Source organism: Elgaria multicarinata, chromosome 13 (genome assembly GCF_023053635.1).
Source record: "Elgaria multicarinata webbii isolate HBS135686 ecotype San Diego chromosome 13, rElgMul1.1.pri, whole genome shotgun sequence".
Lineage (NCBI taxonomy): Eukaryota > Metazoa > Chordata > Lepidosauria > Squamata > Anguidae > Elgaria > Elgaria multicarinata.
The window spans coordinates 22,037,054-22,109,142 of NC_086183.1; the positions used below are offsets into that span (position 1 = coordinate 22,037,054).

Here is a 72,089-nt window from a genome sequence, read left to right on the forward strand (position 1 = left end):
TCCCGGTTCCTTGCCTTGCCAAGTGCGAAGAGGGCTGCGTCTGCAACGAGGGCTTTGTCACGAGTGGCGACGCTTGCGTCCCCATGGGAGAGTGTGGCTGCTTCTACCAGGGGCACTACTATCCATCCGGGGATTATTTCTATCCGACTTGCAAGGAACGTTGCCAGTGCCTGGCTGGTGGGGATGTGGGGTGTGTCGCGGTCTCCTGCGGCCCCAATGAGGAATGCATATTGAAGGATGGATACCGGAAGTGCTACCCGATCGGAAATGCCACCTGTTCTGCTGCTGGATCCCTTTATCTTTCCTACGATGGACTGCCCTTTGACTTCCAGGGCACCTGCGTTTACATCCTGTCCAAGCTGCATAAAACGAACAAGAACTTGCAACCCATCATGGTCTCCTTAAAGAATGAGGCCTCGGGAAATGGGAAGATCAATACCAAGTCGGTCCATGTGGAGGTCTTCGACTTTGCCCTCACTCTGCTGCGGAGCAAATGGGGACTAATCAAGGTGAGCCTCTTAATGCTGCTCATGGCACAGCCGCAGGGGCTGACCTTCTCCCAGGATAGTAGTTGAATTCACATGCATCCCATGTGTGAATTAGAGATATCTGCGGAAGGTAAATCCGGCTCTTTCGGGGCCCAATGGATTCCCACGGTGTCCCTGACTTGGTTTGCATTTGTGAACCGAGCTGGGGGTTTGTTCCTGAAATCTGGGAACTTGGGAGGGGGTGGGCATAAAAAGCAATTTTTGGAAACTGTGGGTGTAATTTCCACAAATTATCAGCTTTGCCTGGTTTGCCAGCTTGGCCACGGTGGTATAGGCATTAGTAACCTCAAGACTGGATTACTTCAATGTGCTCTATGTAGGGCTGCCCTTAAAGCTACCCCAGATGCTGGAGCTCATGCAGAATGCAGGAGCTCAGTTGTTGTTGGGATCTGCCCCTTTGCAACTCCTTTGCTGAGGGGACTGCACTGCCGGCTGCTTATTTGCTTCCAGGGTAGGTTTAAGGTTCTAGTACTAATGTACAAATCCCTAAGCAACTTGGACTAGGATACCTAAGACTGTGCCTTCTCCTTTACAAACCTGCCCAGTCACAGTGGTCATCTGAGGGCATGTTCCTAGTGTTTCCAAATGGACCTATGGCCCGATTGGAGTCCACCAGGAGAGGAGCCTTCAGTGTGGTGGCCCCCTTCCTGTGGAATTCCCTACCTCAGGAGGTCAGGCAAGTGCCAACGTTGCGTTGCTTCCAACACTTCCTGAAAATATTGTTTCAGGAAGCTTTCCTTGAAATGACTGGCCATGTTTTTAACTGAACTCCGGTTTTATCAGCACTTTGTTCTTTTTAAAATACCGTATTTCTTCGATTGTAAGATACCATCGATTCTAAGGCGCACACTAATTTCAGTGCCACCAACAGGGAAAAAAGCATAAAACTCTCGTCATGAACAAGATCGCACGCGCTTGGACGACATCGCACGCCCCCCCGCCACACACACTTTCCGAAGAGGCCTCAAACTTGTGCCATGCTCTCTATGCTCCCCCGTGCGCCCTTCTGTCCCTTGTCCTCCCTATGCCTCATATCCCCCCCCCCCGTTCTAGCCTTTGCTGCGGCTCTGTAGTTTGAGGCGGCGCTTCCTTCTCGCGCTCCGCCTCTCCCTTGTGAGCTGAGTCAGGCCAACTCCCAAGCAGGTGAGTCAAAGTTGCCTATGACTGCCTTCCCCAAACCCTCATCATTGCCAGCCTTTGGCCACGTTGACTGGAAATGGGAGTTATAGTTGAACATGAACTCCAGGACATATTAGGAAGGTGGGGATTCTCTTTTTCTTGCAGGCACTTATCTCATGTGAGCTAGTCCATGATGGTCTTCACAGGGGAAGAGTGACCTCATAGTTAAGAAAGAGGAAGAGAAGTTTGTGTATGCTGGGATCGGAATTCCCCCACCCCAGTTTCAAAGATGGGAGAGGGCATTAGTGGCTTCACTAAGGGCAAGGAACAGCTCAGGCACTGTCACACCCCTGAACATGGCAACTTCTAACCATGGTAGGGAGCTCCAGAATATGGGAGCTATGATAGTAAACACCCTATTCAGAGCCAGGATAGAAGCTCTGAAAATCTTGGGTACCATCAAGAGGATATCTATTGATGAGTGCAACAACTGAACGGGCTTCCAGTGGATTAGGTGATGTCTTAAGTATCCTGGTCCGAAGCATGTGATAATCGCATCATTATTTTTTAATTTGCAAGACCCACTTTACTCAGCAGGTTAAATTCTTTATCCCTCCAGGTGAATGGAATATTCCATCGCCTCCCTGTCAATCTTCTGGGTGGGCAACTCAGAATCTATCAGCATGGATTTCATGTCAGGATAGACACTGCGTTTGGATTCTCCCTGAGCTACAACCTGCTTTCCCATGTGAGGGTCACCATTCCCAGCATCTACCAGGACCAGATGGGAGGCTTGTGTGGGAACTACAACCGACAGAAAGATGATGATCTCATGCTCCCTGATGGCACAGTGGTCTCTGACGTGGCTGAATTCGGTGTTGCTTGGAAAATTCCAGTCTCTGGCATATCCTGCTCAGATGGATGCCCTGGGGCCAGCTGCCCAGTTTGCCACCAGGAGAAGAAAGAGTTTTTCAAACAGCGCAGCTACTGTGGGATCCTCACAGCATCTGATGGTCCTTTCAGTGCATGCCATGCTATAGTGGAACCCAATGTGTATCTGAACAATTGCATTCTTGACCTGTGCATCAGTAGCGGGGACAAGGAAGCCTTGTGCCGGAGCGTCCAGAGCTATGCGGCCACCTGCCAAGAGGCCAGAGTCAATATCCAGCCTTGGAGGAGTCCATCTTTCTGTCGTGAGTAGCAATCAAATACAGATCCTGCTATTTTTGTTTCTTGATCTCTGAGATGGTAAACCTCCCTCCCTTCAAAGTACCAAAAGTCTGATTGTCTTGCATTCCAGGATTGCATTTGGAATCTCAGTTGGATGGTCATCAAATTATTATTACATTACTTCATTGACTCTAGTTGAGCTTGTTCCGAATGTCCACTCCACACTGTGATGGACCCATTTCCCATGATTTCCCCAAAGGCATTCATTGGCACAAAACAAAGTTGCAGTCTTCTTCTTCTTCTTCTTCTTCTTCTTCTTCTTCTTCTTCTTCTTCTTCTTCTTCTTCTTCTTCTTCTTCTTCTTCTTCTTCTTCTTCTTCTTCTTCTTCTTCTCCTCCTCCTCCTCCTCCTCCTCCTCCTCCTCCTCCTCCTCCTCCTCCTCCTCCTCCTCCTCCTCCTCCTTCTCCTTATAGAGAAAGTCTTCTAAGTGTGCAATCCTATCAGACTGAGGCTTGATAGAAAGAGCCAGGCAGGGCAGGAGAGCCGATGGAGGCATTTTTGAGATTAATCCCCTTTCACCTCTCCCCTTAGCCCTGCCTTGCCCAGCCAACAGCCACTATGCCATCTGTTCTAACATCTGTGAAAACAACTGCGCTGGGCTCACAGATCACCTTCAGTGCCCAGAGACTTGTGCTGAAGGCTGCCAGTGTGATGATGGTTTCTTCTTTGATGGTCTCCAATGCATTTCCTTGGACGAATGCGGTTGCTTTGAGCGTGGCAGATATTTCCCGGTAGGTGGAGAGGGAGGCATTGGTAGGAATGGACCTTTTCTCTTTATTTCTTTTTAATTTTTTTTTTAAAATGCTTTGACATTGGCCTTTTAGTCTTGAATTCTAGTTTCTGCAGAAGTCACCATTTCATCTGGAATTGTCCTTCATTCCTCCACTTTTGATGGAGAATCTGGATAATATAATTCCAGCCTGTGGCATGCTAGAGTTGTCATCCTACATTTTTTTCATATCTGATTTTTTGGACTTCTTTCCTCACTTAAAAAAGTCTCAGTTGCAGCACCAGCCTCTCTATGTGGATTAGCAAACCATAGTTGAGTTTTTTCCAGGATGACTGTGCCTGCAATGAGAAATTTCCACCTCATGGGGTCTGCTTCTAATTGCTTCCTTTGGAGCATAGCCAACATTAATGAAGAATCATCCCTTAATTAGTTGTTTGCTGGGTAAAATGCGACATTAGTCCCACTTAGAGTAGACCCATTGAAATGTTCCAAAAGTCCCACTTAAAGGAGATCCAATGAAATGAATCTTATGACTACCTTAACTCCCATTCATTTCAATAGCTCTACTCTAAGAAGGATTTATGTTGCATTTTACCCTCTGTTTCCTATGGGGTGTTTATTCATGTGATGAAATTATGGCTCATTCAATGTGGTGGTTATCTGTATAAATCGTGCCAGGAACTGATAAATTGTAACATAGCTTGGAGAATACACCAGATCATCACACCAAAACCAAAACCATGTCATGTGGTTCAAAGAAATGATCACACACACACACCCCACAAATGTATTTGTGAATCAATATAGTAGAAGGGGAAAAAACATATCCATGAACAGAACTGCAAGGAATTACCCCAGGGATCCAACATGTACTGTTAATCATAGGTTAATATCCATTTGGTAAAGACATAATCCCAACATATGATGGGTCTTCTTGCAAAGCAGGATCTAAAATGACTTGGAGGAAAGACAGACATCATTTTCCCTTTTTTACTCTAGAGTAGGTTCAGAACACCCCCCTCCACATTGATTGGGACTCTAGCATGGGGGTGGAAGTCTTCAGGTTGGGGGGCACATGTGCAATTTCTGTTCATGAAGCAAATGGATCACTGCTTTATAATGGAAATTACAGGCATGGGGGACTTGATTGTGACTGATCCGGATTGACCCTCCATGCCTGCAATTTCTATTATAAAGCAGTGATCCATTTGCTTCATGAACAGAAATTGCACGTGTGCCCCCCAATCTGGATTTGGCTGATTACGTGTGGGGAGGGGGGGGCTAAATGTCCTCTACCTCCTACTTTAGGATCCAAATCCAGATTGGGAGTTCTGCACCTATGCTGGAGTAAAAATGAAGAAGAATAAGAAGGCATCACTGCTAGCTATCTCTTTAAAACATCTATTGGATCTGTTCTTAAAGAGGCTGTATTAGGGCTGTGCACAGACACCCCCCCCCCGATCCACTTCGTGGCCCGATCCGAAACTTCCGGATTAGGCCCGAACAGCTTTGGGTCAATCTGACCCTCCCCTGAACTGCTCCACAGAGTGAGATCTGGAGGGGCAGATTGAGATTTTGCCCCCCTTCCCCACTTACTTGCCTCCGCGGGGGCCAAATCCCCCTCCCCCCTTACCGGGCTCTGCCATCTGCTGCCACACGGATCATGGCAGCGGCGGGCAGCAGTCCATTGCCGGCTTCAACCGAGGCCCCAGCTTCAAGCTGGAAGAAGAGGTCGCGGCCTCTTCTGGCTTCAAGCCGGGGCCTCAGTTGAAGCTGGTGACAGACCGCGATGGAGGCAGGTAAGGCCCCCTCCCACCTGCCCCCTTACCTGGCTTCGCTGCAATCACCGCACAGACTGTGGTGGCACTGGTGCCAGGTAACCCCCCCCACTTACCTGCGTCTGGAGCTCTGGATCAAGGCGAACCGCTTCACCTTGATCCACAGCTCCCTGACCCGATTCGCCTTCGCCTTTAAGCAAAGGCGGATCGGGTTGCTCCGCTCTGGATTGGCCTATCTGATCGGAGCGGAGCACACCCCTAGAATGTATCCCAGCTGTCATGTCTTATTCTTGATTGGGAGTTAGGAACAAGAATGCCCAGATGAACTCCTCTGCAGCATTCAATGGGGACCCTACTGCCTACCAGCTCTCTAGTCCTTTGGTGGGGGAAAAAGCTGGTTCAGTCCCCATTGCAGAGGCACAAAGAAGTCAGCCTTGCATGTAGTTTGCTTTGCTATGGAACATTTTCTTCCCCAAGTGGTTTTGGGATATGTTTTCAGATCCTTTAGTCATACCTGTGGTTGTGTCTCCTGATGCTCAGCCTGAAGAGCCCATAGTGCTGAACAACTGCACAGAGGAATGTGTCTGCAGTCCAGCCGGAGGGTTAATCTGTGACACCCATGCCTGCTCTGCCGATGAAGCTTGTGAGGTGAAAGATGGCATCATGGAATGCTACAAGAAAGGTGACATGCAAATGCTCCTTGCCTGCAGACCCACTTTCAAATGGAGAACCTGCTGCTGGATTCTATATCCAATGGGTTGGGATCGAGGGATAACCTAGCAGAGCTGAGAGTTACAAATCCACCCTTGCTAAAGACAGATCTAGTAAATAAAGGGCAAAACTGGACGTGATGTTAATTGTGTGGACGCCATTAATGAGCATGGTTTTTCGTCTTCTTACGTAAATAGCAGCTGCTGGGAAGATTGAGAAGCCTCAGGGCTGTGGGGGAATTGAACTCATTCCCTCCTGGTCATGGTCACGACAATAATGCCTCTCCGAAAATGTGATTTGCATTTTCAAGAGAAGCCTCCATCGGTGCTAATGAGAAATTGCCCCGAAATGCAAAAGAAAAGCATCTTTGGAGAGGCACTTTTGGTCAGGATCTTGGCAGGTAAAGAAAGCCCTCCTTCCCCACCCCATCCTGCATGATCCCAATGCTGTTCAGGCCACCCCATGTCTGCTGTTTGCATCACCCGGAAAAGCGTATATTTGTTTGATCCTCTTAACCTCTGATGCATTTCCTCATTTATGGCCATGTGGAAGAGGACATACTACATTAGATACGGTGGTCCCAGCTGTAGGAGTGGAAACTCCCTGCAGAGCTATCCCACACTGATCTACTGATAGACTCTGGAAGGACCATCTCAAACTCTGCCTCTCTTCAGCTTTTGGTCTTTCTGTTTCAGATCCATGCAAAGCAAAGACCTGCCAGATCAAGGAAACCTGCCACATCAAGGAGGGGCAGGCTGTGTGCGTCCCTGACTATATGGGAATCTGTTGGGGCTGGGGTGACCCACATTTCCACACTTACGATGGCTACAGCTATGACTTCCAAGGCACTTGTACCTATGTGCTGTCTCAGTCGACAGGTGGGGACATGGGCCTCGTGCCTTTTATAGTGGAGACGAAGAATGAAAACCGAGGCAACAACAAGGCCGTCTCCTATGTGCGCCAGGTCACCATCCGTGTGTATGGGCTGGAGATAACCATCCTTAAGGGTGAAAATGGTAGAGTCCAAGTAAGAATGATTTCATCATGTTTAACTCCCTATGTGCTCTTTTTTTTTGGTCCTCCCAAGGTATGTCCATGCATCCTGAACTTCACTGGGCAAAGAAGTGGGACCTGCAACAAAATGTTGCAGTGTAAAGTCTCCTATTCATAGCTGGAACCACAGTTCCTTTACCAAATTCCTTTGGGATGTAGAGTATTATCAATACCCCACCCCTTATAATATATACCTTCACAAGAGTGGTGTACAATGCCAATTCCAAATTATTAGTATGTCTACAGTGACATAATATAAATCAAATCATCGTGAAATAGCAGGTCATAATAACCAACCAACCCAGAGGTGAACACTGTGATTATTCAAAAGCTGACCAGAATTTTGAAAAGGCCATCGGGTTTCTTGTAGAAAGCAACAGAGCCCCTCCCCCCAATATCTCTGTGTCTAGGAAGAAAATTCCAAAGTGAAGACCCTCTCTCAGGTACATAGCTCTTGCTGAAGGTTCAGAGAGCAAAGCCTCAAAAGTCAGTTGCAAGGTTTAGGCACGTTGATATCAGTGTAGATACGCTGATTTCGAACTACTCAGGACTTTTATGGCTAAAACCATGTAACTTGTGCGGGATAGGCATCATTTGATCAGAATGCTTAGCTCCTACGACTTCCTTGCTGCTGCATTCTAGGGCTTCGCATTGACCCCCCTGATCCGCTCTGGATCCCGATCCGCAACTTCCGGATCGGGTCCGCTCCACCCTGCGTTGATCCGCCAATGCTCCGCTCCGCTGCGGGGCTCCGGATACGGATCGGAGCTCCATGTTCCCCCCCATAGACTTGCATTGAAAATCAAATGCCTATAACGCCCCCTCACCATTTACCTGCCTCTGTCGTGGTCCGGCAGTGGCTTCAACTGAGGCCTCTGCCTCAGTTGAAGCCGCCGCTGGACTGTGATGGAGGCAGGCAAGTCCCCCTCCCCCCTGCCCTCTTACCTGGCTCCACTGCTGTCACCGCATGGACTGTGGCAGCGGCACCGGCACCAGGTAAGCCCCCCTCCCCCCTCACCATTTACCTGTCTCCATTGCGGTCCGGCGGTGGCTTCAACTGAGGCCCAGACCGCAAACCAGAAGACCAGGCCGCTGCAGCTGGACCACGATGGAGGCAGGTAAGCCCCCCTCCCCTCCTGCCCCCTTACCTGGCTCTGCCGCCGTCACTGCATGGACTGCAGCGGCACCAGGTAAGACTCCCTCCCGCCACACTTACCTTTTTTTTGGAGCCCTACTGCATTCTGCATCTGTTGGGATTTCAGGACCATCTTTAAGAGAAGCCTCACTCAGGCCTCAGCTAGACAAGGGGGTGAAAGGGTGACAATCTCGTGATTTTATGATCACGAGATTGTCGCCCTCGTTTACACTCGGTGTGTGACATCGTGGCCACCATTTTGTTTTAATTTTTTAAAGGAGAAGGAGCGCATGAGTGCTTGTCTGTGAAACAGTAAGTTTTTTTAATTTTAAAAATATATAATTTCCCCGTTCCCCCCACCCCAACTCTGATGGGCACAGAGCTCCTGAGGAGCTTTGTGCCCCATGCCAGGCTCCCAGCTCTCCGTGGTTACTCATGAGGAGCCAGGACAAACCGTGATGCCCGGCCACACGTTCCATGGTCTCGGGATCAGCCCGGGACTGTAGAAAAACCAGGTTAGATGGGTAGGGCAAAATCCTGGGGAAATAAAGGGATCATCCCTCCCTGGCCCCGGGGTCCCCTGTGCATCACATGGATGCACAGGGATGATCCTGGGGCGATCCCCAGGATAAGTCCTCGTCTAGCCATGGCTTTAGTGTACATTATGCCTTTACCCTGTCCCCTCTGCCTTTACCCTCACCTTTATATGTCGACAGGAAATCATAGGAGATGCTTGGGTCTAGTTCAAACTGACAAATGAGGGCCAGCCGTACCATTAGGCAGAGCAAAGTGTCTCATGTGACAAAATAACTTGGTTGGCTTTGCACAATGACTTATTTATTTGATTGGTGCTCCAAGAAAAATGGCTATTATTTATTTATTTATTTATTTATTTATTACATTTCTATACCGCCCAATAGCCGGAGCTCTACTAATAATAAGTACTACTAATATTACTACTACTACTACTACTACTACTAATAATAATAATAATAATAATTATTATTAGTAGTAATATTAGTGGTAATATTAGTATTTGTATCCTGCCCTTTTCTCAATACTGGGACTCAAGGCAGCTTTTCAAAATTAAAACATATAAATAGAAATATACAAAAGTTAAAAATATATAATTAAACCCACTGTAATATTAAAACATTTAATATGCAAATGACAATAATAAAAAATAATCCAACACATAAACAGAGGTCCAGACTATTCCCCAAAGGCCTGCTGGAACAAAAACATTTTTGCCTGCCTCCGGAAACATAGCATAGAGGGAGCCAGACTAGCCTCCCTGGGAAGGGAGTTCCAGAGCCTTGGAGCAGTTTGAAAACTTATTAAAACAAAAACAATAAATGCCTTAAAACACAGTCGAAAGAGAGCAACAACAGAATAAAAATAGCATACAACCCAACAGAACAACTTACACACCAGAGGCCTGCTTGGGTGGACGGGGGCACCATTTGCTACTCAGCCTCAGGCAGAAAAATGTCTTGGCCAGCCCCATTAGAGATATTTGTATTTCTTGTTATGAATCTGATGAATTTAATAAACCTTGGATGGCACTTGTCTAACCCACTTTTCCAAAGGTTAATGGCCTGCTCACCAACCTGCCAGTATCCCTTCTGGGAGGGCAGGTCCGCGCCTCCTCAAGTGGCACCAAAGCTGTGGTTCAGACCAACTTTGGCCTAGAAGTGACATTTGACTGGAATTGGCACGTCGTGGTCCATCTGCCAAGCAGCTATTATAATAACACCGGCGGCCTCTGCGGCAACATCAACCAGCTGCCAGGGGATGACCGGAGAGCACCAGATGGCAGCCTCCTGCCCACCGTGGCTAAGTGGGCTGCTGCCTGGACAGTGGACGGGGATCCAGAATGTACCCATGAGTGCAGTGGACAGTGCCCGACATGTGATGGACCAAAGCTGGAGAAATATAAAGTCGAGGCGCAGTGTGGGGTTATCTCCGCACCGGCGGGCCCTTTCAGGCAGTGCCATTCAGTGCTGGACCCTCAGATCTTCCTTGACAACTGTGCTTATGACGTTTGCATGAATGGAGGAGACCATGATATCCTGTGCCAGGCAGTCAGCTCCTATGCTCAGGCCTGCCACCAGAAGGGCCAACCAGCGGGAGACTGGAGAACCTCCATCAACTGTCGTAAGTGCTGGACCTTCACTTGCCAAGAGCAGAGATGAGAATTTTCCCCTTCTTTAATTTCCCTTATTGTAAGGCTGAAGGACCCCTGCACTAAGGGAAATGTTGGAGTTCAACTCCTATCAGCCCAAGCCTCCATCGCCAGGAATGTTGGGAGTTGTAGTCCAACATCTGGCGGGGTCACAGCTTTCACGCTCTTGTTTCACTGTTTCATTGGTTGGCTTAGCCCTGAATTCCAATAACTAGAGTCATATTACTAAAATTTAATTCCTCAATATCCTTATCAGTTTCATTCTCCCCACACACTACTTTGTTTAGCCCAGCAGTGCCATATTCCATGCATGTCGAAGAACTGTCAATTTCATCTTCCACTTCCCTGGATGGGTGGCGGAATTGACAAAGTGGGTGGCGGAATTGACAAAGTCTTTGACAAGTCTAGAACGTGGCTGTGCTGTGCTGAATAAGGATGTGCTTGGAGAGGACAAGGATATGGGCAAGATGGGAATACGCCTGTGTGGGACTACATAGTGGACAGGTGGACTAGTGATCATGTATGAATTAAATGAATCACTAACATTTTTTTAAAACACACACACACACACATTCATTATAATCCCATTTGCACAAATTTCAAGATTCCCTCCCCTCTGCAAAAAATCCAATTTGGACAAATTACCAGTTGCTCAAATGGTAGGGCCTGGAAAAAAAAAGTGAAAACAATTCAGGAGATGGAAAAAAATCTGTTAACAGTCCACTGATGCTTACTGGAATGGAAACACTGTGGAATCCCATCAGGCTTAAATGGAATGGAATTCCCAGCATCACACATCCCTAGTCATGGTGATTTACCAGTTTATTCTTTCTCTCTCAGATCTCTCTTGCCCTGAGAATAGCCACTATGAGGCCTGTGGATCTGGTTGCCCAGCCAGCTGTTTGGACCGCAATGCTCCATCTGCCTGCCAAAAGCCATGCATGGAGACCTGCCAGTGTGACGATGGCTACATCCTCAGTGTTGACAAATGTGTGCCTGTAGGGAGCTGTGGCTGCACTTACAATGGCTTCTACTACAAACCTGGGGAGGAATTGTGGGATGATGAGGACTGTGGCTCTCACTGCACATGTGATTCCAGCCTAGCGGTAGTGGTGTGCAAGCCAGCTGGCTGCAAAGCCGATGAAGAATGCAGAGTGGTCAATGGAGTCCGGGGATGTCACCCAAGCTCCTCTACTTGCTCAGGGGACTGCCCCCCCTGTGCCTCAACTGAGCTTGAGAGCTACCACAAAGTCCAATACTGTGGACTGCTGAATCAGGCAGATGGGCCTTTTGCCTCCTGCCAGGAAGCAGTCCCCGTTTCGCCCTTCTTCAACGACTGCATCAAGAAGACCTGTGATGTTCAGGGTGGCAATACTATTTGGTGTGAAGTTATCACTGACTACGTCTCTGCCTGCCAGGCTAAGAGTTTCCCACTACAGGAGTGGAGGACGAAGACCTTCTGCCGTGAGTTTTGAGCTGCCCAGCAAATTGAGAGCAGAGTATGCTAAGATGGAACAGCTAGGCCATCCTTCCCCAAACTGGTGCCCTCCAGATGTGTTGGACTGCAACTCCCATCATTCCTAGCCAGAGTGGCTGGCTATGCTGCCTGGAATTGATGGGCATTGAAGTCCAACACAATTGGAGGGCTCCAGGTTGGGGCAGGCTGTGTTACTTACGTAGTCCAGCACCAGTTGTATTGAGCCCTTAGAATGAAATACTCACTGGTCCTAGAAATACAAAAGAAGTGATGTGAAATTATGGACCAATGGGTGCTGTATCATTGGAAGCATCTTTCCTATGAGGAAAGGTGCGTTACAACATTTGGAATTGTTTTGTTTAGTAACAAGGCATGTTTAGCTATGGGAGTGGAGGATGGAGACATTCTGCCATGGGTTTTGAGCTGCTGAAGGATTTGATGGGGGGAGCATGCTAAGGCAGTCAACTAAACCAGCCTTCTCCAAATTCTTGCCCTCTGTGTACCCCTCCCCAACTACAGATCAGGTTAGGGAAGGATAGACATACGGGCATGGTTAACGCACCAGAACTAGCACATCTTTTGTTTCTAGTGACCTAGTACAATGAAATTGTACTAGGTCACTAGAAACATGGATATTTCATTGGATGAGCATGGAAGAAGAGATGATGAGAAATTAAGAGCCAATTGATACTGGCAAATAGCATCATTGGAAGCAATTCCTATATGAAGAAAGGTTATAATGTTTGGGGCTGTTTAGCTTGGAAAGAGGACAAATAGAAGAACACATGACAGCAGTGTATAAAATTATACACTGTATGGAGTCAATGGATAGGCAGACACTTTGGTCCCTGTCTCATAATACTATAACCCAATGGGATCATCCCATGAAGCTGAATGCTGGGAGATTCTGGATAGACAAACAAAGTAATAATTCCCATGCTGCTTAGTCAAACTTGTGAATTTGCTTGCACAAGTTGTCATGATGGACAATATTAAAAGAAGATTAGGGAAATTTGTGGAGGATAAGGCTAACAATGAGTGCTAGATATTACCTTGTAAGGGGAAAAACCCTTAGGCCTTTAGTCTGATCCAACAGGGCTCTTCATATAACCCTTCAACTGTAGAAACCAGGGACTAAACACAAGATTTTCTCCATGAAAACATGTGATCTACCATTGAGCCAAAGGTTTGTCTCATTTTTCCCATGGAAATCTCTGTATATCCACCGATCTAGTAGCCAGCTATTCTAATTTGCTTTTAATGTTGTGTTTTTAATACTGTATTTAAGTGTGTTTTAAGATTAATTGTGAACTGCTGAGGGATTTTACTATATTCAATGCTATACACAAACAAACAAATAAATCTTGATGGCCACTGTGGGAACAGTACACTGGACTAGATAGACCTTTGGTCTGCTCCAACAGGGTCCTTCTTATGATCCATTAACTGGAGAGATGAGAGACAGAACCTGAGACCTTCTCCATGCAAAACAGGTGCTCTACTGTTGAGCCAAGGGCTCTTCTCAGTTTGCAATTTGAGCTCTGCATATACACCCATCTAGTAGCCAGCAGTTCTGCCCCAGACAAGGCTACATTTCTCCCTTTTCTTAACCATCACGTTCCTTTCCCCCTACCAGCGTACGCATGCCCGGCTCACTCCCATTACGAACTTTGTGGAACCCGTTGTGCTGCCACTTGTGACAACCCCCAGCGTCCGACTGTGTGTAAAGCTCCCTGTGCTGAAGGCTGCATCTGTGATGCTGGATTCATTCTGAGTGGTGACCACTGTGTCCCCATCACGGAATGTGTCTGTGAGCACCAAGGCAAGTACTACAAGATAGGGGATGAGTTCTTCTCCAACGCGTTTTGCCGAGAACAGTGCCGATGCATGGAGGATGGATTTGTTCAGTGCAGCGACTTCTGCACCGATGACGAATCCTGCAAGGTGGTGGATGGTGACCATGTCTGCCTCCCCAGAGAAAAGAGCACCTGCTACGCTTTGGATGCACAACATTTTATCACCTTTGATGGACTGGATTTCTCACTGCCGGCTTTGTGCTCCTATATCCTTGCTCAAAGTGACAGGCGGGACGAATTGTCCATCATTGTCTCAGCTGGAAGCAATGGCATTGAGGAAGTGCAGATCCAAGTGTCTGGCCATAATGTGGTTCTTCATAGAGGCTGGGTCTGGGAAGCTTTGGTGAGTCCCACGTTCATGCTAATTATATTACAATGTATCCCCAACACTCCTCCCTTGAGAAGTTGGCATTCACAGAGGTGTGGCTATGGTGGTCAGTTGTTGAAATTGTTCAAGTTTGCTCCGTTTCTCACTTATGGATTTATGCATTTGAGTTCATATTACTTGGTCTTTTTTCAGCCTGATGCCCCTGCACAATGATTAAGATTGTGTTTCAAACATAAACAAATAGATGATGATGATGATGATGATGATGACGACGACGACTATGAGCATTTTTAGAATGAGTCAGGCAGTTGGGCCAGACTCACTCTACTTTACCCATGTATTATCTCTTCAAGTGGCTAACAAGTGAATAGGGCTTGGCATCTTGGTTTTCCTTGATGTCAACTCCAATGCATCCATTTTTAATGAGACCAGTTCATAATTCAATTGAGCACCATCAAGTGTCAAAAAATGCAAGTGAGCAAATTGGTACATTCTTCTCCTCTTGCGCCTCTTTGCACAGGTCAACGGAGAGCACCGACTGTTGCCAGCTGTTTTGGGCGATGTCTTGGTGAGCCAGGAAGGCAGAATAGTGCTGCTTCATACCCACTCTGGCCTGAGTGTCTATTATGATCACAATGATTTTGTGGCAGTATCTGTGCCTAGCACATACCAGGGCCTCGTGAAGGGTCTCTGTGGCAACTTCAATAAGGATAAGAATGATGATTTCCTGATGGCCAATGGAAAGCAAGCCAAGAACTTTGCTGAGTTTGGAGCATCTTGGAAGGTCAAAGGTAGCAGCTGCTCCGATGGATGTGGAGCTACATGGCCCATTTGTGGCAAAGACATGGAAGCTACATTCCAAACCAAGAGCTACTGTGGGATGATCCAAGCCAATGAGGGTCCATTCAGTGGTTGTCACTCGATGGTTGACCCAGCTCAGTTCTTCAGCTATTGTGTGTTCAGCATGTGTGCTACTTCTGGAGCCCCGGAGTCCCTCTGCCATGGTCTTCAGGCCTACGCAACTGCTTGCCAGTCAGCTGGAGCCACAATTGGGACATGGAGATTGGATACCAATTGCTGTAAGTGAATGTAAAATGGGGGACACCATAAAAAGAACCTTGCATACTATGATAGATCTGAGATGATCAGATGAATAGTGATCAGAATTCAGGATGGCATGAGTTCTTGAGAATTTAATTTCTGAGCCAATGATTGCCCACAGTTGGATGGTAGAACATCCACATTGCATGTCCAAAGTTCATGTCCAATCCTCAGCATCTCCAGTTAAAAGGATGAGGTTGCAGCTGATAAGGATCGCCTCTCTCTGCCTGTGACTCTGGATAGCTGCTGCCCGTCAGAAAACACTGGACTACATGAACAAATATTCTGACCTTATAAAAGTCAGCTTCCTTATTCCGTATTTACAGATGGCTTGTGCTCTTAGAGTTTAGTCCTGGCCTGGGGATGAAACTGAGAGCAAAGGTATTAAGTACAATTTTGCTAAATTCAATACTTTCAACGCCCTCTACGCACACCCCTCCACAAACCTTCCCCAGCCTCTCAATCTTTTAGATTTTCTCAACTTTCCACTTTCTCTTATAAAGATGTGTTTCAAGATATTTTGGGGTTTAATAAATTCACTTCTATAATTAAAGGGATATGTTATATGAAAGAGGGTACTGATACTTTGAGGAATTCAAAGATGTTTAATGACAGTTCTTAAGAACTCAAGAGACACTGTTGCTGGTGCAAGACTCTAAATGAGTTTTTGATTTGTGCCGAATTCCATAAATTTCCATCCCATCAAAATTTAGTCACAATCAGCTCCAGCTAATGGGTACCATCTTCCTCAGATGCCAAAGGTCTTCCTGTTGTTCTACTGGATACTTGGACAATGTATCTGGTTCTTAAACCCCCCTTGTATAAACTTCTTCTGGAAAGATCTTAACGCGGGGCAGCCTCAAGGCATTACACAGTCACCTTGTCCCTTCTTCTGAACTTCATCATACAGGGGAAAAAACGCTTTCTATTCAGGTCCAAGCTATCCACCTTCTTTTCAGCTTTTCTCTGGCCCTTCTTTCTAGCCCAACCCTGCTCCCATCTTTCCATTGCCTTGTCCTCGTGGGTTTCTAAATTAGGAGAATTACTTTGAGCTCCTCTCCACACCAATTGAGTTTTAGATCTAATGTCATATATGCACCATGCAAAGGGAATGTTCCTGGGGACCCAATCCTGGGGTTGCTCATGTGATTTACTTCTGGCCCTCAGCTCTGAAGTGCCTGAATGGCGCCCACTACGAGTCATGCACTAGGAGCTGCAATACAACATGTGCCAGAGGTCTTCAGTGCAGAGATCCCTGCTTTGAGGGCTGTATATGTGATGCAGGAACATGGGCAAATGGGCCAGATTGCGTGGATGCAGGGCAGTGTGGCTGCTGGCATGATGGGAGATTCACCAAGGTAAGAAGTCCCCCCCCACTTACCTGTCTTGTCTAACCCTACTGCTCCTGTTTTGGGAGAAGGTGTTTCAGGTAATCAATCAGAATCAGATTCAGAACTAGAAGACGCAGCGCCAGCCATCCTGTACCAGTGCGGTGAGGAAGCTCTCATGGGCGATTCCCCAGCTGGGAGTCAGCCCCCTCCAGAGCTTATCTCCTCAAGGCCAAATCCTACACACTCAGTGGGAAGTGAGTGTGCTTCTGGGGCTGAGTGTTCCAAAACACTAACTGATGCTAGGGTCCGCTGGGATGCGTGGATGCAGGGCAGTGTGGCTGCTGGCATGATGGGAGACTCACCAAGGTAAGAAGTCCCCCCCCCACTTACCTGTCATGTCTAACCCTACTGCCCCTGTTTTGGGAGAAGATGTTCCAGGTAATCAATCAGAATCAGATCCAGAACTAGAAGACACAGCGCCAGACACCAGCCAGCCTGTACCAGTGGGGGAGGAAGCTCTCATGGGCGATTCCCCAGCTAGAAGTCAGCCCTCTCCAGAGCTTATCTCCTCAAGGCCAAATCCTACACACTCAGTGGGAAGTGAGGTTTCTTACAGAGGTGAGCATCCTGACAAGCCGGAAGCTCAAACGCATGGGGCGGAAGGCAGGCGTGAGAAAGTCGGTTCGACTAGGATTACACCAGAACCTGCCTCTGCATCAGGCTCTCTGAAGTTATGGGCATTTGGGAAGTGGCTTCCTATTCTTCTTGTGTGGACAATTGTCTTGCTTAGTTTGCATAGTTTTGCCTAGGGGGACGTTTCCAATAGGTTAGACTCTCTTCGGGTAGAAGAGACATTTGTTGTTTAATAAAAGCTTTGTGGATTACTTAGCAAGCCTCGTCATTTGCCTCCCATCGAAAGCAGGAGTTTTCTGAGAAACACGACATTACCCTTCTCTGTAAATGTCAGAAGTGCAGATAAGAAAGGGATGCCCCTGTCGGATTTGTTTTGGCTAGGGACCCTGGAGGATCTTGATTGATCACTCCCATTTACAAGTGGGATCTGCAACAAAGCATTGTAAGGTGTAGCATCATTAGGGAAGTCTATATGGCTGCCTTGAGTGCCATTTTTGGGGTAGAATGGCAGGAAACAAATAAAATAAGATAAATAAATAAATAGCACTCAGTTTGTGTTTCTGCATAAGTTTGTGATTTCTCTACATATTCATACTACTACTACTACTACTACTACTACTACTACTACTACTACTAATAATAATAATAATTTATTTCTTACCTGCCTCTCCGGTTGGATTGAGGCGGGGAACAACAGCACTCATAAAATACATGCACATAAAATACATGCACATTTCCCCTGATATACAGGATTTTGTATGCACTTTTCCTAATAAGCATGGAAGTGATTTACCTGCATTCTTTGTGTGCACATATCCTCTACATTTTTTGTACACTTTCCCCCCTGATTTGGAAAAGATTATGAAAACATCCAGGTATTGTCATGTAACTGTGTTGCAGTTCTGTGTGTAGGGTCAGGAGGTGCAAGTATAGTAATTCCACATAAAAATATAAACCAAATTAATTTCTTGCCCCATCCATAATGGTCTCCTCTTAATAAGGATTTTCTTGTTCAGGGTTTCAGCCAGCCAGCCAGCCAGCCAATCAATAATCGTCTTCTCCAGTGTACTCCATTCCGTGCTCATTATCCCGCTCTACCATTGTTGTTGTTGATAGCCAATTGACAATCAACATTCCATGGCTATTAAGTGTTTTCATTGGGCTCTTCTCTGGGCTGTTTATATGTAGGTGTGGTTTGTTTGCACTTCTGCAAACTTCAGGGTTCTTCTGATCTTACCCTCTTGTTCCTCACTCACCAAATTTTGGCTCCAACTCTCCTGCTCATAGAACACTCAGAGCATAACTTCATAACTTTTACAATAAAAACAAATCTCAAACAAGTTTCTATCCCCCATGCCAGTTTGTGAAACTCAAAACCTGAGGATGCAATTGGTGCCTTTTGCATGAAATATGATTAAATAGAGAAAGTCACATGGGTAGGGATTTCAGAGACCATACTTTGCACAACCATCTGCTTATCACATTGATAATCATCTCTTCCTGGATGGCCTTCTATCTCCGCTTTCTTTTCCTTTCCCAGTCTCTCACTAATCAAGCCAAGGACTCCATTCTGAACAACACACAAAATACTTCTCATCAGCAGGACCAAATCTTGCATCTATGTGAAGCCAAGTCACATGATTTGACCCTTTCTGATTGCCAAATATGAGATATTCTTCCACATAACCTTTTCCTCCTTTTTTTTCTAGCCTGGAGAAAGCTACCTCTCCTTGGACTGCAAGGTCCGGTGCACTTGCCAGCAGTCAGGGTCCATAGGGTGTGTGGACTACAACTGTGGAGATGATGAAACCTGCGGGCTGAGTGCAGGGCAACGTGGCTGCTTCCCCACTGAAGGCCGCTGTACACTGATGCCAGGCACTGAGTTCAACTCCTTCGATGGCCTCCATGATGATTTTCCTGATCCTGGGACCTACCAGTTGGCTTCTCTTTGTGATGTCAACTCTGAAAATTGGTTCCGCCTGATAGTTGGAATTACGCTATGCCCACCAGCTGAAACTGCGACTGTCACATTGCTCCATGTCTTCTTCAAGGGTTTATTTGTCACTATGAATGGCCAGAAGAAAGCCTGGGTAAGTGGAGGCCTCTGCAAGGAAGGGAGAGCTTTACAATAAACATTACAGCAGTAAAATATCTCTTGGGACCACCAACAAGGCCAGCTTCAGGGTGTGGGATTCCCTTGGCAGAATGCTCACACTGATCCCCGTCCTACCAATACCCAGGAGCTTCATCAGCTTCACGTGCCAGGACCATTGCCTCCCAGTACCAGTAGCTGGTGAACCTACTGGCAGGTCAAGTACTGGCAGGTGAAGCTTGCGAACCTACTGGCAAGTCAAGTACTGGCAAGCAAAGCTGGTGAGGCTACTGGCAGCTGAAGTACTGACAGGTGAAGGTTTCATGGTGCTAGGTTTCCTCTTTTTATCTTTAAAAATTATGGAGATGAATGCATTTTTGTAAACTGCGAGAGGAGTGGTTGAAGGGATTTTTTTTTAAAAAAAATCAGGGGGTGAACTGATTTGCTTCAAACTTGGCAGGCCTAAAGCCCCATGTTGGTGCTTTCATGTTGCCAAGTTACATGTCTTTACCTTTAAAAATGACAGCATATTTGATTTTTTTTTTTTTTTAAAAACCCTCAAACTTATTTTAAAAATCCTAAAACTTATGGGTAGAACCAGTGTGCTTCAAATTGGCCAGCCTAAAGCCCTACTTAAGTGCTATTATGGTGCCAAATAACATGGTTTCCTTTTAAAAATGACAGAGATGAATGCTTTTTTGTAAATTCCCATGTGTAGTCCTTGAAAAAAATGTCTCAATCTCCGAATCGATCCAAATTTATTTGGAACGACCCGATCTCCCTCACATTGATTCGGACCTCCCCCAATCTGCCTCAGATCTATTTTAGCTGATCAGATAATCTTGCCAGAACCAAGCCTGGCCCTGCTGTCCCTGCCCAATGCTCTAAACCCCTCCCTTACCCATAAAGAATTGGTATTTATCCTCCTTACAGCAGCTCATTTAGAAATCGCCGAACATTGGAAGGATCCGAAGGGCCCTGCACTCATTGTATGGAAAGGGAAACTGTGGTTTATAGCCTGCTCTGAAAAATTAACCTACCACCGCAGAGTCTCATCGGGCCAACTTAGCTATGACCCATTCAATGAAATATGGTCTGCTTTTCTCAATTACATCAATGGTACAGATGTGGCATCCAACTCTGGTTTAACAAATCTTCCTCTGACCACAGTTAATTGAAGGAAACAAGCTCGGTTCGGTATCTACAGAAATCGTGTTTGTGTATTTATTAGAAACGCTGTCTGACTTGTATGTTTTTATATATATATATATATATTAACTTTTTTAAACCGCTTTGTTAAATAGAGTTTAATAAATTAAAATTATTAAAAAAAAAAAAACTATTTTAGAGAGGCCCGCATCACCCCAAACTGGTTTGGATTCGGGATCCGGATCCGGAGCAGTGCACAGCCCTCCTGGCAGGTCCCTGCCCTAGCAATACCCAGTAGCTTCACCAGCTTCACATGCTACTACCTTCGCCTGGGAAAGCTGGGAAAACTGCTGGCAGGTCAAGTACTGGCAGGCGAAGCCGGTAAACCTACTGGCAAGTGAAGTACTGAAGGTGAAGCTGGTGAAGCTACTGGCAAGTCAGCTTCAGGGTGTTGGGTTCCCTTACTTTAGGGATGTACGGAGTTTGTAAAAATCCATCCTGTCAGCATTTCACAGATTGTCAAGGATCTTTCTTTCTGTGGTCTACTCATTGACTAAACTGGTCCCCCCCTCAATTTTCCAAATTAGCGCAAAATTGCACTTGCAAAAATGCAAAGATCCCTCCCCCATTTGTAAGTCCCTTCCCAAATGGATGTTTTCATGATTTAGCCTTTGGAGAAATGCACATTTTCAGGTAAGTTGTTGTTGTTGTTATTATTTTATATATTTTTCTATGAATAAATCTGTATAACATTCTGGAAAGAAAAAAATGATCTGCAAATCCATGGAATCTGAGCATCTTGGGAGAAGCCAGTCTGCAGCAGATTCCTGAGATCAGATTCATAGAAATCTGAACTGATTTGATTCTTCTGTGGATTTCTCTGACAACCTTATACAGCTCCCAGCAATCCCCAATTCATTGTAGGATTTTTTCCCCATCTAAACATTCATAGGATTTTATCCGTAGTTGTTTACCTTACTGATAAAACTATTTAAAGCTTGTATCCCTGGTTTTATGCCGCACGCTTGTTTCACTGTACATTTTTCTCATCTCTGTTCAACCTTATCCAGTTGCTGACCTATGTTTGTCTCTCTCAGGTGAATGGGCTGCCAGTTCAGATCCCAACCAAAATCACGGACTCTGTGACATTTGACCTAGCCAACGACACTGTCATCCTGCGCTCACCACAGATTCAAGTAACACTGAGCTCAGATGGAGAAATTGTGGTGACTGTTGGCAGGTCTTTGGCAGGTGCAGTGTGTGGGGTATGTGGGAACTTCAACCATGATGAGTCTGATGATATGAAGGGTCCAGATGGAATGGAGGTCAACAGCGTATCTGAACTGTTGACATCTTGGACAGCTAGAGATTTCACCCCCTGGTAAGTTATTTTTTTTTTATGACTCCTTTCCAGAAATCCCACCTCCCAAATTTTGATAGAAGAAGAATCGGAAGGTCTCATGCATAATGTTTTTTTAAAAATTAATTATTAGCATTGATACAAATGAAAAAACCTCTGTGAACAAGAACTTTGTCCCCCACTGTAATCCTAGTCCGGATCAGCCCTCTTGCATCTGCTATTTGCATCTGTAGGTGTGGGGTCCGTAATTTGGATTGAAACCATAGCTAGGGCCAAAAGAGTTAAAGACACCCTATCTCCACCTCCATGTGAGGGTCCCAGTCTGCATCAGGCTCTGGAATCTGTGTTAGATAATTGAGTGGTATATAAATATTGTAAATCATAATCATAATCATAATCATCCAACAAATTAGCTCTCCAAATAGGAGACTTATGCAGACTTTGGTAAGTTCTAACAGTTATATTTTTGTCTCTTTTTCTCTTCCTCTTTCTTTTTTTCTTCTCAGTCTGGATTGAAAGAAGAACCACTCAGTAATCTGAAAGTTCTGCACACACACTGCAGAACTGTAAGGGAAATGGGTCTAATAGTGGATGATGAAATGGTCAATTTAACCATAGAACTTGAAAAACCCTTGCCACTTTCCCCCCTGTTTTATGGGATTTTTTTGGTGGAACAAGTTACTTGACAGTGGGCTGATCATGTCTCCAAGATCTGGGTTCATCTTTGAAGTTTGCTTCCACACACTTCCAACACGTGGTTTTGGTTCTTGTTTGAAACTGCTTTGTTCAATGAAATGTTTTCTTCAAATTTTTGAATTAATGATGTTGGGTGGTAGTGAGAGTGGGGGTAAGAAGAACAGATTATGACTAATTAACTCTTGACTTCACTGTGTCTGATGAGTCTAAATCAATAAAACCACTACAGCTTTTTGCAATGGTGTGTGTGTGTGTGTGTGTGTGTTTTGTGTGTGCTCCAGTGAATTGTTTTCTTCACAGTTTTGCAAGAAGACTCAACATATCACATGAAGTACTGGTTTCTCTCTATTTGGCCCTGGTTAGGCCTCATCTAGAGTATTGCATCCAGTTCTGGGTTCCACAATTCAAGAAGGATGCAGACAAGCTGGAGCGTGTTCAGAGGAGGCCAACCAGGATGATCAGGGGTCTGGAAACAAAGCCCTATGAAGAGAGACTGAAACAACTGGGCATGTTTAGCCTGGAAAAGAGAAGATTGAGGGGAGACATGACAGCACTCTTCAAATACTTAAAAGGTTGTCACACAGAGAAGGTCCAGGATCTCTTCTCGATCATCCCAGAGTGCAGGACATGGAATAACGGGCTCAAGTTACAGGAAGCCAGATTAAGGCTGGACATCAGGAAAAACCTCCTGACTGTTAGAGCAGTATGACAATGGAACCAGTTCCCTAGGGAGGTTGTGGTCTCTCCCACACTAGAGGCATTCAAGAGGCAGCTGGACAACCATCTGTCAAGTATGCTGTAGGGTGGATTCTTGCATTGAGCAGGGGGTTGGACTCGATGGCCTTATAGTCTCCTTCCAATTCTACTACTCTATGATTCTATGATATTCTGCAGTATTTTGATATCCTAAGAAATGAAGAAATACCCATCCTTCGGTTCTGGAGTTTCTAGGTCTGATGATCTTTCTTTCCCTACCTGGTATGGCTGCATGGTCTATTAAATTCTGGTGAATCCTGCCCTCTTTTCCAACAACCACATAAACCTCACGCTATCCTTCTTCTGTAGCCATGTCTCCCAAAGCAGATTACAGAGACAACAACCAAAGAAATGCAACTACAGAAAACAAAGAAATCACAGCAGGCAGTTTGAAAGCTAGCATAAAGGCACAAAGACCTGGGCAAATGGAAAGGGCTTTCCCCTGGCCATAAATAGGAAGCAGAGATGGGGTGCCACAGCAGAAAAAGGCCCTTATGCCAGATGCTGGGGTGATGTGGAGTGGTGCTCTGAGGTTTATCTTAATTCCCAGAGAAGTTCATACCAGAGCAGGTAGTGCTATATGGCCTCCGTCCCTAAGATGTTCAGGGCATTTTTTGGTTAAACCAGCTCTTTGAATTGTACCTGAGAGATATAGCTCTGAATTCGAAAGGGACCTTGGCAAAATGCCATCGGGGAGGTATGGCTGGAGCTCTGGCTTCATTTGGCAGATAAAGTCCAGTATTTTCAATTTCCCACAATGCTCTGGAGCAACAGCTGTCACATTATTGTGGGGCACTGTGGTAAATTTAAAATGACAGCCTCTGCTCACTTGGATGGGAAGGCAAATTAATTATCAGCATGGCTGGGCTCTGCTAGGGTGTTGGGGTGACCGTGTGTCCTACTTTTCAGAAGGCAGTCCTCTGTTTGAAAGGGTGTCCACTCCAAGTCCAAAGAGTGCTTGTGAAGGAGAAAGGAGGGAGTCAAAATGTCTGTATCCTGTCTCAGTGTCTCAAAGCATTTCAAGCACAGATATACTCTCTGGGTGAGGAGCGAGCAAACCCAGCTGTCACTATGCACTTTTTTTCTCCCCGAGACACCATGGCCCCATTCAGACAACATGCTAAACCATGCTGCTTAACCACAAAATGGTTAAGGGAATGCATTAATTTTGTGGTTAAGCAGCATGGTTTAGTGTGTTGTCTGAACAGGGCCTATGTCTATTTCTCCACCCTTCCTTGCTGCCATCTTTTCTTTGTTCCTGCTCTGGCCAGGTGTTTTGGCTTCTGCTATGTCTGGGACAGACTGGATGGAAGTCACAAGACCTGTGGCCAGTGGGGAAATATTCCATTGCCCGAAGCTGTGAAGATGGACTCACACTCATGCAGCAATCTTATTTTACCAAAAGCTTTTATTGATTATTCTAGCAGTTTCAGGTGCAGGCTGAGACGTGGTTATGAATGAAACCCTCATTGCTCTGCTCCCAAACACAGCTGTCATAAACCTTGAACCAAGAAAGACAGTTTGCTCTGTACCAGGGAACAGCTATCCATGCTTGGCAGAGCGACTCCTCTAGGTACAGAATAGGACACTTTTGAGTCAAATGTATATAAGCTACCTACACTAACACAAAACATTAAAAAACAAAGGCAAATTCAAGGAACCAGGGAGTTAGGTAGTAATCTAAGCTATGTACAATCTTAATGGAGCCTGGTCCTCAGCACTTGTGAGCCCATAGAACAGCCTAACCCAACCTAGTGCCCTCCAGATGTTTTGAACTACAACTCCCAGCATGCTGGATGGCGATGATGGGAATTGAAGTCCAAAATAGCCAGAGGGCACCAAGTTGGGAAAGACTATTGTAGAGTTCTACTAAGGGGAAATCAGTTGCTGTCAGCTCTGCACAAAATGTTGCATTATGATGGGAGACCCGTTCCCTGGGATGCAACGAGGCAGAAGGTGTCTCTGCCAGTGGAGGCTGGTGGCTCCGATATCAGTGGGGCAGTGGAGCCACCAGCCTCCTATGGTCTATGCCCATGATACAGTCCAGAAAGTTGCCTTAGAGTAATGTGCATCAGAAGGCTGATCCCGATTCTAGTCTTCAGTAGGAGTGGATTTTAAACCGAGCTAGAAAAAAAGAAAAGGAAATAAAAGAGCATTCAGTATCTTGTATAAGAAAACAGTACTATTACAAAACACACACACACACACACTCCCTTCTTGGGGAAATAATAAACAAATATTTAGTCAGGGTGAGCAATTGCCAAACTGTATGCAGACACTGGATTGGATCCAGGCTGAGTCATCTTTTGAGTCGACCCACCAAAATCAATAGGATTTTAATCAGTCTACTTTAAGTTGGACTAAATCTGGATCCCATGGATTGTATTCACATTTGGGAACTGAATGCCTGAATAGGGCTTGAATTGATTATACATGACTGCCATGAACAGCCCTTCAGAGATTGCTCTCCATCCCCTGAAATCTGGCTTAACTCAAGCCCTATGCAGGTGTTCACCTGCACATGAGTAGGTCTAAACTGTGAGGGAGATATGGGCATGCATATAAGCTCTGCCCCCCAGTATGCCTGCATGCCCAGCTACTATTTAGATCTGCACACATTCAGCACTCAAAACTGAATAGGGCCATGTAACTGCATTCAGCTGGATGCATTTATAAAGCATTTACAAAGCTCCTGAAACTGAAAACCCTGATAAGTTCTGTAAGTGCATGCAGGTGAATCCAAACAAAGCCATCCCTGAATACAGCTAAGAGCATGAGGACATTTGGCAGTGAAGTACACAGATTCGCCAGTGTCCCCTATGCAGGTTAGCCTGACTCAGGCGAAGGCTTCATTTGCTCACATAGGTTCTGGGAGCACTTCAGTAGCACTGGCTCTTAAGTGTCCCTGGGACCTCAACACCCCTGCTTATTAAGGCGCTTGTCCTTCCACCCCACTGTTAGTTGGAAGTCACATTCTGTTAGCTCCTCTGGCCTCTGCATAGAAAATACCAGCTGGGGAGCATGTTACGTAGGGGGAGAAACATTTTCCTTCCTTTCCAGCTTCATCCTAGAGTTTCCTGCACAAACTTTCTTCTGGTTCCAGCAGAGGGTCTGGTCCAGCAGCTCACAGTTCAGAATGTTGCTTGTTCTGTTCTGTTTTGATGGGCTCCAGCCTTTGCCACAAAATCTGGACATCCAGATGAATCGATTGGCCTTAATATCCTCAGGTTAAATCTATGATTTTTCCTCAGTGGTTATGGTTTTGCCAATGAGGCTGGACTTCCAGAAACCAACGAAACATCCCCTCTTCTCAATTATCTGCCATGGTATGGATGTGACTCTGGGATATTAAATATAGCCGCATAGATGGGAGCAGTAGGGACCTATTTTCTTAAACAAATGAAGAGCCAGTTGCCAAATCTGATCATTCCAGTGACTAGTGGGTACTCGGATTTTTGCACCCTTACCTATTGGCAGGGATGTTGGAGGAATACATCGGGGTGGGGTGAAGTTTGCTGATCTTTCATTAGCTCACCCCCCCCCCCATCTGGACTTTGTCTCAGTGACCCATGAGGAGGCACACCAAGTCGGGCCAGCTCATGGATTTTTGGGATTCCCCCCCTTTAAAAATTGAAATTTGTGTAAATTGCGACCGTAATTTGCATTATTTGCATAAATTGCTGCCATAACTTGTGAAATTTGAACAAATTGTGGCTACAATTTGCATCAATTGAGCAAACCGCAGCCACAATTTCTGCACAAATGATGGGTGTAATTTGTAATTTGCGCAAATATCCGTTTAAGGGGAAATGAAACGAAGTCAGCTTGTGAATGTAAACTAAGCCATGCAGGCAGCAGGGAACTGGTAGGCCAGTAAGGATTGTAAACAACAGATTTACCTATGTATTGGTATGAGCAGGAGGACAAATTTATTTATTAATTTGAGATTTGGGTCTTACTCATTTAGCGCCTATGCACTACTCTCATTGGGTCAAGTGGGTAGATTAGTGAACTAAGGCAAGCAGTTGTTGGGGAATCTGAACCACCTTTCCATGCTCACCTACCATTTTGCGTTGCTGTTGTGACTCTCCAGTGGCTGATGACCTCTGTAATGGTGTGTGCTATACTACCGTTGGGTAACCGCAGGTCATCTGCGCCATTGCCATTGAAATTCCCACAAGATCGGAATACTTTATTGGCCAGTGACCCACTGAGGGCCACCGTCAGGTCTCCTCTGGAGCTGTAGAGAACCCTCATGTCTGTTCCTTGGGTCACTATCACCACGTTTTGGACCAAGCTCACCGATACTTCCTTTGAAGGTTGGGCTGGGAGGTTCACTGGATGCCCGTTCACCTGAAACAGGCAAAGCAACAGGTCACTTGGTGACACCAAGAACAGTGTCAGCATGAGATAAACACATGTAGAGGTGATCACGGCAGCACCAGGTTTCTTCTCTTAAAGAATGTCATGCTTACCTAGCTACACTAGAACTGTAAGATGTTCATTATCCGAGATTTTCATTGTGGAGGAGCCAGAGGGATGTGGGGTTTTGTCTGCTTGTTCTCCTGCACTAACAATATTACAAAGCCCCTCTAATGAGAAAGTTCTCAAAGTTTGATGCAGGCATTTCTTTTTCAACATTTGAAAAATAAATTTTGAATGGGGAAAGCAGTTCTGCTGAAAGACTTCCTCCATAAAAGGGAGCTCTCATCTGTCGCCATCAGTAGCCATTCCATCAGCCTGTACAGAGAGGGGTGAGAGTGGAAGCAGGGCCTTTCCTCAGCCCTACTGAAAGACTTAGGCCATGGCTAGATGAGTGGGTTGGAAGGGTACGATCTCACGATTTTATGATTGCGAGATCGTCCCCCTCATACATGTGGCACGTGACATCCCAGGAGGAAGAGAACATCATGCCCGCCATTTTGGATTTTTTTTTTAAAGGAAAAGGAGCTCGTGCAAAATTTTAATCTTTTTTTTTAAAAAAAAAAACACCTCGCACTCCTTTCACCCCACCCCTGATGAGCACAGAGCTCCTGAGGAGCTCTACACCCCATGCCCAGTTCCCAGCTCTTCATAGTTACTCACGAGGAGCAGGGACAAACCACAATGCCCACCCACACGTCCTGCATTTGCGGGATCATCCCAAGACTGCAGGAAAAAGTGGGGGAAAAGAGTAGGGCGATATCCCAGGGCAAGAGAGGGATCATCCCTCCCTGCCCTCAGGATCCCCTGTGCGTCATATGAATGCACAGGGATGATCCCGGGGTTATCCCCAGGATATTGCCTGGTCTAGACATGGCCTTAATTACCACCCCTTCCTTCCCCATTCTTTTTTTCCTTGTGTGTCATATCCTTTTGGATTGTAAGCCTGTGGGCAGGGACTATCTTCTTTGATTATATGTAAGCCACACTAGGAGCTTTGAAAAAAGGAGGCTTGGAAAAAAGGAAGCTAAGGGGAGACATGATAGAGATGTACAAATATGATACATGGTATGGAGAATGTGGAAAGGGAAACATTTTTTCTCCTTCTCCTATAATACTAGAACCTGGGCTCATCCCATGAAGCTGATTGGTGGGAGATTCAGGACAGATAAAAGGATGGACTTCTTCACATAGCACAGAGTTAAATTCAGGAATTCATTACCACAAGATGTCATGATGGCCACAAGTTTCGATGGCTTTAAAAGGGGGTTGGATAAATTCCTGGAGGAGAAGGGTATCAGTGGCTACTAGCCCTGATGGCTATGTGCTACCTCCAGCATCAGAGGCAATAAGCCTGTGTGCACCAGTTGTTGCACTGTGTCCTGCTTGTGGGTCCCTGGTTCACAGCTGGTTGGCCCTGTGTGAACAGTGTGTTGGACTAGATGGATTCTTGGTCTGATCCAGCAGGGCTCTTCTTATGTTCTTATGGGATCCGTTTAAGGTGATGAGTGGGATAAAACTATTCCAAATCTATCAGTCAGTCACTTTGGAAAGTGAGTGGTTGCTGGAGAAATAGGAGATACTTACTGTTCCCTTTTACTGGTCATTATCACTTCTCACTCCTTAAGCCGCCGCATTGGCACCCTGCCTTACTCCAATTTCGTTGTCCTATATTTTCTAAAACTCAACATCTCACTGGCTTGGACTCTATCTCCCTCTTTCCTTTTCAGCCATCACACAGCCATCATATTTGCTAGGCAGGATTTCAGTTTGCAGAATGACACCATCTCTATACAAGTGTAGAAATGGTTATAAGAAGAGTAGATGGCCAGATCATGACTTCTGTCAGTTGCCACTCTCTGCTTCTTACCGAGACTGAGCTGTCCTGCTTCACCAGCACAATAAGTTTGTGGAAGTAGACGGTGACGGACACCACAATGGGCGAAGGGCACTGGGGACACTTCTGCAACTGTACCACCACCCGGTACCAAGACTTAGACTTGGCATTGACGAGAGCAGAGATTTCATAGGACCCATCAGGTGGAAGCTTTCCAGAGACCCCATCAAAAGTGGTGAAGATATGCCCATGGGCAATGGTGCAGTGGCCCTCGTGCTGAACACAAGTCCACTTGGCATGACTCAAGATGCAGGATTCTCCGGCGGCACATGGAAGTGGCGTGCAGACCACCCGGCCCTGCTGTTGGCAGGTGCATTGCTCCCTGCAATTGGCTGTGATCACCTTCGCTCCAATCTGCCAGTAAAAACACAACAGGGTTAGGGAAGGTGGAATGGGTAGAAGTTGGGACACTTGCAGTTTCTTGCCATCACTGACAGCCTAAAAGATAGGATGGCTCTATGTCTTATCTTCCTTAAGGGCTCATCACAATTATGGTGACTTAAGGACAAATTTGTGAAATCTTTCATGCCCAGATAGATTAGCAACAGGGTTTTTTTCTTCAGTTTTTTCTCTTTCTGCAAGGTGGGGGCTTCCCAGTAGAGGCTGGTGGCCCCAATTTTGGTGAGGCTGTGATCCATTCTGGGTTTCAGTCAGAACCAGCCAGAACTCTAAAGGAGCTGAAACCAATCCCCAAAATGGTCCTGACTGGTTCCGATGAAAACCCAGAATAGAATCACAGCCCCACCAAAATCAGAGTCACCAGCTTCCACTTGGGCTGCCTTAGAGATTTGGGCACCTCAGGTGAACCTCAATTTTCTTACATTTTGGGCCACGCCTTTGTCTTCATCCTCCTGGGCGTACTCCCATTTCTGTCTCCACTTCATTCTTCCTATTCTTCCTTACCCATGCCTGTTATCACATTGCTTCCTTTTCCAGCAATCAGAATGTCAAAATGGTTTAAACCACCATCCCCCACCCCAATATTAAATCCATGCCACGAGATCCCAATGGTATACCTATAGATCTTTTAAACTGGGGAATGAAAGAACCGATATCTTGGACATACTTGCTCCCATGCTAAAACTTGCACTTCTTCTGAAGAACTCAATATGCATATAACCATCACTAAAATCAAGAAATACATGAGGTTATTGTCCTCTGTGGCTCCTCCTGGAAGCTCTGCTCTGAAGGCTAGCAGGGAGAGGAATCCACGCTACTATCTCTGATAAGTGCACACTGCCTTTTCCTTATTGGGAGGGGGACCAGCAGGCTAAGTGGGTAACAGGGACTTCCCGTAGTGCACCTTTGGCTCGGGTCCAGACTAGGGCTGTGCACGGACCCCTTGAACCACTTCGTGGCCCAATCTGCAACCTTCGGATCACGCCGATCCGCTTCGGGTCGAATCGACCCTCCCCTGCTCCGCTCTGTGGAGCGAGATCCGGAGCAGCGGATTGACATTTTACCCCCCCTTCCCTACTTACTTGCCTCTGTGGTGGTGGAGGCAGGTAAGTGGGGAAGGGGAGGCAAAATGGGGGCCGAATAAGCCGCCCTCCCCCCTGCCCCCTTACCTGCCTCTGCCACCGTCGCCACAAGGACTGCGATGGTGGCAGAGCCAGGTAAGCCCCCCTCCCCCGCACTTACCTGGCTCTGTTGTGGTCCGTCGCAGGCTTCAACTGAGGCCTGGCCCTCAGTTGAAGCCTGCACCGCACCGGACTGTGATGGAGGCAAGTAAGCCCCCTGCCCCTTTACCTGACTCCACCGCTATTGCTGCACGGACTGTACCGCCGCTGCCAGGTGAGCCCCCCTTATCTGTGTTCAGAGCTCCAGATGGAGGTGAACCACTTTGCCTCAATCCGCAGCTCCCCCAACCTGATCCAGATCCGCCTTTGGTGGAGGCAGATCAGGTCAGTCTGCTCCGGATTCGCTATCCGAATTGGAGCGGAGCACAGCCCCAGTCCAGATGATATTAAGGATTGTGGCCCTGCCCCTGATCTCGGGGTGGTGGTGGTGGTGGTGACCCTGTCTACTGACATCCTCCAGCCTATGGAGGGATTGTTGGGGGGTCATCAGCCCCCTCATATATATACCCCATACCCAATTTAGTACATCCTATTCTCAACTCTCTAACCTTCTGTCACTTGCCTTAAACCACATGCCTTTGTGGAAGCACCGGCATTGGCTGATGGGCGCACAGTGGTATCCAGCCATGAAGTAGCCCTTTTTACATTGGCAGCCTTCGGCACAGTTGTTGGGACACTTGGTGATGCTGGTTGCCTCTTTGCATCTGCTAGGACAAGCCCTGGTGCAGAGTTCATAATGACTGTTGGCTGGGCATTTCATAGCTGCAAGGAAGATTGAGGAAGATGAGGTCACTTACTGCCTGATGGGGAGGCAGAGTACCTAGGAAGCCGCTTCAGACACTGCCAGACCACTGGTCCATCTAGCTCAACATTAATGTTACTAAGGAAATGGGGCAGACTCTGGTAGTAGGATGGGTAATGAAAATGTGGGTGGGCTATATGAGCTCCATATCTCTTTGCTATGCTGAATCTTGACATTCCTGAGCTTTGCAATCCCTTTTCATGTGTTCTGCCTAGGCTTATTGGTCCATGAAAGGTCCTTCTTCTTCTCTCCCCATGGTCAAGGTTGAGCCGTACAGTAAGCAGTAGTCAAAGGGGAGCCAGGAGCCAGTAATTACATTACAGCATCAGAATCATGGAACAAGGGCAAAGATCAGAGCTGAGGATGAGGCTAGGAGACCACACCAAGGAACAAGGTCTGGGGTCACAGCTGAGGAACATACCCCAATGCATCACACTCCAGAAGGCTGTTGTTGCTCTGGAAAACTACCCCCCCCCCAGGAAGCCCTTTAGAGGTCTTTCTGTCTAGGAAGGTCCAATAACCAGGCTGGATGAACAAGGTCAATCTAAGGCCTGAAATCACTTCAGTGCCCAGGAAGATGCTCCTAACTGTAGTTCTGGAGGCTCACCAGAAAATACTCCCCCTTGGCATTGCCCCATCCTGTCCTCGAGGCTGCGCAGTTAGGATGCCTGCGGCCTTAGCTGATGGGCTGCCTCTCCCTGGATGATTGGTTCTGTTGGAGCACTTACGGCAGAATTTTGCTGTCCTCCAGGGCTGGATCTTAACACCAGCGGCTTGACACGCAGTGACGTAGCCTCGAATAGCTCTGCAGAGAATCACGGGGTTTCCTCTCGCCTTGCAGAGATCGTGCACACAGTTGTTGTAGAAGTCCGCAGGGTTGATTGTGGAATAGCACGCGCTGAAAGGGCCGTAGGGCGCCTGCAGGATGCCGCACTGGCTGTTGTGTACATAGCTGGCCTTCCGGCTCTGTTGGCAAGCTCCACACACCGAAGCCGCACAATCCTCAGCGCAGACGGCTGTGGGGCCGTCCACTTTCCAAGCAGCTGCAAAGGCTCGGATGCTCACGGGCATGTGGCTGGTGGGCACGGAGAAGTCATCAAGGCCTCTGCCATTATAATTGCCACACAGGCCACACATTTGGCCATGATATGTGTCGGGCACTTTGACCATAAGGTGGTAGAGCTGGTCAAAGGAGACGAACAAGCCAAAGTCTGTCCGGAGCACAATGTTGTCGCCATGGTAGTACGCCCACATGCCATCAGTCTCCAAGCGGAAAGGTAAGTAGGTGGCCGCACCATCTACCTGTGGCATTGGCAGTGGAGAATAATAGCTTTATCACACCAGCATTATACTGCACAATCACTGTGAATTGCGTGCAAAGGACTCTGAAGTTTTCCATCTTATAATCTGCTTTGACTGTGAAGCACTCCCATGCATCCTGCTTTAATTGTGCTATAAAGCCAAAAGACCCGACCTATTTTGGTACTACTTTTGGAGCGAATCATTTGTTGTTCTCTGAGTGGCCACTGGGGGTGCAGGAGCAGGATTTGATACTTTTAAGCTTCAAATTAAACAAATGCTTACATCTGCATAAGTTTTAAAGATAAAGACATCAAAATTGGCACAGTAATAGATATTAAGGAGAGCTTTAAGCATACCAAATTTGAATTGGATTGGGTCATCCGGTGATTTTTTATGACTTTTTTACATTTCCCCCTTTAAACCCATTTCCTGGTATGCAAAGGATCTTAGGAGCGCTGCTGCCCGGGTTGTGATTTAGCTAACAACAACAACAGCTAAACGCTGTAGGGGATAATTCGAGGGAAACAGGTACATGGGATGAAGCTCTTAGTGAGAAACTAACAGGCAGGCAGTTCAAGATATCAGACACCCTTTCGGTTTAGCCAAAGCAAGCACTTATCTAGTTTGATTTCTTGCCTTCGACAACAGGGCTTTTAGTCATTTATGCATTTACTATAATTCCATACCACCCAATAGTCAAAACTCTCTGGGCAGTTCACACCCATTAAAACCATAAAATACAATGTAAGGTACAATATCAAATTTGGCCAGTTGAAAAAGACAGTATGAAATAAAAGTCAAAACCAAAGTGAAACCCAGCAGCAATGCAAAGTTGCTTTCAGGGATGGGGAACGTATGGTCCACCCGATGGTTTTGGCTATGCTGGCCAGGGATTTTGGAGGGCCACTTCTGCAGGAGGGCCACAAGTTGCTCACCTCTGCTATATATGCAAACCCAGTGTCAGCACATGGCATCCTTGGGCTCTTGCATCCTAACAGGGCCCGTCACTGCACTGATACCTGTCCTTTTGCCCCGTGTCCTCAGCATCTTGAAACCATAATTTTAAATTTCTCACAAGAGTCTCGACGACATAGTGCAGCACTTACGCATTTTGGAAAAGTAAAATGGTGCCTCCAAGCGGCCCAGCACTAATTGTAGCTAAGCTGTTACATCTGCTGCCTCCATCAGGTGAGCTGACTAAGGGGCATCAGTGTAGGTGGGAACCCCCACAAAGGCCATTTTCCCGAGGGATCCCTGAATCCTAGAGCTGGTTCTCTTTATATGTCTATTCTATACCCATTGTCATTCTCCAGCACATGTCAGTGGTAGCTATGCTACCTTTACATCCACCCATCTGGTTGCTGCGTGCATATACTAGGGATGTCCATTGCTGTGAAATCTGGCCCTTTTGGGGCTCAATAGAAACCCTGATAAGAACCCAACCCAACTTGGCTCACATTTGCAGGCTGAGCCATGGTTCTCCCCCCACAACCACAACCCCCCCCCCCCCCGGAACTTTTTCTTTTTTTAAAAAAAATGCTTAGTTAGAAATGTACACGCATTTCCACCACAATGTGCACGATTTACACAAATTTGTGGCATAATTTACACAATTTTCTTCCGCAATTTGTGCAAATTATTCAACTTACAGTTGAGATTTGCACACATTTCTCTTTATGCAAATTAAACAAACATGGAAAAATCAGCAAATGTGCCCGAATTGATGCAAACTGAGTCAAGCCAGCATGCAGGAAATGAGCTGAAGTTCAGGGCGATGAGGAGATGACAGCTCAGTGAGTTCTACCCCTTGGACAGATTCTTCTGATATCCCTCCCATATACCCTATTTATTCAACAGTGTATGTCCTTTCAGCAAAGAACCATGTGTACCCTATCCTGAACTCCCCAATTCACAGAGCCTTACCAAGATGAAGCCTCTCTTTTCCCGCAAGATTGAGATGGTGTGTTGATAGGCTGTGACAGACACAACCTTTGTTACAGAGACCTTGCCCTTGGACCGCCTCTCGTTCTCCACGTTGACCAAGAAGGAAGGAAGAGAGCTCTTGCGTGTGCAGCTTCTAGCCAGGGTGTAGGTGCAGTTGCTCTGGAGGTCAAATTTGGTGCCATCAAAGGTGATGTAGTGTGGGTCGCCTGCCACATGGCATGTCCCACTCTTCCTGGGAGCAACCCCATGGCACATCTGGATACCATCCATCACACGACATTCCTCGTGAGGACCACAGGAGGAACGGTGGCACTCCATGATCCCACCTACTTGGCAAACGCATCTCTCCTTGCAGAACCCGTTGAGATAGAAAGACTCACCAGCCTTGTAGTAGAAGCCTTGGTGGACGCAGCCACACTGGGAGATGGCAACACACTGGTCACCACTCAAAACAAAGCCTTCATTGCATTCACAACCCTCGCGGCATTTGGCAGTGCAGACCACTGGGTTGAAGAGGCTGCGGCATGTCACAGGGCAGTCACTGGCACAGACTTTATAGTGGCTATTTGCTGGGCAATCAGGCTCTGGAGAGACACAGGGAGACATCAGTGGCATGGCTGAACCATGTTCCATTTCATATCCCTAGATCTTCCTCTAAACCCAACGATCTTAATCTCATCAATGCAAATCAGCGGTGCAGAATCGCTTACAGCCTGATTCCATTTCAGAGAAGCTCTCATTTCAGAAAAGCTGCATTCCAGAGGTTGGCAGGACCGAAGGCAAAAAGGGGCAGGGCCAAAATATCAAACCATACCAGCATATTCTAGTTGAACACTCTTGTTTCTGGTAACTAAGGCCACAGCTAGACCTAAGGTTTATCCTGGGATCATCCAGGGTTCGCTCCTGCCTGAGCACTAGATCCCCTGTGTGTCACCTAGATGAACAGGTTTGACCCCTGGATGATCCAGGGATAAACCTTAGGTCTAGCTATGGCCTATGGCTAGATCTGCCCTGCTGCTTTATAGTGGTCTTGAAGTGCTTTGGTAACTGTTGAGGCACAATCCACATTCCACATACCACTTTCATAGTGCAATTTCCTGCTTTTTTTATTTTTATACCAGATGCATAATGATTTGACACAAGGTATAGATCTGGCCTAAGCTTTACAAGAGGCATCTCAACTTTTAGAATGGGGGAAAAAACTGCACCAAAGCCCAGAACCACTCCATGATCAGGGGTTGGGTGGGGGGAAGAGATGGGGACAAGGGACGGGGCCATGGCTTTCTACAGAACCCTGGAGGGCTGAATTGGGTCTCCTGGATGGCCGGGTTTGTCCCCCAGGCTTGAGGCTCTGGACACCTGCCCTAAATCCTCTCTTGCACCAACAACAAATTAAGAAGTGTAAGAGGATGGGTCTGCTTTCACATACAACATCTCGTAGATGCACTTACTGCACAGGTTGGTGGATCTCCACTCATACACATGGATGCCAGCTGTTTGGCAAGCCGCAGCGTAGGAGGAGAGAATGTGACAGATGACATTCTTGTTTCCTTTGTTGGAGCAATAGTCAAAGACACAGTCTTTGAAGTACGACTCAGGCGGCACCGCGTTGTGGCACATCTTGAAGGGGCCGTGCTTGTCTAGGAGGCTGCCGCATTCCCTGCCCGTCCTCTGGGTGCGCTCCACATTGGCAAGGTCTCTGCAGGCCTGCTTCTCCTCCTCAATGCAGCCCGGAATATCCCGCACCTTCCAGCTTCTGCCAAAGTCTCCTGGTCTAGTGGTTAGTACTCCGTTTTGCTGCAGCATGTCATCATCTGGCCGCCCGTTGTAATTGCCGCACAAGCCGCACAAGTAACCCCTGTAGGTCCCTGGCACCATGAGACGGATATTATTCTTCCCATCAAAGGTGACGGTCAAACCAAAATCAGTCGTGAGGACAACATCCCAGCCCTGGCGGTAGAGGGAGACTTTGTCGTATTCAATGCTGTAGGGCAGGTTGATCAGCAGGCCATTCAGCTGGAAAGCAAGGAGGCGGAGAAGGAGCAGGGAGAGAAAGTATTTAGAAACTTGGCATGAAAAAGATAACTTTTTGGATGAATGCAGTTGGATGGGAACACAGACCTTGATTGTGTTCCCTGGCACCATGTAGTACCAAGTAGTACTACATGGTGCCAGACCCAAGTAGTAAAGAAAGGAAAGTTGGGTGAATGCAAAGCTCCTTGCTCTGCTCACTCCAAAAATGGGTGGCCATGTGCCCTACTATAGAGAGGACATTCCTCCGTTTGAAGGGCTGTGTAGCCAACGTCTGGTTAAAAGATGAAGAACCCTAAGAAAAGGGACTGGATGTTTTCCATCAACGTTGAACACTCAGGCCCTTTCTACACCTACGGGTGTAGAGGGAGGGAGAGGGGGCAATCCCGGAATTACCTGCTTCCAGGATCATCACCCTCAGTCTAAGTGGTCTGCACTATATCACGGGCATTGCGCTCTTCGCACCCGCCATTTTTTTTAAAGGGCCAGAGCTGGAGCGCACTCTCTAGGATGGGATCCCTCGGGATCGTCGTGGGACCACATGTAAAACTGGTCTCAGTTATCCTGGAGAAATGGAGGGATCATCCTTTCCTGATGCCGGGATCCCCTGTGCGTCATTTGGACACACAGGGATGATCCCTCCAAAAAACTATGGTGGGCCTCAGACAGCAGACTGAGTAGGCAAGCACAGAGGTCACCTGATCACAGTGTTCCACACTATTATGAGACGTGTTATGTTTCCCTTTATAGTAATTATTTCTAAATTTGCATCTATACACACAAATGAGCATGTGCATATTTTACGCCAATGGGTGCCTTTGTCTGGAGCCCGTCTGCCCTCTTCCAGAGCCTCCATTGTGCATGACAATGGGGGCTATGGAAATGATCTAATTTCCCCCTTGCATAAATGGAGGCTCCATTTTCACAATGGTGAAAATGTGCAATTTCCAGAGCCTCCATTGTGCACGCATTGGTGGCTCTGAAATTGCACATTCCCCACATTGCAAAAACAGGGCCTTGACAGCTTCTATTTACGCAATGGGGAATTTACATAATTTCTGGAGCATCCATTGCCATGCACAACCGGAGGCTCCGGATGACGGCAGACAGCTGCTGAGCATTTGTCAGGCTTCACAGGCACTTGGTCCAGAGAACAGATGTGGGGGAGTCTGTTGGACGCCTGGACTCTGTTGAGTGCTACGACACCTCTACGAATAAATCCCCCTCTTAAGGGTTGATGGGTCAGCCCAAGAAAAGAGGTATAAGAGAAGAAGGGTGGAAACTGTTATAGTGCACTCACCAAGACCTGGCTTCGGCTGATTGTGACCGTCATCCCATAGACCTTGATCTCTGTGTGTTTGGCAGCAGAAGGGACCTTGAGTCCTTGCCTCTCATGTTGAACAAGGACTTCGAACTGCGTCAGGTTTGCTGTCCTGTAGCAGAGGTGAGCCAGGCGATAAACACAGGTCCCGTAGAAGTCGAAGCGCAACCCATCAAAGGTGATGTAATGTAACTGGCCCAGGGCGATACAGGTCCCATAGATGGTGGGGTAGCATTTCCTCATGCCATTGAGCACGTGGCACCCCTCCCCCTCCCTGCAACGGGAGGTGTGGCAGACTACTTTCTTGTCTTGCGCCCTGCACAAGCAGTGCTGATGACATTGGTTGTCACCCCAGAACTGCTCGTTCGGCGCATAGAGCTGACCGTGGTAGACACAGCCACAGCGGCCTTTGGGGATGCACCTGCCAGCATCCAGCACATAGCCTTGCTTGCACTGGCAGGTCTCCATACAGGGCAGGTGGCACTTCTTTGGAGCATCAGGGTTGGTGCAAGTGGCAGAGCATGCTGACCCACAGGCCACATATTGGCTGTAATCTGGGCAAGTCAAGGCTGTAAATAGGAAGCAAAGGGAAGACAGTCAGCAGGGGTCACTGTGCTTGTGTAAAGCCTCATCTTTGCTCAGCTAGCATTTCGATAAGAATGTAAGAAAAGCCATGCCAGATCAGACCGTGGGTCCATCTAACAAGCCAAAATCTGATTTAATGGTTGTGTGGCTACCCACAATGCATTTGGGGAATTGTAGTTTGATGATGAATGCTATGCTAGACATCTGCGGCTAAGAGAACTTTATTTCCCAGAGTTACTTGACAGGAAGCATTCACAGTTAATGTGGTTAGCAACTGCAATCCCATGTGCTCTTGGCATTAAGAGTCACTGAAATCAATGGGACTGATGTCTAAATTCTTAGAAATAAATTCTTAGTAAATACATTTGCAAAGGAGTGGCTGCAGATTTGTAGCGCAGGGCTGTTTTTTAGGGCTGTGCACGGCCTCAGGGGTGAACCCTGAATCCAAACTAAATCCAGAAGCTCCAAATCAGCCTCTGAAGGTGCAATTTGTGCAGATTCCTATTTACTCAAATTTTAAAAAAGCAATAAAATAAAAATAAAATAAAAAATTCCATATTTTGGAGGAAAAATGGAAGCTCAGCTCAGTAATTCAGAGTCAGAGGCACCATGGTAATCTGGTGAGCCCCCAAAGGGCTGGATTTCTCAGTGACAGACATCCTTATCTCCTTGCTTGTATCACTATCCAGATTTAACATAATCTGCTTCTTTACTTTCTGATCTTTTTCCCAGCAAGGCATTTACCTATCTCTCCAAAGAGCTGAAATGCTTTTTTAAAAAAATAACATAATACTATTTCTCTTTCCACTAACCTGCAGCCCCCATCTGTCTATAGTCCTGCACAGCATGTGCTTACAAAACGCATTCCCTTCTGGAGCTATGATCCAAGAGCATCCTCTTCCACATGTCTGCAGATGCATGACGGGATGGAGCCCTATCTCCAACCATTCCCAGCTATACTCACGGCAGCCGGCGTGCTTCCTCCAGGCAGTTATCACCACCCCTTCTCTTTGACAGGCGTCAGCATAGGTCTTTAATGCTCGGCACAAGATCTGCTTGTAGCCCTGAAAGGTACATAAATCAGTCACGCAGTCGTTCAAATAGGGCTTGGGATCGATCAAGGAATGGCAGTGCCGGAAAGGGCCACCTCTGTGTTTAGCAATCAGGCCACAAAAAGGCTCCGTGCTATATCTGGCCACCAGTTCTGGCGCACAATGCCAGCATTTGCCGTGGCAGCCATGACTACAGGCACTGTCTCCATCTTCCACCTTCCAGCTCTTGCCAAAATCCACGGCATTGGTGGCCAAACCTCCAGAGGATGTAACAAAGTCATCGTTGGGGTCTCCATTGTAGTTGCCACATAGGCCACAGATTTGATTCTGAAAGGCGGGAGTGACCTTCACCACAAGGTAATAATTCCAGTCGTAGTAAACCTTCAGACCGAACTGGGTTTCAATGACCAGTTGGCCTCCGCGGTGGAACAGGGAGAGTTTCCCATTGTGCAAAGATATGGGCAGGCGGGAACGTACTTGGTTGATCTAGAAGTGGCAGAAGCAAATGATAATAATCACTGTCTTTAGTTAAGATTACATACTCTAGGAATGAGCAACATTGAAATGCTATTGCAACCTGCTAATGAGTCTAGTGAATTCATATTTCTCTTTCAGAAAGTGAAGCAACAGCCACAGCCATGAAATTGCCTTAGCTGTGATTCTAATGGCATTAGAATTTTGTTGTGATCATGTGGCTTCCAGCTATATGAAAACAACCTCCCTGAGCTCAGTGGTTTAACACATGCTTTGCAAATTTAGGAATGGATGCAGATTTTGTTTTTGCTTGCAAAATATGGAAGCATGCACTGTTCCAAGTGATTGTGAGAAGATGTCCACTGAAAATGTTCACAAATTGCTGGACGTGCATTTGTGTTCGATTTGCACAACTTCCCCAGTTTGATTTTGCACAAATTTCCCCTGTAGACTGAATCAGCCCAACTTTAGTCTATTGAGGAAAGTTGCATGAATTGGGAAATTTGCTCATTGACTGCTGCTTGCTGGACTCAATTTTTCACAAACACAAACAGGAATTGGGCAGAAGATGAGTGGTGAGATGATGTTTGGAGAATCCAAGCGATTTTGAACATAGCTCAATCACCCATCTCTTCTCTGCATGGAGAAGTTTCTACCCAGATTCAATCTGTGGTATCAGCAGTTGAAAAGATGTTCAGGTAGGGATGTTGAGGAATCTATCCAGGGTTGTGGTGGAACTCACTGAGCTTTCATCAGCTCAGCACCGCAGACTTTGGCTCATTTACTCGTTTACTCTCCCTGACTCAACTTAAACACTTAAATAGAAATACACACAAATTGTGGGGCACCATTTGCTTGATTTCCACAAATTGCAGCTGAAATTTGTATGATTTGCAGAAATTGCAGCTGCAATTTGCATAAATTGTGCAATTTATGAGCAAAATTTGCGTAAATTATACAAAGTGCAGCCGGAATTTTAGAATGTTACACAAATTGCACCCCACAATTTGTGAACATTTCTATTGATGCAATTATTTGAAAAAATGAAAAAGTCCCCCAATTTTGGGGAAAAACACCACTACAAGTCCCGCATTACAAGTCCTGCAAATGGGAGCCAATTTGGCTGCTTGCTGGGAGTCATTCAAATGCCAAAGTGGCTGGATTCCACAGCAATGGACATCTCTAGGTTCAGGTAGTAGGTGATCAGAAGGACCTCTGCCTGAGTTTCTGGAGAGATGCTGCCATTCAGAGTAAGGAGTATTAGACTAGATGAACAAACAGTCTGACCTTTACAGGGCTCAATTGAGAAATAGTCCATCCAAGGCTAGATGGACATATAGTTTGTCCTCCTTTATAAGGAGAACTGTTTTAAAAAAGATGTTTGGCACAAGCAATTAGAAGATTAGAAGAAAGAGGTGCATGACCTAGTCCCCCCACTCGCAAAGTCATAATAGAATCATACCAGAAACTAACTCAACCAAAAATATGTAATACTAGCAAATTGGCATGAATTGCTTAAGAATCACCATTCTCTCTATTTCCACTGTTGTAGTCATGAATGTCATTGTTTATAGAGCCAAAATGGCACCACCCTTGCACAAGAGGGTGGTGATTCAAAAAGGTTCTAAAGACTTGAAAAATCTTTGGGAAAATCCCTAAGGGGAGTGGAAGGGAACCAAAAACAGAGGATAGAGTATGCTCATGGGATGCTGACTTACTCTTGGGCAGGTATGGAAAACATGCAGGGAAGAGGAATAGAACAGAGTGAACAGGATACTAAAGAGCAGCAGACCATATTGCGGGCATGCACAGCTTGTGGCCCTCCAAATCTTTTGTCCTACAACTCCCATCAGCCCTAGCCAGCATAGCCAATGGTGAAGGATCATGGGAGTTGTAGGCCAAAACATTTGAAGGGCTACAAGTTGCCCATTCCTGCCATCCTGCAAAATTTTGTTGCAAAGAAATAAATGAAAGTATGATTTCCCATTTCCGCCTGGCGCCTACACTGTACTGCTTTCGTCGCCAGCTGAAGACCTTTTTATTCACTCAGTATTTTAACACTTAATTTTAACTTAAATTTAAATTTTACTGTTTTAACTCTGTATTTTAATCTTATATCAACTTTGCTGTGTGGTTTTATCCTGGTTGCGCTTTTTATATTGTATTTCATAATTGTGTTTTAACCTGTTGGGTGTTTTACTGTGGTTTTAATTTTTGTGAACCGCCCAGAGAGCTTCGGCTATTGGGCGGTATAAAAATGTAATAAATAAATAAATAAATAAATAAATTTAGTGCTACAGAGAACCATATAAGCAAACACCACTTAGGCCATGTGAATGAAACCACAGAGATTGGCACTTACTCTGACAAGGCCGTATTCGTACTTGACCATCGTGATGTTGTAGCTGTAGATTGTGATGGTGACCTGGTTGACGAAAGAGGAGGGGGAACTCTTCTGGCTCTTGGTAAAGATGTGGAAGAATGGGAGCTTGGAACTGGGCTTGCAGGTCTTAGTCACGGTGTAAGTACAGGTGCCCTGGAAATCATAGCTGTGTCCATCAAAGGTGTGGTAATGGGGCTGCCCAGAGGCCCAGCAGACTGGTTGGGTGGGCAAAATGGGGACACACCTGGGCGAGCCACTCACAACCTTGCAGACAGTCCCTTCACTGCACTGAATTCTGCGGCATGACTGTGTCGCAGGTACACATTTCGGCCTGCCATTTACAACCTGACATACAGTTCCCCTTTGACAATGGGTGTTTTCGCAGGAGCCTGCCATGGGAATACACTGGGGCCAACCATTCACAATGTCACAGACGGTCCCCGCGCTGCAGTGGAATTGGTCACAGGAGGATGCGGTGGGAACACACTGGGGCCAACCAGAAATGATTTGGCACATGGTTCCAGCACTGCAGCTAAATGTTGCACATGAAGCTGGGCTGTGAACACACTGTGGATAACCAGAAACCATTTGACATATGGTCCCAACATTGCATGTGGCATTTCCACAAGAGGATGGGATGGGAACACATTGGGGCCAACCATTACTGATCTGACACACTGCCCCAGCTTGGCACTGGAATTTGTCACAAGAAGGTGAGATGGGAAGGCACGTTGGTTGGCCACCATATATCTCACATACAGTCCCAACATTGCACTTCAATTTTTCACAGGAGGGGGGAATACGAGGGGGAGCAGATGGGGGAGCAGGAGTGGGTGCAGGAGGGGGAGCAGGAGGGGGAGCGGGAACGTGAACACATTGGGGCCAACCATTACTGATTTGACAAACTGTCCCAGCTTTGCACTGGAATTTGTCACAAGAAGGTGAGATGAGAATGCATGTTGGTTGGCCACCGTATATCTCACACACGGTCCCAACATTGCACTTCAATTTTTCACAGGAGGAGGGGATTGGGATGGGAATACGAGGGGGCGCAGGAGGGGGAGCAGGAGGGGGAGGGGGAGCAAGGGCAGGAGGGGGAGCAGGAGCAGGAGGGGGAGCAGCAGGAGGAGCAGGAACATGAACGCATTGGGGCCAACCATTACTGATTTGACAAACTGTCCCAGCTTTGCAGTGAAATTTGTCACAAGAAGGTGAGATGGGAATGCATGTTGGCTGGCCACTGTATATCTCACACATGGTCCCAACATCGCACTTCAATTTTTCACAGGAGGGGGGGATTGGGTTGGGAATATGAGGGGGAGCAGGAGGGGGAGCAGGAGGGGGAGCAGGATGGGGAGGGGGAGGGGGAATGTGAACACATTGGGGCCAACCATTACTGATTTGACAAACTGTCCCGGCTTTGCACTTCAATTTGTCACAAGTAGGTGAGATGGGAATGCATCTTGGCTGCCCAGCATATATCTCACACACAGTTCCTGAATTACAGCTGAATTTTTCACAAGAGGGTGGGTTTGGAATGGGGACACATTTGGGCCAGCCATTATGGATTTCACAAACAGTCCCGTCCTTACAATGGAATCTGTCACAGGAAGGTGAGTTGGGGATACATCTTGGCTGCCCATCGTATATCTCACACACGGTCCCAACATTGCACTTCAGTTTTTCACAGGAGGGGGGAATTGGGTTGGGAATACGAGCAGGAGGGGGAACAGGAGGGGGAGGGGAATGAGGAGGGGGAGGGGGAATGTGAACACATTGGGGCCAACCATTACTGATTTGACAAGCTGTCCCTGCTTTGCAGTGGAATTTTTCACATGAAGGGGAGAGGGGAATACATGTTGGTTGGCCACTGTATATCTCACACACGGTCCCAACATTGCACTTCAATTTTTCACAGGAGGGGGGAATTGGGTTGGGAATACGAGCAGGAGGGGGAGCAGGAGGGGGAGGGGAATGAGGAGGGGGAGGGGGAACGTGAACACATTGGGGCCAACCATTACTGATTTGACAAGCTGTCCCTGCTTTGCAGTGGAATTTTTCACATGAAGGGGAGAGGGGAATACATGTTGGTTGGCCACTGTATATCTCACACACGGTCCCAACATTGCACTTCAATTTTTCACAGGAGGGGGGAATTGGGTTGAGAATACGAGCAGGAGGGGGAGCAGGAGGGGGAGGGGAATGAGGAGGGGGAGGGGGAACGTGAACACATTGGGGCCAACCATTACTGATTTGACAAGCTGTCCCTGCTTTGCAGTGGAATTTTTCACATGAAGGGGAGAGGGGAATACATGTTGGTTGGCCACTGTATATCTCACACACGGTCCCAACATCGCACTTCAATTTTTCACAGGAGCTCGGTATGGGATGGCACGTGGGCCATCCATCGACCATTTTACAAAGCGTTCCCTCTCTGCACTGGATTTTGTCACAGGAGGCTGGAACGGGAACACACATGGGCCAGTCATCAATCATTTCACAGGTGGTTCCATCTTTGCAACCCAGTTTGTCACAGGAGGGTGGGATGGGTACACATTGAGGCCAGGCATCAATCATTTTACAAGTGCTCCCTGGTTTGCAATGGACTTTGTCACAGGATGGTGAGATTGGAATACATTTGGGCCACCCTCCGACAAATTCACAAATTGTCCCTTGTCGGCAATAGATGTTTTCGCAGGAAGGAGGGACTGGAACACACTTAGCTTGACTATTAACTATTTCACAGATGGTTCCTGCTTTACACTTCATTTTTTCACAGGTGGTCTGGATGGAAACGCATTTGGGCCAGCTGTCAACGATTTGACAAACAGTCCCCTGCGCGCACTCTATTTTCTGACAGGAAGTTGGCAACGGCATACATGTAGGCCATCCATTTACTACTTCACATATGGTTCCCGGCCTGCAGGAGTATCTTTCACAGGAAAGCGGGATGGGGGTGCATGTAGGTATCCCATTAACCATTTCACACACAGCCTCCTCTCTGCAAAAAACGGATGCACAAGATGTCGGTGTCTCTGGAATGCACGTTGGCCAGCCATTTACAATGTCACATACTGTCCCACTTTTGCATACGATTTTCTCACAGGAGTGTGGCATGGGCACACACACGGGCCATTCGTTAACCATTTCGCAGATGGTCCCCACCGTGCACTGGATTGTGTCACAGGATGTTATGGCAGGCACACACTTTGGCACATGATCAATGATCTCACAGAGCATTCCTTCTTTGCAATGGATCGTGTTGCAGGAGGCTGGGATGGGCACACATATGGGCAAGCTATTTACAGTCTTGCATTCAGTTCCGGCCACACATTTTAAATTCTCACAGGTCGGCCCCGCAACACATGTAGGCCAGCCTTCAACAATATCACACATAGTCCCTAGCCTGCATTCAACATGCAGGCAAGATGGTGGCAAAGGCACACACTTTGGTCGGCCATTGACCATCTCGCACATGGCTCCTTTGTTGCACAGGATTGTTCCGCATGATGCAGGTGCTGGGACACATTTAGGATGACCGTGAACAATTTCACATACAGTCCCATCTTTGCACTGGAGTTCATGACAGGAAGGCTTGTTGGGCACACATTGGGGCCATCCATTAATAAGGTTGCACACCGTTCCCGGGTTGCACCTAGTGTGTTGGCAGGACCTGGGCGCTGGGATACATTCAGGCCAATTGTTAGTGATCACACAGATGGCACCTTCTTTGCACTGAATGTCAGCACACGACCGCGGAGCTGGTACACACTTCGGGAAGCCATCTGCCTGGTCACATATTGTCCCTTCTTGACATTGGACATGATGACAAGATGGTGGGTAAGGGATGCACTTGGGTAGGCCCCCGACCATCTCACACAGCATCCCCTCTTGGCATTGGGTGGTACTGCAGGTGTGAGGCTCAGGGATGCACTGTGGCTGATTGTATATAACCTTGCACACGTATCCTGCTCCACAACTTGTTCTTCCGCAGGGGTTGGGGGAAGGGCTCAACGGAGGCAGAGCTGCAAGAAAACACAGACAAATCACTGCAGATAAATGGAAAAGCTACCAGTCTCAAAGTACCCTGGAAGCTCTGGAAAGTTGGTGCCACTCACCGTTGGGATGTGGCCTCCAAAACTTCTCTGAAATAGAATTTGGCCACCCGACTGAAAGAGGTTGTCTGTCTGTTTATTGCATTTGAATCCTGCCGTTCTACAAAATATCCCCAAGGGAGCTAACAATAGTAAAAGCCACAAAAGATGTAATATATCAAATGGTATGAAGTCATAGAAATAGCAGCCAGTGAAGAAGTCTTAGATAGAAACACAGGTTAAAACCCAGAGCAACAGGGAAACAAATCAGCTCTGTAAGCCAAATTTCTGTTTTAATCTAAAGGTTTTTGTAAGCAGGCAGAAGGCCATCCATGTGCAAGCTAGCCTTGCCTCCATTGGGTAAGGAATTCTGAGAGTCTGGGTGTTGCTCTTGAAAAGCCCTTTCTTGAGGTCTTACCAAATGTACACCAAAGTTGGTGGGTCAGAGAGAAGGACCTCAGCTGGAGATCTCAACGTCCAAGCAGGTTCATATGGGAAAAGGCCAGCCTTCCCCAACCTTGGGTCCCCAGATGTTGTTAGATTACAACTCTCATCATCCCTGCCTTGGCCATGAGGAGAAACATAGGCCATAGCTGGACCTAAGGTTATCCCTGGATCATCCAGGGGTCAAACCTGTTCATCTAGGTGACACACAGGGGATCCAGTGCTCAGGCAGGGGCGAACCCTAGATGATCCCAGGATAAACCTTAGGTCTAGCCATGGCCATAGTCTAACAACATCTGGTTTTATCCTGGTTGTGCTTTTTATACTGTATTTTGTATTTGTGTTTTTAAACTGTTAGTTGTTTTATTATGGTTTTAATTTTTGTGAACCACCCAGAGAGCTTCAGCTATCGGGCAGTATAAAAATGAAATAAATAAATAAACAAACAAATAAATAAAACATTTGTAGACCCAAGGTTGGGAAAAGCTGGAAAAGGCGGTCCTTTGGGTAATCTGCTCCTAAACTTATTTAAGGCTTTACAGGTCATACAGAGCCAGTATTAACTACTTAGGGCCTTCCTAGACGAGGCCTTAGCACGCCTTCTGACCCGGTTTCCCTGCTGTGCGTCCAGATGACGCACAGGGGAATCCGGAGGCAGGCCACGCTGAGGCCTCCTCCAACGCGCCATAAGCGAATGCGCTTATGGCACGCTTTTTCCCCAGCTCTGGCCTCAGGCCGGGGCTGGGGAAGTGTGGAGACTTCTACAGCTTTTCGCGGCTCCTCGCTCTCGCGAGGAGCCGCGAAAAGCTGCGGACCGGCCTGGCACAGCGCTCATATGAGCGCTGTGCCCATCGGCCCGGGGGTGGGGGGGGAAAGAGAGGGGAGGGCGAAGGATGGCAGGGTGGGTGGCAAGGGGGGGCGGGTGACAGAGGGAGCACCGTGCGCCGCCACCCGCCGCTCGCAAGCAGGCGAGCGGCAAGCACCGCTCGCTGCTTGCGAGCGGCGGCGGCGCGCGGTACTCCCTCTGTCACCTGCCCCCCTTTGCCACCCACCCTGCCATCCTTCGCCCCCCCCGTACAGCCCCCCCCAAAAACACTCACCGTCTCCGGAGTCTTCGGGCCGCACCCGGCCCCTTTAAGCAAAAAAAAAAAAAAAAAAAAATGGCGGACGCTGCAGGGATGCGACATCCCTGCGCGTCTGACGTGTGGAAGCCTGGGGGAGGCGCACTAACGGTAGAGCGCCTTGGTCCCGCCTCCCTGCCGGCGTAAGCCGGCAGGTCTAGCAAGGCCCTTAGTCTTGGGTTACAAGTCACATGCTCCCTCTAACTGGCCCTGGAGATAATGGTTCATGCACATTTCTTCAACCAGCGCTGATGTTCCCTTAAGCAGCTCCAAGCACATCAGCACATCTTTAAAATTAAGCATGAGCTGACTAAAAAGCATAGTTGCTGCTGAATGAACCCATCAAGTTTTACGCTTTTTTAAAAAATTCACATGAAAATCTGTATGCATTTTGTGTGCCTTTCTCCTGAATACATTTTTGTACACATTTTTTGCTTAATTTACACTTTTTTTGCGAGCAATTTTCATACTGTATTGATTTTTTTTTAAAAAAAATACATTCACGAATATGTGAATTTTGTGTGTGTAGCATCCTTTTGGAGTAAGAAGTCACTCCAAAACTCAGAGAAGTGTACATGCCAAAGCGTAATTAAGTTTGCATAATGCTTCAAAAGTGCAAAATTAGGTAAGTATGTATCATGGTATTTGTGATGACCACCCTTCCCTGGGTTTACTCTGGATAACTCTTATTCTTTCTTGACCCCAAAGGACCCAGCTCAGGGGTCTTCATCAGGGGTTTGGGATGCTAAAGCCGTCCCTGTGGCATGCCTACTTCTACTTAGGCCCCACAGCAATACAGATCTACACCCTCGCCCCAAACTTCTCTGTTCCTCTGCCACCATAGATTGACCTGTACCCTCCCCAGGTACTCCAATGACCACACCAGGTGTAAATGAATGCAATTTATTAACAAGGTGTCAATGCAGGTTCAAAAGCTTAATGGTTTCTCTCAGTTCACAAGCGTATGGTTTCAAAGTATAACTTCGTAACGGTTTCAGATGGTAATTTCACTTAAGCGTTTCAAATATAACTTTATAAGCACTCCTACCTTCTAAACCACACTATTCTCTCTCCCACACTCTAATCCACCAAAAGAACAAAGCATGCAGACCCTTCCTATCTCTATTCCACATCTCTCTCTCCCTTCTCTCCTCAGCAGCAGCATATATATCACCGTCCTCCAATTCCTCCCCTTCTCACAGCCAATCCAGACGCTCCACACAAACATCCAATCAGCACTCTCCTTCCATCCAGCACTCACTCCCCCCTCTATGGCTTCATACTTACCATTCTGCTACAAACACACAGTGAGCGCTTTCTTTAAACTCTGCAAACCTTAATAAACTGTCATATTACACCTAACAACATAGCTACATGCAGTAAAACATCACAGTATTCCACTAGGGACAGGATAGAAGTCTCTTTGAAACTTCTTCCTTTAAGTAGGGATGTGCAGATTTTATTAAATCCAGTCTGTCTGCATTTCATGGATTGTTAGGCATCTTTTGTTCTGACTTCCACTCATTGACGAAATCTGATTTTTTAAACCAGAATTTTGTTTTAATTATGCTAATTCTACTTGTGAAAAATTTGTTCTACTTGCACAAATATGCAATAGTTATTAGTGCAACACCCCCCCCAAAGTGAAGTACCAGTCTTGAAGTCTGCAAAATCCATGTGACTAGGAAAAAAAGCAGGTCCGCTGTGGAATCTGCAGGTCAGATTCATCGAAATCCAAACTCATTTGACTCCATTGCAGATTTGTCCAACATCCCTACCTTTAAGCCATCCCTCCCCTTCCTGATGCCTTCAAGATGTACTGGATGACAGCTCCCAACATCCCCAGCCAGATTCGGCTGTGGTAGCTGGGGGTGGTGAGTATCGCAGCCCATCACATCTGAAAGGCTCCAGACTGGAGGAGGTTGCTTTAACCACTGCATCTGACTTTGCACAATGGTTTCCTGCTGTAAAGATGTGGCCAGCAGGGAGCAACATGACTCTATTGCTTAATGCTGTCAGCTTCTTCTTAAAGCAGCTTATTCACTCTCTGGGTATGTGGCGCAAGGATGCTCGAGGACTTCCGTCTTTGTGAATTCCGATATGAACTGATCCAGCTTGACTCTTCTAACGTTCTTATGTTCTTAATCTGCATGCCCAGGACTAATGTGTGGATTGGGACTTAGTTATTCAACCGCATTTGCATTTCCTGAACATTCTGACTGTGCACGTACTGGACCAATTTGCAGAACGCTGCAAGTGTCTGCGAGTGCTGTGGGGCGAACCAACACTCCCCTCTCCAGGGACTTCCGGAAATGCGATGTTGTATAAATGGTGGCCTTAAAGGGGCTATTTATGCAACATTACAGGCTATAAAGGCGTCATTGGGGTGAACCCCAGGAGGGCTGCATTTGGCTCCCATGATCCCTGGATTTCACCCCCAGGAGGGCTGGATTGAGCTCCAGGCCTGTGGTTCCCCACTCCTGCACCAACGGATCATACAGCAGTATTATACCTAGTAGGGGTGTGCACGGACCCCCCGCTCCGCTTCACTTGCAGATCCGCCATTTTCCGGATCGGGCCGCTCCGCCCCGCCCCCGCTCCGCCCACTTCCGCTCCGCTCCGCCCGGAGCTCCGGATCCGGATCCGGAGCTCCGTTTCCCCCCCCCATAGGCTTGCATTGAAAGCTAAAAAATTATACAACTTTTTTTCTGTTCAAGTTAGAAACCTCATGTTTGGCACCATGACACCTCATGGGGATATACACACGCATGCCAAGTTTCAAAGCAATCCCATCATCCCCTGATTTTTGGCGAATTTTTGAAAATCGGGCACCCCACACACAACATCCCTGCGAGGTGGGCAGGGGAGGAGGGAGGGAAGGCAGGCAGGCATGCAGCTGGCATTTCTGGGGGCATAAGGAAGTGAGCCAAGGATAAGCCAGTAATGCATATAAAATGGAATAAATCAATCAATAAACAAAGGAGGGGTGGAATTAAAAGCAGCAGTGTTGCTCAATAAACAACAAGAAGAACTTTTTTTAAAAGGCTATATCTGTCTTTTACCAGCAATAGGGGGACGTGCCCGGGGGAGGGGGAAGTAGCTGCCAGTTCAAGACACTGACAGCCACAGCTCCGAGAAGAAGTAAAACGCTCACTTCGACTCAGAACAGGCATTGCTCCACCACTGAAAAGTGACCATTCACTTCAACTCATGATAGGCATTGCTCCACCGTTTTACTCTCTTTGGAAGGCTCTATGGCCTTCCAGTGCAGGAGAGAGTGGGGGCACGTCCACGATGAGATGCCCTAGGGGAGCTCATCCCCTTGCACCACATCGATTCAGTTGTTCACCAAGGTTAGGGTGGGGAGCAGTGCTGTGTTTCTATCTCTTATTCTTGGCTTAGTATATGATTTCAGGTTGTGTTTGTGCATTTGGTGGGGCTACTGTGTTAAAAAACACGGGGAAAAGCCCGTTCAGATGAAGAAAGAGAAGTTTCCCAGAATCCCAAGTTACCTGTTTTGCCTATGCCCTCCTCCAACTTTGGGATCATCATGACCGGGAGCTGACTCTGCCCCTCAGCCCTTTGAAAAAGGTATTTTTCCCGCCGATTTTTTAAAAACTTCTAGCCCGCGACCCGTACGATGCAGAAAGTTGAGAGTGGTCTCAAAATGACCCCCATCCACGACTCTCTGTGCACAAGAATTTTCAGAACGATAGCTTAAACCCCCCCCCAGTTATCCCCGATTCTTTCCCTCAATGCAATCCTATGGGCGAAAAGCCGAAAACGCAGTTTGAGCCGCGCGGTTGACCCGATTTTCACAAAAACATTGCACGTGAACCACAGCACGCAGAAAGTTGAGAGTAGTCTCAAAATGACCCCCATCCATGACTCTCTGTGCACAAGAATTTTCAGAACGATAGCTTAAACCCCCCCCCAGTTATCCCCGATTCTTTCCCTCAATGCAATCCTATGGGCGAAAAGCCGAAACGCAGTTTGAGCCGCGCGGTTGACCCGATTTTCAAAAAAATATAGCACGCGACACGGACAACGCAGAGAGGTGAGAGTGGTCTCAAAATGACCCCCATCCACGACTCTCTGAGCACAAGAATTTCCAGAGCGATAGCTTCAAAAACAACGTAGTTATGCGCGATTATTTGCCGCAATGCAATCCTATGGCGAAATGTTTTCAAGATGGCGACCGGAGCGCTCCGCCTGAACTCGGAGCTCCGAAAAATGGTCGCTTCTCTTCGCCTTGCTTCTAGGGGGTCCACGGTCCGCTCCTACTCCGCCTCTGGGTAAGGCGGAGCAGGCCAATCCGCTACTGCTTCTACGCTCCTAATCGGAGCGGAGCACATCCCTAATACCTAGCATTTCCTTGACCACTTGGCTTTGGATCAGCACTATCACCTCCCCCTTACTGAATGGCAGAACAAGCACCTGAGATTAGGGACGCACCTCCGTCCAATTGCGTCAAGGGTTCGCCGAACTGCCATCGCTGCCTTGTGCCCTCTTGCTGTGTGAGCTGCTGGATGGCCCAGCGAGTGCTGCAAGCCCCCCCCATCCCCTTAGCGAGCTGCCATTTTGCATAACAAATGTGGTTCATATGTTCTGGAAACTGAATGTTTGGCTGTAAAAGGGCCATTTACGCAACGTTACAGGACTAACTGGACGGTTTACGGCTGCAATGTTGCATAAATGGCCTCTTTGCAGCTGCCAGTTACACAACATTAGATTCCTGGAAATCCTCAAACTGCCATTTTTATGCAAAATGGAGGCTTGCTAAGGAGACAGGTGGCCGCTGAGCACTTGAGGACTGCACAAGCACCATGCGAATGAGTCCCGTAAATAATGGTGGTGGAATAGCAAGCGAGGTCTGGGTGGTCGAGTGGGGGTAGGGTCATCCATCAGACTCCACCCCCATGGACTCCTGGGACATCCCTATCTATGATTTGTTGTTGATCTATCATTTCCATGGCCAAAATGTAGCCATTTCAATGCTGTTCTTCTCATGTAAACAGAGAATACGGAACGTTTAACCATTAACAGAATCTACCCTTTTCTTTCTTTCTTTCTTTCCTTCTTTCTTTCTTTCTTTCTTTCTTTCTTTCTTTCTTTCTTTCCTTCCTTCCTTCCTTCCTTCCTTCCTTCCTTCCTTCCTTCTCTTCTTCTCTTTCTTTTTGCTAAAAGCATGTCACAGCTTTAAAAAAACTGTGAAAGGAAGTTATGGGTGCTATTTGATTCTGTCATCAGTCCCTATTTAGGGATGCCCATCACTGGGGAATATTTTTGTTAGTTAGTTTGTTTTGCTTAGTAGAGTTCTGGAGCATGTACAACTTGCTTTGCAACTTGTGGATTGTTTTGGAAGGTTCTGCAAATTGCACAAATTTCTGAGCAAATGTGTGCAAATTACAGCCCAGGAATTTGCACGAATTGCAGAAACTAAAAAAAAAAAAATGTGAAAAATTCCAGGAAAAACTGCTTACTAGCCCAACTTGCTGCAAATTCACTTGGGTGCCATAGCAGGAACAGGGGGGTAAGCCTAGGAAAATGTGTCAAATTCCATCCCCCAAATGGATTCGTCTGACACCTCTATCCATACTTTATCCATATTCTATACTTTAAAAATACTAAGCAATACACACCCACACCCACGCACCATTTTTATATGGCACTCGGGGGGGTGCCATATAAACCCCCTTACATTTGTCATTTGTAGGTTGTTGTTTTTTAGTCTGTCATGTTTTCTCCAGTTTGGGTGCATTTATTAAAATAAGCATTCTGCCATTCTGGATTACTGTCGCCTTCTCTTATAGACAAAAATTTAGGCAGGACTACACTTACCACACAGAAGAGCAATCCAGGCCCACAGAAACAACATTCTGTCAGTCCTCCAGTCTGCAATGTAAACAAGAGTAATAAAGTGTATCAGTATGCAAAACTAAACTGTGTAGGGAACCATTTTGTCATTAGTGCTGGTTCCTCCATAAGAGGAAAAAATCCTGACCAAGTTTTAGCCAATGAGGCTGGAATCGTAAACCCATATGCTAGAAAGTAAGTCTCACTGAACATAAAGAGTTTTACTTCTGAGTGAAGATGTACAGGATTGGACAGTGTTGGGAGAATCGGCTCAGCTCAAAGTTGTTGAGGTTTTCCGAGTAGTGATGGCCACCAATTTGGATGGCTTTAAAAGGGGGTTGGATAAATTCCTGGAAGAAAAAGCTATCAAAAGCTACTAGCCCTGATGGTTATGTACTACCTCCAATATCCGTGGCAGTAAGCCTATATGCACCAGTTACTGGAAACATGGGTGGTAGGGTGCTGTTGCACCATATCCTGCTTTGTTGGTCCCTGGTCAACATTGTGTGAACCATTTGGGTGCATTTTTTTTAATGTACACACCGAAATGCATATTTCTCCCCATTGACTAAAGTGTGAAAATGTGTATTTTTTTGTTTTTGAAATGCACATTTTTAAAGTTCATACTTTTCAAATAAACTCATTTTTCACAAGCTCAGGAACTTTGCTCCCTATATGAGTTCACATTTAGAGGTGCGAACAAGAGCTAGTTCTGGTGTTTGACAATCTGAAATGAAATTCTCATAATGTCCCTATGATTGCACTGAATCTGTGCAGTCCAATGAACACTTAACCAAAAGTAAGTCCCTCTGTGATCAATGGGGCTTACTCCGCAGTTTAGGATTGTGGCCTATCAAACCATCCATAGAACAACAGGAGCAATTTCCCCTTTTGCTGAACCAAGAATAGTGGCTTAATATGCATGCAAACACAAAATGAGGTAATGGGAGAGCCTGTCCTGTTGTTCTTTCCCAACTGTAGCTGTTTCTCCAGTCCCATACAAGTCAAAGGAGGTGTGAAATTGACTGGACCAGATTTCAAGCAGGTTTTGATCTAGTCAATTTCATAAGCAGAAAGAAAGAAAAGGAAGGAAAGAAGGAAAGAAAGAAAGACAAAAGAGAAAGTGCTCTGTGCAGGAAAAGGATTTACAAATCAGAGCAAAGTCCTTGGAGGAGTAGGAAGTCCTGGAGAGTGTAGTACCTGATACACAGATTTGCCATATAAAAACATAAGGGGTTGGATCCAGATGTAGTCATACTTGGTACAGACCCACTGAAATCAATGGGATTCAGATCAGTTGGGACTTGGTTAAATCTCATTGATTACAATGGGTCTAAATCTGGATCCAACATATTAAATGTTGTTTTAGTGCTCCAGGCATGGTGTGCATGAGTATAGATAATATGAATATTAAGCCGATGTCTGTGAGACACCTATTGCAAATAAGGTTTAAAAACCAGTGTCTTGTGGCAACTTAAAGACCAACACATTGATTATGGCATAGGCTTCCATGGAGAGTAGAGTCTACAAAACCAAGTTGCTCAGGATCCCAATTAGAGGGGGAGAAATTAGCAAGTGAACTAGAACCTATTATGATTTTCTTTTTAGCCTATTATGATTTTACAACCCCCCATTACCACTCCCATTTGCCCTTTAATCGATTGATGAAGTAGTTAAGCAATGAAAGAACTGGGCATGTTTAGCCTGGAAAAGAGAAGATTGAGGGGAGACATGATAGCACTCTTCAAATACTTAAAAGGTTGTCACACAGAGGAGGGCCAGGATCTCTTCTCGATCCTCCCAGAGTGCAGGACATGGAATAACGGGCTCAAGTTAAAGGAAGCCAGATTCCAGCTGGACATCAGGAAAAACTTCCTGACTGTTAGAGCAGTACGACAATGGAATCAGTTACCTAGGGAGGTTGTGGGCTGTCCCACACTAGAGGCATTCAAGAGGCAGCTGGACAACCATCTGTCAGGGATGCTTTTGGGTGGATTCCTGCATTGAGCAGGAGGTTGGACTCGATGGCCTTGTAGGCCCCTTCCAACTCTGCTATTCTATGATTCTATGATTCTATGAATCAACTGAAAAGCATGTACTTATTGCAATTTGGTTGCCTTTCTGAGGTGCTGAAGGACAGGCAAAATAACATTCACTGTAGTAATCACTAAGCTGCCATTCATTGTTAAAAGGAAAGGTCATCTTTCATATTTTTCTTTTGATCCCTAGTGACATTAGCACATCAGAACCAGAACAATCAATTAAAAATGTTGCTCTCCACTTACAGCTGGTCCCCCACTGATGCATCATTTAGTGTTGCTTAATTTACCAAACTGTGGGTGCTTCCAGATGGAGAGGTCCTAGGGCTGCTAATTAGAAGACACTGTGCAGGTATTCGGTCTTTTCTTTCTTAATGGATTTTCCCCAAGGGGGGAAAAATGTTCAAAGACATGGGAAGACATGGAGGGTTACAAGAGAAAGACGCTGTGATCTGGACCCCTTATAAAATTTTGGAATGAGACAGGATGATGGCACAATAGCGGACTCTTGTGGACAGGGATAGCTTGGCCATGGTGGTACAGGCATTAGTAACCTCAAGACTGGATTACTGCAATGTGCTTTATATGGGGCTGCCTTTAAAGCTGCTTCGGAGCAGCTCAGCTGTGGTCAGAAGGTGCCCCTTTTCAACATGTGACTCCTTTGCTGAGGGAACTGCTCTGGCTGCCTATTCACTACCAGGCCAGGTTTAAGGTTCTGGTACTAGCGGACAAAGCATTAAACAACTTGGGACCAGGATACCTGAGAGAGGGCTTTCTCCCCTATCAACTGCCCGGTCACTGAGTTTATCAGAGGGGCATGTTCCTGATGGTTCCACATGGACCTATGGTCTGACTGGAGTCCACCAGAAGAAGAGCCTTCAGTGTGGTGGCTCCTTTCCTATGGAATTCCCTGCCTCAGGAGGTCAGGCAGGCACCAAGATTGTGTTGCTTCTGACTCCTCTTGAAAACGTAGTTGTTTTTATTCATTTATTCTATTGGTTGTTCACTGCTCTGAAATCCTTTGGATGTGGAGCAGTATATAAATATTCTAAATAAATAAATAAATAAATAAATAAATAAATAAATAAATACTTCAACTGGAAGTACCAGCCCCACTCAAAACAGACCATGAAACTAAGATGAAATTAGCATGTATTGCTTTCTTTTGCCAATAGTGGGTTTGCCTTAATGGGTAAAAATCGAGGCAGGCAGTGCAAAGGAAAGCCAACCAACATCCAGGGGACTGAGCTGACTAATGTTTGGTGAACTTCACCCCCAAAACAGATTCCCAGATCCCTAATTCAGCAAGAAAACAGGTAGCAACAGCAAGGATGAGGAGAAAGGCCAGGTGACATTAGTGGTCATCCATGCCCCCCCCCGCCCCCCTGCAGAGATATGGGCCTTGGAAATGGCCCAATGATGCTGACCCCTGACACCAGCTTTGCCGTTGATCCCTTTCACAAGAACGCTCATAGCCCACTCCAAAATGCCTCCCTATTAAGCATGGTGGAGAAATGGAACAGATGAACTGTTTGCTCTGATGGACAGAGGCAGCTATTGGGAATACTTGCAATTCCCATGCCTATGTGAATATGACCTCAGTCGCCCACTTAAGATATTTGTAACCTCCTACCTTGATTGACTCAGTCTTCCCAGTCTTGATTTACTTCATTCCTGGCTGCCGGCTGAGATTCTGGACTCAAAGTCTCAGTTTTCTAGCCTCGGTGATGAGGGTACCAGCCAATGGGGTAAGGGGACACTCCTTCTTGACTCTGCTCAGTTCTATTTTGCTTGTAACTTTCAGAATGAAAGTTGGAATCTCTTGCCGATTGGATGCTTGAGAGTATAGAAGGCGGGATTTTTCTACTACAGAGTTCGCTGCCAAGAGCTGCCACATGGCGGCAGCCCTGAGTGCAAATTGTGTTGATTTTCTTTAGCGCTGCGCACAAATGGCCTCTCAAAATTCTCCAGCCTATTTAATTTATGGGCAGAGAAATTGCAGGGACCATTTCACTGAATTTCTCCAGTGGGAGGAGAACATTTCTAATAGCTTTTCAAAAGCAGCTCTTTGTAAGCAGTGGTTATAGCACAGCTTCTTCTTTTTCTTTTCCCCTCGGACATTTTTTGTTGTGGTTTTCACTGCAGCTTCAAGTAGCAACATCATCCAATGTGTTGGCAGCTTGACCGCCATTTTGCTTCCTTCACAATGCTCATACCCAGGGGCATTGTGTGTGTTTGCGGGGGGCAAGAACCCCCCGCCCCAAATGTTGGTGAAAATTTGGGGGAAATTCTGCAAAGTAAGTCTTCGATTTCAGGATGGGGGGCGTTAGAAAAATAATATTTTCTGAACTTGTCTCACAAAAATGATTTCCGAGCTCTAATTGTCATTCTTCAGAGATCAGCACCTTCCCTTGTCTCTAAGGCAGATATTTATAATACTGCTCCTTCCCTGGATACTCTGTTTCAGGTGTGAGGACGGGCACACCTGGGGAAGAGGTGGAGCTACTGCTGAGCCAAACTCTCCACTGCAATTCCCCCAATGTTTTCTTCCTTCATGAGAGAGCCTTTCATTTTCTGCCAGTTTCTCAGAGCGGTTTAGAATTTATTTTGAATTTATTTGGGTGGTGTTTTGAGAGCATTGGCTGAGGATGCAGCGTATTTTTCCCCCTCCTTTCTATTAGTTGCCTTTCCATTGCTTTGTAACCTCCCAGGCTCAGGGCCGGGCAAAGCTGGTAATAGGCCCGGGCCAGATAGGAAATGTAGGCCCCATTTCAAACTGCTCATTAAGTAGTTTTTAATCAGTTCTAAATACATACGAACTAGAATGATTTATTAAAAAGGTAATGGTAAGCACTTTTATTCAAGATGCATATAAGACATCACTTCTTCACATTCAGAAATGCTTTACGTGCTTTTCTTTGAGCAAATTCATCAACAACAGAAAAACAGACAACTTTGCTCAGGGGGACTTGGAGTCAGACCCCTCAAAATCATAGACCTATGCCAACTGGCCCCACTGCCCCCCCTCTGCCCAGCCGTGCCCAGGCTGCCCACACTTACCGCTCTGAGAAAGCTCTCCCCTGGTCTTTAATAGAAGCGTGGGAAGATGAGGAGGCTGCCGGAGAGATGATTATACAATGAAAGGCAGGAGGACACTGGTACACACTGTTTGGCCATCTCATAGTTAAGGTAAGCCCAAGATTCTTGAACGCAGCCCCTGGGAATTCCTCCAAAAAAAAAAAAATCTTCTCCACTGAATTTCTTTCTGAAAGCAATTTCCTTCCTATTAAATGGGATGAGAATGGTAAAATATAAATAAATGTGGAAGTAATTTTCACCACAGCGCTACTTTTCTCCTCTAGGAAAAGATGTGTTATACTAAGGGCCTACCTGGAGCATTACTTGCCCTTAATAACAGCTTAAGCATGTAAGTAGAGAACAGGAATAATATATCGCCCACCTTACGTGAATGCAAAACCAAATGCAAATTCAAATGCAGGTCCAAGAGAAGGTTGAAATTGATGATTGTTTGGAAGTTATGAATATGAATGTGCTGGCGATATTATTTCCTGCCTTCCTTACTTTGTTTCTTTGAATTACAAGAAAGACTCGAGAGATTTATAACATCTCAGCTCCAGAGAGTTGGTGTTATTGAAATATTTGAACAGGGCTCCACAGCCTTTTATTTTTTCATGGTGAAGAGCAGGTTCTTATTCGGATAATGAGGCAGGAGAACATGACAGAGCAGGGCAATCCCTTCAGCAAGGCCAGTAATTTACAATCCCACAATCCACTGCAGGAAAAGCCAGGTCTGGCCTTTCCTGCCCCCCCCCCCCTCCATTCAGCAAGGAGAAGCACTCTGTTAGGCAAAGAACAATATTTAGTGGGGCAAATGAAGAGCAGAATGGAAGTTTGAATGTTGCAGTTGTAGGCCTTTGGCCTACAACTGCCATCACCCCACACCATTAGCTATGCTGACCAGGACTGATGGGAGTTGTGGGCCAAATTATCAGGAGAGCTACAAGTTGCCCACCCCGGTTTTATAGACTGTTGGCTGTAGTGTGTGTGTGTGTGTGTTGGGATGTCACAGAAATCCACATTGCCGATGGGAGGCCAACCCAAGGAGACGTTCTTTGCTTGCCCTTCTATGATTGAGTTAATGAGATTTGCTCTGCCATTACGCTGTGGGTCAAAGCAAGGTTTGTGTCACTTGCCCAATTATGCCTTTTCTTCCCTTAATTGCTGAGCAAACCAAAAGCAAAGACGCGGTCACTGTGGAGTCGCAGTGGCGAGATTTATGGCTGGGATGTCTGATTGATCTCTCTCCCAGCTTGGAAAGGTGGTTAGAGCTGACTTCTTAGCTTTCGGGTTAGGAAAAAAAGTGAGAAATCTGGGGACATGACGGAGGTGTGTGGAGGAAGTGGGACAAGGAGATGTTTTTCTACTTCTCCCATAATTCTAGAACCCAATGGGGCAATTCAATGAAGCTGAGTGGGTGATTCAGGACAGATAAAAGAGTTTGTCTTCACACAATGCATCATCAAACTATGGGATTTGCTGCCACAAGATGTAGGGAGGGCCACCAATTTGGATGGCTTTACAATTGGAGTTAGGCAAATGTATGGAGGTTAAGGCTATTATTTGCTACTAGTCACGCTGGCCATGAATTACTTCCAATATTGGTGGCAGTATGTCTGTATAATTGTTGCTGGGGAAGAGGAAGTGGAGGGTGTTTTTGCACTCATGTCCTGCTTGTGGACTTTCCATTATTTGGTTGGCCACCACTGGAACAGTGTCCTGGGTTAGACATGTCTTTGGACTGATCCAGCAGGGATCTTCTTATGGTCCTTTAAAGGGCAATGCCAAGGATTAAACTCACTGAGTCAAGGGTTCATCTCACATTGTCATTTAAAATCTCTGGGCTCCACACTTCAAGAAGGATGCAGACAAGCTGGAGCGTGTTCAGAGGGGGGCAACTAGGATGATCAGGGGTCTGGAAACAAAGCCCTGTGAAGAGAGACTGAAACAACTGGGCATGTTTAGCCTGGAGTAGAGAAGATTGATGGGAGACATGATAGCACTCTTCAAATACTTAAAAGGTTGTCACACAGAAGAGGGCCAGGATCTCTTCTCAATCATCCCAGAGTGCAGGACACGGAATAACGGGCTCAAGTTACAGGAAGTCAGATTCCAGCTGGACATCAGGAAAAACTTCCTGACTGTTAGAGCAGTACAACAATGGAACCAGTTACCTAGGGAGGTGGTGGTCTCTCCCACACTAGAGGCCTTCAAGAGGCAGCTGGACAACCATCTGTCAAGTATGCTTTGGGGTGGATTCCTGCATTGAGCAGGGGGTTGGACTCGATGGCCTTATAGGCCCCTTCTAACTCTACTATTCTGTGATTCTATGATGATTCTATGAACAGAATGCTGGATTAGATGGCCCTTTGGTCTGAGCCAACAGTGCTCTTCTTCTATTCTTATGACTGGGCTGCAGCCATGCTAAGTGGTAGATTGGCCCTTAAACTATTAGGAGGGGAATGGTTGCACTGCCACCCTGTCCAAGAAGATCTATCTTTCTAACTACACATCTTGAAAACAGAATCATAGTAATTGAGAGATGGAAGGGGATACTGGAGGTGTTCTGCTCCAACCCCCTGTTACCCCAGATATCTGCCTGAGGCTCTGAAGAGCCACTGACAATCAGAGTCAGCAACACCAGACTTGAAGGATAAATCATCTGACCCATATAAGATATCTTCCTGAGTTCTACCTTGCCTAGGAGCAAACCCCTTTGGACACAGTGAAACTTACTTTTATTTATTTATTTATTTATTTATTTATTATACTTATATACCACTCCCATAGCCAGGGCTCTCTGGGCGGTTTACAGAAATTCTAAAATTGAGATAAAACAAGAATACAAAATTTAAAACTCTAAAACACAGTACATACATACATAGAGCATTAAAAACCAATTTAAAACTAAACATGTGGGTAATTAGGATGTGCCGCCATATGCCCGGGCAAAGAGGAAAGTCTTAACCTGGCACCGGAAAGATAGTAGTGTTGGTGCCAGGCGAGCCTCATCAGGGAGATCATTCCACAGTCTGGGGGCCACCACTGAAAAGGCCCTATCCCTCGTTGCCACACTCTGAGCCTCTCTCGGAGTAGGCACCCGGAGGAGGACCTTAGATGTTGAACGTAGTGACCGGGTATATTCACGTCGGGAGAGGCGTTCCGTCAGGTATTGTGGTCCCAAGCCGTGTAAGGCTTTATAGGTCAAAACCAGCACCTTGAATTGGGCTCGGAAACATACAGGCAGCCAGTGCAAGTGGACCAGAGCAGGTGTTATATGGTCAAACCTTCTGGTTCCCGAAATCAGTCTGGCCGCTGCATTTTGCACGAGCTGCAGCTTCCGAACCATCTTCAAAGGCAGCCCTACGTAGAGCGCATTGCAGTAATCTAACTTGGAGGTTACCTTTACTTGCAAGTAAAGAAGCATAGGGTTTTATTGCAGATAGGACAGAGTCTTTGGCTATGACTGGATCATGCTCTGCAGGTGTGTGCATGCTGGTGCAAGGGGGTGCATGTTTGTGAGAGCTGTGTGTGAAACATAGTGAGAGAATCCACTTGCTTGTGCATGGTCTGTTTACCGAAGGGGTATTGAAATATCAGTCCTGCAGGCCAAAATCCATCCACCTGGAATCCCAACCCTGCACTCTGGCATTCCCCACATGGTCATGCTCCTTTCAGCTGTATCCACTCAATCTTTTGGTGGGTTTCCTGTCTCCCCCTCCCCCATTCTAAAAGGTTGAAATGCTTCCCTTAAGACCTTGTTGCTGGAAGTAAGAGATCTAAGTTTAAATGTGTTGGCACTTTTAGCTCCACCCCCTTTGCCTTTGACCCCTTCCAACCTTGTAGGCCCCTTCCAACTCTGCTATTCTATGATTCTATGAGCCCCCAAGAGGTTCTTCAAAACTTAATTTTGCCTCCCGGCTCACAGAGGTTCAACATCCCTGTTTTAAGGATGTCAAGGAAGCAGCAGACAGAGGTGGGAACACGTTCTATATAGTGACACCTAAGGAGAAACTCATATCCCAAATATCCAATGACATTGCAAAGGATTCTGGGCCATGATGCCTGGCAGCCACTTGGAGGCAGCAACACTTTCTGTGTTAGAATAATATCCAGCGCTAGCTCTGGGTGTTGGTGGGCCTTTGGGCAAGGTACTCTCAACGGGGCCCCTTCCTCACCGCCATTATTACTCATCCTCTTCCTCATCATGGCTACCACTTGCTTTTTGACAGGCAGAAAGCTCAAAGGCATGTAAGCAGTGGCAGGTTCTTGGCCTTCTTACCACCACCATTATCTGGGCCAGAGTGACAGGCAAGTAAAGAAGCAGGTTGCCATGGCGAAGAGCAGGTGTAACTCCAGGGGGCTCTCGCCAGTGGGCCATTGCTGGCATGTGGGCCCTGAACAAGTGCCCAACCATGTCTTCCTTTATTTATTTATTTATTTATTTATTTATTACATTTCTATACCGCCCAATAGCCGAAGCTCTCTGGGCGGTTCACAAAAATTAAAACCGCAATAAAACAACCAACAGGTTAAAAGCACAATTACAAAATACAGTATCAAAAGCACCACCAGGATAAAACCACGCAGCAGAAATTGATATAAGATTAAAATACAGAGTTAGAACAATAACATTTAAATTTAAGTTAAAATTAAGTGTTAAAATACTGAGAGAATAAAAAGGTCTTCAGCTGGCGACAAAAGCAGTACAGTGTAGGCGCCAGGCAGACCTCTCTGGGGAGCTCATTCCACAACTGGGGTGCCACAGCGGAGAAAGCCCTCCTCCTAGTAGCCACCTGCCTCACTTCCTTTGGCAGGGGCTCACGGAGAAGAGCCCCTGTAGATGATCTTAAGGTCTGGGCAGGTACATATGGGAGGAGGCGTTCCTTCAAATAACCTGGCCCCAAACCGTTTAGGGCTTTAAATGTCAATACCAGCACTTTGAATCGGGCCCGGACCTGGACTGGCAGCCAATGAAGCTGGAAAAGGACTGGTGTAATGTGATCTCACCGGCCAGTCCCTGTTAGTAAACGGGCTGCCCTATTTTGTACCAGCTGAAGCTTCTGGACCGTTTTCAAAGGCAGCCCCACGTATAACGCATTGCAGTAATCCAAGCGAGAGGTTATCAGTAGGGATGTGCTCCGCTCCGATTAGGAGCGTAGAAGCAGTAGCGGATTGGCCTGCTCCGCCTTACCCAGAGGCGGAGTAGGAGCGGACCGCGGACCCCCTAGAAGCAAGGCGAAGAGAAGCGCCCATTTTTCGGAGCTCCGAGTTCAGGCGGAGCGCTCCGGTCGCCATCTTGAAAACATTTCGCCATAGGATTGCATTGCGGCAAATAATCGCGCATAACTACGTTGTTTTTGAAGCTATCGTTCTGGAAATTCTTGTGCACAGAGAGTCGTGGATGGGGGTCATTTTGAGACCACTCTCACCTCTCTGCGTTGTCTGGGTCGCGGGCTATATTTTTTTGAAAATCGGGTCAACCGCGCGGCTCAAACTGCGTTTTCGGCTTTTCGCCCATAGGATTGCATTGAGGGAAAGAATCGGGGATAACTGGGGGGGGGGTTTAAGCTATCGTTCTGGAAATTCTTGTGCACAGAGAGTCGTGGATGGGGGTCATTTTGAGACCACTCTCAACTTTCTGCATCGTACGGGTCGCGGGCTATATTTTTGTGAAAATCGGGTCAACCGCGCGGCTCAAACTGCGTTTTCGGCTTTTCGCCCATAGGATTGCATTGAGGGAAAGAATCGGGGATAACTGGGGGGGGGGTTTAAGCTATCGTTCTGAAAATTCTTGTGCACAGAGAGTCGTGGATGGGGGTCATTTTGAGACCACTCTCAACTTTCTGCATCGTACGGGTCGCGGGCTAGACATTTTTTAAAAATCGGCGGGAAAAATACCTTTTTCAAAGGGCTGAGGGGCAGAGTCAGCTCCCGGTCATGATGATCCCAAAGTTGGAGGAGGGCATAGGCAAAACAGGTAACTTGGGATTCTGGGAAACTTCTCTTTCTTCATCTGAACGGGCTTTTCCCCGTGTTTTTTAACACAGTAGCCCCACCAAATGCACAAACACAACCTGAAATCATATACTAAGCCAAGAATAAGAGATAGAAACACAGCACTGCTCCCCACCCTAACCTTGGGGAACAACTGAATCGATGTGGTGCAAGGGGATGAGCTCCCCTAGGGCATCTCATCGTGGACGTGCCCCCACTCTCTCCTGCACTGGAAGGCCATTAGAGCCTTCCAAAGAGAGTAAAACGGTGGAGCAATGCCTATCATGAGTTGAAGTGAATGGTCACTTTTCAGTGGTGGAGCAATGCCTGTTCTGAGTCGAAGTGAGCGTTTTACTTCTTCTCAGAGCTGTGGCTGTCAGTGTCTTGAACTGGCAGCTACTTCCCCCTCCCCCGGGCACGTCCCCCTATTGCTGGTAAAAGACAGATATAGCCTTTTAAAAAAAGTTCTTCTTGTTGTTTATTGAGCAACACTGCTGCTTTTAATTCCACCCCTCCTTTGTTTATTGATTGATTTATTCCATTTTATATGCATTACTGGCTTATCCTTGGCTCACTTCCTTATGCCCCCAGAAATGCCAGCTGCATGCCTGCCTGCCTTCCCTCCCTCCTCCCCTGCCCACCTCGCAGGGATGTTGTGTGTGGGGTGCCCGATTTTCAAAAATTCGCCAAAAATCAGGGGATGATGGGATTGCTTTGAAACTTGGCATGCGTGTGTATATCCCCATGAGGTGTCATGGTGCCAAACATGAGGTTTCTAACTTGAACAGAAAAAAAGTTATATAATTTTTTAGCTTTCAATGCAAGCCTATGGGGGGGGGAAACGGAGCTCCGGATCCGGAGCTCCGGGCGGAGCGGAGCGGAAGTGGGCGGAGCGGGGGCGGGGCGGAGCGGCCCGATCCGGAAAATGGCGGATCTGCAAGTGAAGCAGAGCGGGGGGTCTGTGCACACCCCTAGTTATCAGAGCATGGATAACTGTAGCTAGGCTATCTCTGTCCAGATAAGGGCGCAGTTGGTATATCAACCTAAGCTGATAAAAGGTGCTCTTTGCCACTGAGTTCACCTGTGCCTCAAGCGACAGTTCTGGATCCAAGAGCACCCCCAAACTATGGACCCGATCCTTTAGGGAGAGTGCAACCCCGTCCAGGACAGGGCAAACATCACCTCGCCGGACAGATGAACCACCCGCTAACAGTACCTCCGTCTTGTCTGGATTGAGTCTCAGTTTGTTAGCCCTCATCAAATCCATTACCGTGCTTGATGCTGGTCCTGTCGGTACAGATAGGGATGTACAGATTTGGCAAAATCCGTTCCATCTGCCTGGAGCCTTTTATTCCATCATCCACTCAGAATCGGATTTTTTAAAAACTTTCCACCTTTGCACAAATTCGCACTTGTGAAAATGTGCAAATCCATCCAAAATGCGCAAATCCTTCCAAAATGCATCTCCTCCGTAAGCTTTGGCTTATGGAAGAAATGCATATGTTTGGCTGGATTTTGTTGTTTTAGACTGCATATTTTTCTATTACTAAATTTGCACAGTGTTCGGGAACATTAGGAAAACTGCCTGCAAATCCGCCTGAATGGGGAAAAGCCGGACCGCTGTGGAATCCACAGATCAGATTAATAAAAATCCAAACTCATTTGATTCCATTTCAGATTTCTCCACTGCCGTTTGTTAAAGATGACAACTGGAAAGGAGGACCAGAGGTGCTGCGTGGCAAGGCTGCAGGTGTGCGTTCTACAAGGCCATGCGGTCCTTATGAGTTACCTATTGCATTCAGAACAAAAGCCATCAAGCCTGCAATCTGGATGGCAGCTCCTTGAAGGCACAATTATTGTGAGCAAAGGAGCACGGGGACCTTGGCCTGGGCCAGAAGATGACAGCGTTACAGGAAGGGGACCAGATAACAATAGGAGCCATGGCTGATTGCATCTTGGAGGGCCAGGTCAACCTCACCAGCGCCCAGGTCCCCTTCAGACAATCTCAGTGGGAAACAATGGCGGCTTTGCCCCCCTGCTTCTCTTCAAAAGATGAGAAGAGTCCCTTCTGGTTGCAGTGAGACGGGCTGCCGGATGTGCCTGCCATTAAGTCTCATGGCGGCTGGAGCACACTTTATTATTAAGGGGGAAAGAGAGAAAAACCTTTTAGAAGCCATGGAAAATTGCTCGGGAAATGGCCGTTTGTGGCTCCTTGCTGTCCCAACTGCATGGCCTTGTGATGCTGCAGGAAAGGAATGGTGGGATCTGTCCTCTCTTGCTATTTTGACTCCTTCTCTTAGGGTTTCCAAATGAGCAGAAAGATTATATCCCTGACTGGCCTGCTCATGTGACTTTTGCACGGGGGTGGTTTGCCCCTCAGGCTTGCAGGTCAAATCCAGTCCACTGATCTGGCCCTCCAGCTAGATCCCTGGTTGGTTTACAGTAGATCGAAAAGAGTTTCTGATTCCCAGTTGTTTCACAACAGCATCAACACTAGCACTTTCCCCAACGATATTAGGCTGCTGAAATGAAGGAAACTTGGAGTGACTAGGGGTGGACTTTTGTGTGAAAGGGATTGCTAGTTTAGTTCCATTCTGGTCCTAAAAACAAATTCCTGGGACCAGAATATGCTCAGAGGCATGCACCCTGTTCTTTGGTTCTAAGTGTGCACTTGGCTGTGGTAGGTGGATCTTGGGAATCTAGTGAAAACCAACTAGATCCAGCAAGCCTGAAGCCTGCCCATGCTAAGGATATCCATTGTTTGCAAATCCGGCCCAACAGATTCCTGCTGCCCACATGGCTCAGCTTGCATCCACAAGTTGAGGGTCCTCCCCACCCCCCGCCCTGTAATTCAGGATTTCCCCCCCAGGTTTTTTGTATTTTGTAAATAGCTGTGGAGCAAATTGCGTCTATAATTTGTTAAATTTATGAAAACCGTGGCCATACTTTGTACCAATTATGTAAATTATACAATTTGCACAGCTTTGTATTTCCGGGGCGGGGGGGACGGGACCCTGGAAGGTCTGTGAGCTAGCCTGACTCAATGCCTGAAAGAGCGACTTCTCCCTTACCAACCTGCCCGATCACTGAGGTCATCGGAGGGCATGCTCCTGGTGGTGCCATGTGGCCCTGTGGCCCGATTGGAATCCACCAGTAGAAGAGCCTTTGTTGTAGTGGGCCCCACTCTGCCCCTGGAGGTCAGGCAGGTGCCAGCACTAGGCAGCTTCCGACGCCTCCTGAAAACAACTCTGTTTCGAGAAGCCTTCCTCAACTGACTAGCCACTGTTTTTCTGGTTCCTGGTATATAAATATTGTAAATGATGATTATGATGATGCAGATTGAGTCAGGGCCAGCTTGTGGATAAGCAAGCTGAACTCTGGAGGCCACGCTGATAAAAGCTCAGTGAGTTCCACCCACTGGATGGAGATTTTTTAAAACATACCTAGCTCACCCTGGCTAATACATTCTCTCTCTCTCTCTCTCTCTCTCTCTCTCTCTGTGTGTGTGTGTGTGTGTAGATCTCAGTCCTTCATGGGTTGCTGCTTACGTAGGCATCATCTATGCTCAACATACTCAGGAAAATCCTGAGATCTGCAGAAGTACAAAAAGATCTTTACATTTTATCTCCCCCACAGTGCAAAAGAAAATTAAACAAATGAACACCCTGATGAAGACTGAGAATAGGGGTGGCTGAATCTATCAATTTCCATTCCCCTTTTTTCAGTCTTGAGATTGATTCATCTAAAACTTTGAGTATTTCTCTAGTCTTAAGGTTTAGCCTGAATTTTGAGAATTGTTTGTTTTTCTAAAAAAGTTTGCATGAACATTTGAAAGCATTTTGTTCACCTTTCTCTTCTAGAGTGACCAAATACGAAAGAGAGCAGGGCTCCTGCAGCGTTAACTGTTGTAATGAAGAGGGGATTTCACCAGGTGCTGCATGCATAGAAATAACACCTGCTGAAATTCCCTTTTCTATACAACTGTTAAAGATAGAGGAGCCCTGTCCTCCTTTCCATATGGTCACCCTAGGGCATCTTACAGTGCTTTGTTATTACTTGTTGAAAGACCAGGCAAATACTTTATTTGTGTCAGAATGTGTTTACTTGTGTTTCTTGGTGTCAGAATGACATCACAATTGGTGTCAGGCAAGTAGGGCCAGAAGCAAAATAGGACTCACTGGGGATTTCTGCCAGTGTAACTTGCAAGACATCTGGGATGCCACAACCTGAAAGGCCCTGTCTGCAGTGACTGTATGAGGTGGTAGTGAAGGGGATCCTCATAAATAATTTTATGTGAATTCCTATGCATACATACTTATAAGTAGCCCCCATTGAATTCAATGGGATTTACTCTCAGGTAAGTGAGTTTAGGGTTACAGCTTCATTCCTTGCAGCAGAGCCAGTGTGGTGTAGTGGCTAAAGTATTGGACCGGGAGTCGGGAGATCCGGGTCCTAGTCCCCACTCGGCCATGGAAACCCACTGGGTGACTTTGGGCCCGTCACAGACTCTCAGCCCCACCCACCTCACAGGGTTGTTGTTGTGAGGATGACATGGGGAGGAGGAGGATTATGTATGCCGCCTTGGATTCCTTGGAGGAAAAAAGTTGGGATATAAATGCAATAATACTAGGGATGTGCTCTGCTTCTAATCGGACCGGAGAAGCAGTAGCGGAGCGGGGGGCTTCGACTGCCCTTAAGGCGGAGACGAAGAGGATTGGGGGGCCGGCGGAGCATGGCGAAGAGGATCGAGGTGAAGGCGGATCCTTCGCCTCGATCCGGAGCTCCGCCGGAAAGGTAAGTGGGGTTTACCGGGCCCTGCTGCTGTCGCTGTCGCCCATGCGGCGACGGCAGCAGGGCCCGGTAACGCCTCCCGCCCTCCTCTCCCTTACCTGCCTCCGTCCGCGGTCCGTCAGCGTCTCCAATTGAGCCCGTGGTTCCAGCAGGAAGTCTGGGCCGCACTTGCCCCTTGGTCCCTTACCGGGCTCTGCCGCCGTTGCCGCATGGGCGGCGATGGCGGCAGGGCCTGGTAACCCCCCCGCCCTCCTCTCCCTTACCTGCCTCCGTCCGCGGTCCGTCGCCGTCTTCAATTGAGCCCGTGGTTCCACCAGGTGGCCCAGACTTCCTGGTGGAACCACGGGCTCAATTGAAGACGGCGACAGACCACGGACGGAGGCAGGTAAGGCCCCCCTCCTCCTTACCGGGCTCTGCCGCCGTCGCCGCATGGGCGGCGATGGCGGCAGGGCCCGGTAACCCCCCCTATGGGGGGGGACCGGAGCTCCGATCCGGATCCGGAGCTCCGAGCGGAGCGGAGTGGGCACAGGCGGAGTGGGGGCGGGGCGGAGCGGGCCGATCCGAAAATGGCGGATCTTAAAGTGAAGCGGAGTGGGGGGTCCGTGCACCCCCCTAAATAATACATACATACTAAATCTGCGATGCTATGCATGATTACTTGGGAGTAAGTCCCAATGAACTCAGGAGAACGTGCTAGTAAGGAAATGTACGTGCACTCTAATCCTATGCATATTGAACCAGAAGTAGGTCCCACTGAGTTCAATGAAACTGTCCTTCAAATATGTGTGCATAAGACTCAAAGCATTTGCTTTAGCTTTTTGGTTTTTTTTTTATTTTGTTTTGTTTGTTGCTGGCTAACCCCAGGGTCTGAGAGGAAAGAACAGGGAGCTTCCAAACCCACAAAATCCAGTAGAGGGTGCCATTGGACTTCTATGAAGGAAGCACCTTTATTTAAGTGATAAAGAACCAGAGGTTGCTGCTGCTGCTGTTTTTTAAAGGCTATTCCTCCCTTTTGCCACCATGTTTTGAGTCCCGTGTAGACAACCAAACTACGTACAAAGGTTCATATGGAGCAGGCGGCTAATCAGGATTCTGCCTACGGGCCCTGTCCCCGTCCCCCATGAGTTGATTGGGACTTCTGCAAAGGGGCCTGCACGTGTGCGCCCCCACAAAGCAAATGTGCTCATATACCCTACAGATGTTGGCAGGACTAGTGTCACCTTTCAGTGATCCTGGGCCAGGTGCTTCCCCCACTAGGTGGCAGGTCCTCTTCCCTATCTGCTGCACAGGGGAAGACGGCAGGCAGGCAGTGGTAGCAGCCGCCTCCAGCATTTTCTTTGCTTGTCCCGTTCTAAGGATGTTGGAGAAATCAGTTTATGGGGGTGGAGTTTGATGGGTTTTCCTAGGCTTGCCCCCCCCCTTCATTTCAGCTCCTACTCTAGCACCCATTTCAATCTGCAGCGAATTGGGGGGCACCTCGTGGATTTTCTGGGGATTTTGTGCATTTTAGGGGCGTGAAGGTTCTGCAGTTTGCACAAACGTATGAGCAATTTACACAAATTAGGACCGAATTTGCATGCAATTCTGCTGTATTTTGTGCAAATGGCT

General features: G+C 46.9%; 1 protein-coding gene across 1 annotated transcript; it reads right to left on the reverse strand.

Annotated features, from left to right (window-relative positions):
• Positions 1 to 25,366: 25,366 nt before the first annotated feature.
• On the reverse strand, positions 25,367 to 53,281 carry LOC134408346 (IgGFc-binding protein-like). Its single transcript, XM_063140600.1, has 11 exons — positions 53,176 to 53,281; positions 43,041 to 47,086; positions 40,117 to 40,690; positions 38,547 to 39,136; positions 36,667 to 37,231; positions 35,195 to 35,799; positions 32,698 to 33,271; positions 31,730 to 31,929; positions 29,561 to 29,941; positions 27,333 to 27,621; positions 25,367 to 25,392 (listed from the first exon to the last, which is right to left on the reverse strand). The coding sequence occupies exons 1-11, from the start codon at positions 53,279 to 53,281 to the stop codon at positions 25,367 to 25,369; spliced, it is 7,956 nt and encodes a 2,651-aa protein (XP_062996670.1).
• Positions 53,282 to 72,089: the final 18,808 nt, after the last annotated feature.

Bases quoted from the DNA above. Each gene is read 5' to 3' on its own strand.
- LOC134408346 (XM_063140600.1), bottom strand. From the start codon at position 53,281: ATGGGGGGGGCTTGCAGCACTCGCTGGGCCATCCAGCAGCTCACACAG. The intron at 35,800-36,666 runs GTAAGTGCATCT...GTGTCTCTCCAG, and splicing joins GAGATCCACCAACCTGTGCA to AGCCTGATTGCCCAGCAAAT. The intron at 25,393-27,332 runs GTAGGTGAGCAT...CTTTTTTTCTAG, and splicing joins CACAACAGCAACGCAAAATG to CTCGGTTTAAAATCCACTCC.